Source organism: Zea mays, chromosome 8, assembly GCF_902167145.1.
Source record: "Zea mays cultivar B73 chromosome 8, Zm-B73-REFERENCE-NAM-5.0, whole genome shotgun sequence".
Lineage (NCBI taxonomy): Eukaryota > Viridiplantae > Streptophyta > Magnoliopsida > Poales > Poaceae > Zea > Zea mays.
In genome coordinates, this window is record NC_050103.1 from 110512213 (window position 1) to 110583853 (window position 71641).

A 71641-nucleotide genomic window follows, 5' to 3' on the forward strand; every position below is an offset into this window, starting at 1 on the left:
AATTCACCGGACTGTCCGGTGTGCACCGGACTCTCCGGTGAGCCAACGGTCGGCCGGGCCAACGGTCGGCCGCGCGATCGGCGCGCGACACGAGACCGAGCCAACGGTCGGAAAGGTACACCGGACTGTCCGGTGTGCACCGGACATGTCTGGTGCGCCAACTGTGCGCAGATCTGCATCAGATATCAACGGTCGGATGTGCTGTTTAAGGAAACAAATCGGGCACCGGACAGTGTCCGGTGTGCACCGGACTGTCCGGTGCCCCACGAGACAGAAGGCAAAGATGGCCTTCCAGATTTGTTCCCAACGGCTCCTAGCTGCCTTGGGCTATAAAAGGGACCCCTTGGCGCATGGAGGAGTACACCAAGCATTCCTACAACCTTTCTAAGCACCAAGACATTGATCTAGCGCATTCGATTCATTGTGATAGCATATAGAGCTCTTGTGGAGTTGTGTACTCTTTGAGTTGTGTTGCGAGCTCTTATTGCTGCTTGTGTGCGTGTTGCTCTGATCTTTTGAAGTCTTGTGTGCGTTGCTCATTCCCTCCCTTGCTCCGTGATTCTCTGTGAACATCTTTTGTAAGGGCGAGAGGCTCCAAGTTGTGGAGATTCCTCGCAAACGGGATTGAGAAAAGAAAAGCAAGAACACCGTGGTATTCAAGTTGATCATTGGATCACTTGAGAGGAGTTGAGTGCAACTCTCGTCCGTTGGGACGCCACAACGTGGAGTAGGCAAGTTTTGTACTTGGCCGAACCACGGGATAACCACCGTGTCATCTCTGTGATTGATTTCTTGTGGTTATTGTGTTTTGACTCCTCTCTAAGCCACTTGGCCATAATTGTGCTAACACTTAACAAGTTTTTGTGGCTTAAGTTTTGAAGTTTTACAGGATCACCTATTCACCCCCCCCCCTCTAGGTGCTCTCAGGGGCACCTTTGCAAATATGGCTACATGCCTAACTATGAAGTATGGGTGTATCACGGCGAGGACTTTCCCCGTGAAAATTTGCCGGGAGCCAACAACACTGACGACGTGGAGTACGATAGAATGGACGAGATGCTTGAAGATTTAAGGGAGGATCCTGATTTGGTGTTTCCACCAAATCATGAGGAGCCGCCTCCTCCAGAGGTTAAAAAGTTCTTCGACCTCCTTAAGGCTGCAGAAGAGCCATTGCATGAACACACAACAGTTTCAATCCTCGCTTTCGTGACTCGACTTATGGCTATCAAGTCCAAGTTCGTGTTCTCGAACAATTGTTACAACGAGCTCTTGAACTTAATCAGTGAAGTGTTTCCACCAAATCACAAGATGCCGAAAGACGTGTATCAGTGCAGGAAACTGCTCTCAGGTCTAGGTATGGACTATCAGAAAATCGATGTCTGTCCAGATAATTGTATGCTGTTCTGGAAGGATCATGAGAATGATAGTAAGTGTCTAAAGTGTGGCAAGTCGAGATATGTAGAGGTTAAAAACGATGATGGTGAAATGGTCATATCAACTGTAGCCCAAAAGCAACTACGTTATATGCCTCTTGCGCCTCGTGTTAAGCGTTTGTTTCTTTCGAGGAACACAGCTAGGCACATGAGATGGCATAAAGAACGTGAACGAGGGGACACTCATGTGATGACGCACCCGTCTGACAGTGATGCGTGGAAGGCTCTAGATGACTTTGATCCAGAATTTGCTAGTGAAGCGAGAAATATTCGAATTGGGTTGGCGACAGATGGTTTCACACCTTTCAATACGAACGCAGCATCATATTCTTGTTGGCCTGTATTTGTTATTCCATACAACCTTCCACCTCATCTGTGCATGAAATATGATTACATGTTTCTTTCCCTAATTATTCCTGGTCCAGACCATCGTGGGAAAGGGCTGAATGTGATGATGCAACCCTTGATCGATGATCTCAAAAAGTTATGGAAAGGAGTCGAAGCATACGATTGCTACAAAAACGAGAAATTCACACTTCGAGTTGCATATTTGTGGTCCATTCATGATTTCATGGCATACAGTTTATTTGCTGGATGGAGCTGCCATGGAACTCTGACATGTCCAATATGTGGCAAGGATACAAATTGTTTCCGCCTTGAGTTTGGAGGGAAGATCTGTTACTTTGACTGCCACAGATGCTTCTTGCCCCAAAAACACCCGTATAGGTTCGAGGTTAACACCTTTAAGAAGGGCACTATCGTGACAAAGGGACCGCCCAGGCGTCTTAGCGGAATAGAGATTGAGGCTATGCTTAATAATTTGAAATAGAATGAAAGTGGTGATGGATACATAGGTTTTGGAACCGAGCATAACTGGACACATAAATGTGGTTTATGGGAACTACCTTATGTTAAGGCATTGATTCTGATGCATAACATTGACGTCATGCATCAGGAACGTAATGTTGGTGAAAGCATTCTAAGTACCTGCATGAATCTAGGTGACAAAACAAAAGACGATATAAAGGCCAGAAAGGACTTAGCAAAACTTTGTAACCGACCAACCCAGGAACTCGACGAAAATGGAAAAAAGCCACGTGCTCAATTTTGTCTAAAACCTAAACAGAAGAAAGAAGTAATGGAATGGTTGAAAAATTTGAAATTCCCAGATGGTTATGCGGCCGGGTTTAGGAGAGCTGTGAACTTAAAGACAAATAAAATAACTGGATTGAAGAGCCATGATTATCATATAATGATGGAAAGGCTCCTCCCTGTAATGTTCCGAGGGTACTTGAAAGTCAGTATCTGGCAGGCTTTAGCTGAGTTAAGCTACTTTTATAGGCAACTTTGTGCTAAAGAAATAAACAAAGATGTGATGGAGAAGTTGGAGACAGAAATTCCTGTCCTTATATGCAAGTTGGAAAAAATATTCCCCCCAGGATTCTTCAATCCAATGCAACATCTACTTGTCCACCTTCCATATGAAGCTAAGGTTGGTGGTCCTGTGCAATACGGGTGGATGTACCATATTGAAAGGGCATTAAAGAAGCTTAGTTCAATGGTTGGTAACAAAGGAAGAGTTGAAGGGTGTATAGCTGAAGAATTCAAATATAAAGAGGTAGCAGCCTTCACGAGTGTATACTTTGCAGACGAGCACAATATCAATGCCCCTACATTGAGGTATCATGATGACAAAGTAGGGACCCGAAGCAATCTCCAAATTTTTGAGATTGAGGGCAAGACTGTTGGGGCATCCACAGAATATCATCCTGAGCGCGAAGAAAAGTTGGACGCTTTGCTCTATATGTATGAAAATATGGATGAAATGACTCAATATTTCAAGTAAGATGACTCCATATTTCAATTTGTTTACTTGTAGTAATCATGTTCCGCACCTCATTTGTTTACTTGTTGTAACAGAGAATTCCAATCGCATCTTAATGAGAAATTGTCCTCGAGGCAGTATGAAAACGCGCTTCGAGGAAGACATGGGAAGCCCAATTTCATTAATTGGTTTCGAAATTATGTAAATAACCTAACACTCTTGTTATACTTTATATATTTTGTTTTATAAATCTAATTTCACCATCTGATTGGCAGTGTGACAAAATTCCAAATTTAGACGAGGACTTGCTTCAGATGTCTTACGCAATCGTAAAAGTCAGAAGCTACGGTCGTTACGACATTAAGGGGTTTCGTTTTCGTTCGACCAAATTTGAATGTACTCGTCCATTTGCGGCGACAAAAAATACTGGAGTTGTATGCAGGGCAGTCGATGATCGTGGAAGAGAGATGAATTATTATGGAGTTATTAATGACATACTCGAGTACGACTTTGCCGGGAGCAAAAATCTTAAGGTGGTGTTTTTCAAATGTGATTGGTTTGATCCCAATCAAGGGACTGTAGAAAACCAATTTGGCATGGTAGAAGTCAAACATGAGCTCAAAACAAGTGCATGTAGCAAATTTGTTCTTGCTCACCAAGTTGACCAGGTGTACTACATACCGTATCCATCTATAAAGCTGGAAGCCACATGGGTAGTGTACAAAGTGAATCCTCGTGAACAGTTACACACCAAGGGTGAATGGTTCGAGGCGGAAGTTGAAGAAATTTACCAAGAAGATGAACTTCCGACCAATTTTAATATAGATACTGAGGTTTTGCCAGAATCATTAGTGGGAGATCCTGAAGATGTAGTAAGTCCCAAAAAACGGAAACGGAAGTCAAAGAAGAAAACATCGAATCGTAGAAAACAATTTGATCCTGATTTTGAATACGACTAAAAAGTAATTATATATTTATTGTTCATTTCAATACATTATGTTCATTTACATTATGTTCATTTCAATACATTATGTTCATTTACATTATGCTCAATTACTAATTTGATTTTGTTTTAATAACAGGATGTCTAAAAAGGTCAAGCAGCTCGCTAAGGGACTAGCGAGGAGAGCCTCCATTTTTGGGAGAAAGGAGGACTTAGTGTTCCAGGGCACTAGTTCAAGCTCGAGCAGGCGTAGAGCTTTGTTGGAGCATGTTCCAGAGTTGCAGGGTCAGGCAGTCGGCGTACAGAGGAATGAGGTAACCAATATATTTGTTTTGTAATGTAATATTTGTATGAGCTCGAATAACTAAATTATCAATTTTGATCTATAGGATGAGCCTGAAGATGAGGAAGAGACAGAGGAGTGGAGACAAGTGGAAGATGAGGAAGAGACAGGGTGGGGTGAATGGCCCAATGATGGAGGGTCGGGAGTTGGGGGAGCTAGTGGGTCAAGGGAAGGAGAAGCTGGTGTTTCAGGTGGAGGTTCTAGAAGCGGGGGAGTTGGAGGGTCTTCACGGGTCCGGAAGACTAGTTGGGTCCCCCCTCCTAAAGAACCAGTTAACAAGGTTGAGATAATCCCGAGTGGAGATGGGTAAGAGCATATTTGCTTTGTTCTTATGTCTTACACATTGATGATAAATAATTATTTTTGAATTTGACAATTGTGCTTGTGTTGTTAGGGCTTGGCTGGATAGTAGTTTCACCGGCAAAGATCGTGTAAGGCAAGTAAATAAAGTGTTGGGCAATATCTGTCGTATGAGATGGCCTGGATTGGTGATTGAGAATGGTATTGAGGTCCCTGTCACAAGATGGGATCAATACGGCCTTGCGGTTAACGCGCAACATGGGAATGCGCAAGGTGCAGTTTGGCACGACTTCTGGGTATGTTTATCTATCTTCTTGCGAAGTTATCAGCTCAATGATTGATTCATATTATGGATTCTTGACTATGTTTCTTTTTCAGAAATATTATAAGTTGCCTGATGGAGATACTCATACCGAGCATGCACACTCCGTGTTCCATAAGAACGCGGCAGATGTTGTTGCGGATATGATGTACTATGTTCGAATCCAGGTGATTAATCAAGCTATGTTGAGTAGTGAAGGACGACGAGCAACCAGTAAGAGCGAGGCGTCACAATATGGACTTTCTATGACTGAGCAAGATTTTCTTCAGGTAATTGATGTTTTTGCTTATGTTGGAAAAAATTGATGTTTTTGCATATGATGTACTGTGTTCCTTGTATATGTTATAGTTACTTATAAATGAATTGTGTTTCCATAGCATTCGATTCCATGGATAGCCGCCAATGATGCTGCTTGGCGTGCCTTATGCCGTTATTGGGCTTTGGATAATTTCAAGGCAAAGTCTATACGACAAAGTTCCAATCGTGGAACCGAGTCGTATCACAAGTATGGAGGTGATGATCACTTTCGTTTGGCAAAACGAATGGTAAGTACAGGAAACTAGCAGTGGTGTAGTTTTGTTGATTGTATATGACTTGATGTCATTTCTGATTATAATGTTTGTCAAATGTACGTACAGGAAGCTAGCAGTGGTGTAGTGCCCAGTGATGTTCAAATATACCTGAGGGGGCACAGAGGACCAGATCCTGCAAATCCAGATGTGTTGTGTAGCCAAAAGGCAACAGATCGTCTGGTGAGTGTTTTCAAATGCTTGGTAGATTTATGTGTTGTTCATATGAATTTATGTATGTGCCCAGTGATGTAAGATTGCATTGTTCTTTTGTATGGAGGCTACATATGCTGAGGCGATGTCTAGTCAGCACGGATCGGACTACGACTGGAGGACCGCACCTATTGATCCTCAGGCTGTGTATGCAAGTGGTGGAAAACCCCATGGAAGGTGTGGACTCTACATACCTTATCTTGTTTCATCGGTTTAAGTACAATAGATTATTTTTTAATCTGTCGTGATGTTACTTGTTTGAAGGTACTCGATTTTCGATAACGTCATCGACTCGAGCCAGGTGACGGTTCAGAGGGGAGGTTCGTCGAGGTCTGCTGCTCGTAGCTCCCGTCGCTCTACTCAGGATACTGCAGAAGTTGAGCAACTACGAGAAGAGCTTAGGCAACATCAGGAGCGACAAAGGATTCAGGAGGAATACTTGAGGCAGCATGCTGCTCAACAAGAATACTATGCTACTCAGTTTCAACAACAGCAAGCACTGATACAAGTAAGTTCAAAAAGATCATTCATTTTAAGTTATGTATTGATTTAAGACACTGACATTAATGTGTTCGGAAATTTGGTAGCAACTAGCACAAGCCCAAGGGATACAGTTTCCGATGGCCCCCCCACCTCCACCTTCCATACATTTTCCTTGGCCTTCACCTCCACCTCCACCTACCGAACATCAGGTATGCAAATTTATCATAATTTACTTGTTACATTACGATGTAACTCCGTGAATGTCATTTGTATAGGTATATGAGACTCCTCCAGCTACCTTGCCGGCGCAGCAACAAGATGATGGGTTAGACTTTGTCAATACGCTCTTCGCGAGTGGAGGTAGCGAGCATCACTCTTCGATATTTCCTGATGTTGATCGACAATAGTGGGCTTCCATTCGATGTGTTTTGTGAGACTTCAAACTTATGTCTTGTGAGACTTCAAACTTATGTCTTGTGAGACTTGTGAATTCTTATGTCGAGGTGGATTTGACTTGTGTCTTGTGTTATTATTATGTATGTGAGATGTTATATGTGATATGTTGTGTATTGTGGCTGTTATATATATTTGTGGCTGTTATATATATTTGTTATGTATGCAATGTGTTGAATTGCCAAAAACAAATTGTATATTAAGTGCTGGTCAATTTAACTTCCGAGAGGCGTCGAAAACTCTCGGAAGTTAGTGGCTAACTTCCGACGGCCTCTCGGAAGTTATCCCGCGGACGGCGTTAGTTCGTGATGGACGGTGTCAGCACCTAACTTCCGACGGCTTTAATCCCTCTCGGAAGTTAATGATTAACTTCCGAGAGGCTGATGTACCTCTCGGAAGTTTCTTTAACTTCCGAGAGTCCGTCGGAAGTTAGCCTAACTTCCGACTAATTTGTTACGACGGGCTAACTTTCGACGGTTTCGGCTAACTTCCGACGGTTTCAATAACTTCCGAGAGTTTTGCGCTAACTTCCTACGGTTTAGGCCCTCGGAAGTTAAGTATTTTGGTGTAGTGAACCACATCCTCACAACCCTCACCGACGCACCCTCACAGCCCTCACTTATATCCTAGAATAATATTCTTGGGTGAAAGGCTACAACGTGTATTTGTGTGTTTGCCTATTATATCTAATTGGCACAAGGAACGCCAACAATGCTACAATGGTATTTTGTGCACTTGTGAAATATTCTACATGAGCATAATTAAAAATGCCAACAAGCATTCCTAGTGTCGTTACAAGGAAAACAATTGGCGCAAGGTTTCAATACTAGCTTTGTCTCCTACTAATCTATGTAATTATTAGCTATTAACTGTCAGAGGACCCTTGTTCTGTTGAGTGTGGAATAGACAGGATATCATCATCCATCGACCTTCTCATGCATTTTTGCAAGAAAAAGAAGAGAAGAATCATTAAAGAGCCTAGGGTGTCTAGTCATCCATGAGTCATCATCAACAACTCCACCATTACATCATGGATGTATACGCATGCATTCTAAATATATGTAGGATGGAGAGAAGACCACCATAAAAAGGAAATAAAATCATCATATGTGACAGAACAAGGACATTGCATCACTCATTATTCCATCCCAAAATGTTGGTGATGTTGGAATCAATCAAGGTATGTGATAACCTACCATGGGGAAATGTAGAGTTATATTTTTCCTTTTGTTGTTAAAGTTGCATGTTTACTTGGTTTATTGAATGTTTAGTTCTTTTGTTTGGTGGCTCCTAGACTCTGACTAATTGTACACTTCTTAAATTAAGCATGGCACTTGGTTCAATCTATGCTTGTACTAACTGTACTCCCAAAAGTACTTTAAATTAAGTGTAGTGCTTAGGTTTAATTGCCCACCTTAATCAAATTTGACATGGTGTCTAGTTTGATTATTAAACCGAAAGTTCTTTGTGTATCCATTGCTTGTATATAAGGACAAACACCTATAAGAAATCATGATATTTGAGCCGATAAGTATTTCAGATGAATTCACATTTGGAGATAAAGGCTTGAGGCACACTTCCATGACCATCATACAAAAGAAGACTTATGTCACATGTTACTCTGCAAGCACATTTTGATTTTTCTCTTCTGAATCATGTTGAATCATGTTGTGTTTTTGTCTCATGAAATTTTATTTTGGTAGCATTGATAAACAATTTTTGAGATAAAAAAACCCATGACAACTAAACATTAATGATTTTTTTCATTAGAATAGAATCAAACCTTTAGTACCGTGACAACAATGACCCTCTTTTATTTACTTTTGTGAATTCCCTCAGGTATTTTTGTCCATTAAATTTTGTAGGGACTAGAAATTAAATTTTGATCAAGAAGGAGGTGAAGCATACACCTCCAAGGTAAAACAACCCACCAAACCAAAACCAAAGAGAGCTAGGACAGAGCATCGATCAATAAAGACAATGCTTCTAAGGAGTACTTCCATAAACTAGGGTCTGGTGGTCACAAAAGAGGTGTGGAGAATTGGAGCAAGATGAAACATGACCTCGAGCAAAGAGGTCATCCCTAAGAACCGTGACTAGTTAGAACGCTTGAGGCGCTGGTACTATGGACAAAGTGGAAGTGACTATGAAGACGACAGCCTTTCTTTCACAAACAATGTCAAATGCATCACAAAAAAAGGTCCTTGATGACATGGATAAAATGTCAAAAGGAAGATTTATCTCGGATAAAGAAAAAATGATGATATGATGCTTGCCCTCAAAAAACCTAAGCACTCGGGCCATACAAGAGGATATGGGAGTTGTGGAATTTGGATTTGCTCAGGATATTGACACCTACAAGAGACAACAAAGATGCAAAGCTAAGGAGGAGAACAAGGTGTGAAATCTTGAGTATGAACTTGGTAGAACCAAAGCTTCTATTCCTAAAGAGGTTTAGAGACAAGTGGAAATTGCAGTTAGGCAGCTAACTCAACAAGGGTTAATGCATCCTCCTAACAACATGGTCAATCCATGTAAGAGACCTACCCTTGTAGACTCGCCACCCATGAGCCCAACACGTCCTAAAAGGTGTCCTTCACCTGCTCCACCACCTCCTAAAAAAACAAATGCGCTCAAAGTCAAGTAGGACAACAAGCAAGTGCGCACACAACAACTCCTTAGCTAAGTTTGCATCAAAAAAGTGAGCCTATAACATAACTGACAAGAAGTTGAACGTCATGGTCAACGCCGAGTTGAAGGAATACTTACACAAGAAAATACCTATGATTTGATGAAGGTCTTAGTCATTTGTTTTTCAAATGCAAAGATATGCAATTATATTGGCTGCTTCTTAAACGGGAAGAGGCGAGAACAAGTCTGTAAGCACAAGTCTCTATTGAAGATAAGCTGGAGAAAGTTTGGGGCTATCAAGATGACTAGACCGAGCCGGTGAGCTCCGTTGTGCCCGTTTCCATGTACGTGGACAGTAAAAACGAAAACGAAATACCACCCATCAGACCATCTCCAGCAGCTTACTCATACTCATACTCATACTCATATTCAAACTATACTCTATAAATAGTGCAATCTACGATGCAAAACAGTGTTTTTAGTGACCATATAGGTGTAATGTACAGTAGTTCACCCATATGGTCACCAAAAACACCTTTTTGAATGTAGATTGTATTGTTTGTAGAGTATAGTTTGAATGTGTGTATGGGTAGGGATAAGATGCTGGAGATGGTCTCAGGACCCAGAGGCATCCTGGAAGACGCAAAACGCGGACGTGAAGGCAGAAGGGTTCAAGCAGTTTTAATTAAGGAATAAGATTATCTTACTTTTTTTGTGCTGCTGGTCTATATATGCGTAATAAGTGAATGAAGGTGAGAGAAGGATAGAGTACCTAGGAAGTGGTTAATGATGTCCTTTACCACATAGTCCTAGAACTTTGCTCACCAAGACAACATTTCTAAAATAAACAATGCAAGTAATTAAATGGAGAACTAAAAATGGATAGGAATTCTACAAAATCAATTGTGATGTGGCTTTTAATTTCTTGCTTATTCTAACAAAATTGATTATTCTAGCCTAGTCGTGGTTGCAGGTGTTGGTCTATTACTACGTGATTGGATGCGTGCTGCTCGGCAGCCTGTGTGTGCGTCAAAGGCTCCGTCTCCATTACCAGCCGTCGTAACGTCGACTTTTCTTTGCCGAGTATCGAGTGACACTCGGCAAAGTCTTGCCAAATGCCTGATAAAAAAGTAATCGACAAAGAAGCCGTTGCCGATGTATAGTTCGCCGAGTGTCACACTCGGCAAAGCCTTTACCGAGTGTTTTTTAGGTTTTGCTGAATGCTTCAGACACTCAGCAAAGAGGTTGTTTCTGGTAGTGGTTGACCGTCCAGTAGCATCTGATTGGATGGCTGCTTACGGATGGACGAGCCTGGATGTGCGGATACTGGATAGGCCAATTCAAACACCTTCAATTGCATGCATGCATGAAAATATTGTTTGTCAAAATCCAGGCTACAGGGAGCCAGACACTGGTTGTCCACACAACCAATCATGTTGTTAGAGAGCATCCCATGAGCGCTCGACACTCCAATATGAAGGGGCTGGAGCATGCCGCCTATTTGGCCGGCATTCCACGTACTGTTTTGGAGATTGATGCTGCGACTGTGGCTAATACGGCTAACGATCCAGACTTTGACAGATCTGTTTTTAACACCACGTTTAGACGAATCAGAGCTAAAATGCTGACTGACATCGTTATTTCCTCTATTTCTCGCTGTCGTCGGGCTTGCATTTCAGACTTTCAGTTGCACACACACATTAGCTGCAAATAGGCCTAACTTGCGTAAACCGACCTGTCTCTTGGCAGGCTTGCGTTTCTGATGCTGTAGCTATATTGGTATCCAGCGATTTAGCTGCACTGAGTGTTCAATGAAATCTATTTTCCATCTAAAAATGAATGCTTCATGAACAGTTGATACTTATCCTGATTTATAGAAGCTTTCGTTTTCTATCTATATATCATCATCTAAGAGTTAGTTTGATAACCCATTTTTATAACACCTCGTTTGGATCCTTAGAATTAAATTCCATTTTAATAATATTAATTTAGGCACAGATCAATTAAGCTAATTCAGTTTTATACAAAATATATTTGTACGTTATTATTAACAAGATGTTGAAGATATTTATGTGCTATATTTTTACTATAGATAAATAAGCCGAAGAACGTCATATAAGTTGTAGGGTAGAAACAAATTCTACTAATACATAAAATCATTTTCCATCTTCCATTTCACGAATTTGAGATAGTCTTATATCTGAACTTTGAAAAATGGTGGAATATTAAATTCCAAGTTAAATAGATTAATTTATTAAGTAAATTCTAATTCCTCCAAAATGAATGGATCTAAACGTAGATTTTCATTTTTTAAAGGAAAACATTTTCTCTTACGTCCCGTTTGGATCAGTAGAAACAAATTCTATTGATGCATAAAATCATTTCTCATCCTCCACCTCATTAATTTGAGATAAACTTATATCTGAACTTTGGAAAGTGGTGGAATGTTAAATTCTAAACTAAATAAGTTACTTTATTGAGTGAATTCCAATTACTCTAAAATGAAGAGATCCAAATGCCCCGTTAAGAAAATAGAAACCCCTTTAAAAAGAGTTTTTAAATTGGTGCCCTTAGTTTTGGTGATGTGCTCACCTATATCCTCTTTTAAAAAAAATAGAGTTGCTCACACGGCCAACCCCACTCGATACCCTTAAAACCTCACGAGCCACCACCGCAGCTCCCCAAACAAAGGCAGCTCACGAGGCCACACAAAACGGGAAGCTCCCCTCCGGTGCATGGGCACCTTCCTCTCCCCGTTCCCGTCTCCCCAGCCCCGTCTTTCCCACGGCGGACACCGAGTTCTCTTCCACCCGCCGCGGCTTCTGCCGACGCCGAGCACTCCACCATCCTCGCCTCTCCCGACGCTGATTTCTCTTTCTCCATCAGTGTCCTACTCCCCATGCACGAGCACGACAACGTCGGCTCTGGGTCACAGCCTAATGCGCCCTTCGCCGCTGACGCCGACGATGCTAATTTCTCGCTCTTTTTTGACGCCCACGAACACGATCACCTCGGGGCCGTTGACGCGATGACGATGATGCCATTGCCGCCGCAGGTTTTTGCTGATCTTCCTGTGAACCCCATTCCCAGCAGTGCGGTTCAAGGATCATTAGTCCCAGCCGCGAGCGAAGGCGGGACCACCACGGGCAACACCTCGCGATCGGGCAAGAGACGGCGGCCACCGACAAGAAGCTCGCAGTCTAACGACGCTCCAGGCGAGAGCAGCGATGGTCAGGCCCAGGACCAGGCGGCAGCTACAGCCGTGGCCAGCCGCCGGGTGTGGGTCTGGAAGCGGAGCACCGAGTGGTGGGACCACCTGGACGGGCCCTCGTGCCCGGACGCGGAGTTCCGGCGCGCCTTCCGCATGTCGCGCGCCACGTTCGGCGCGCTCTGCGACGCGCTCGGCGGTGCCGTCGCCAAGATGGACACCGCGCTGCGGACCGCCATCCCGGTGCGCCAGCGCGTGGCCGTCTGCCTCTGGCGCCTCGCCACGGCCGAGCCTCTCCGCGAGGTCTCCCGTCGCTTCGGCCTCGGGATCTCCACCAGTCACAGCATCGTGCTCCAGGTCTACCATGCCCTGGCCGCGGTGCTCAGGCCCACGGTCATCTACTGGCCTGGCCCTGACTCCGCTGCGACCGTTGCCGCCAGGTTTGAGGCCGCCTTCGGGCTCGCCGGCATCGTCGGCGCCCTCTACACCACGCGTGTCCCCATCGTCGCGCCCAAGGCCAACGTCGCCGCGTACTACGACTGCGGCCTCACCGAGCGAAACCAGAAGGCGTCCTACTCCGTCGCCGTGCAGGCCGTCGCTGACGCCGACGGCGTGTTCACGAACGTCTGGATAGGGCCGGGATCGCTATCTGACGCCGCCATACTCGGCAGATCGGCTCTTTCTGGGCTCCTAGCAGGGGGCCACGGGCAGGGCCAGCGGCTAGTCGGTGGCACGAGCTATCCGCCCATGGACTGGATGCTCGTGCCGTACGCCCACCAGAACCTGACGTGGACGGAGCACGCGTCCAACGAGCGCGTCGCCGCCGCGCGCGGGGTGGCGCGCGGTGCGGTCAGGCGGCTCAAGGCGCGGTGGCGCTGCTTGCAGCGCCGCAGCGAGGTGAAGATGCAGGACCTCCACAGCATGGTCGCCGCCTGCTGCGTGCTGCACAACGTCTGCGAACGCGCCGGCGAGGAGCTCGACCCCGAGCTCATGCAGTACGACCTCGATGACGTCATCGCTCACGACGCCGCGGCGGCCGCGCCCTCAGCACCTCCAGCGCAAGCGGCGGGGGACAGCATCGCGCACGGCCTCCTGCACGGCGGCCACGCTAGTAACTAGCTAGCAAGTGGCGACATGGCATTTCATCCGTAAACCCTAAAATTCTATTTTCGAAACCTAAGTAATTAAAAAAACTATTTGAGTTTTTACTTTCTTACGTGAGTATTGTATTTGAAAGTATTTTCTTAAAATAAAATAATATGGTAAACTTGCTTGTGCTCTGCATATTTGGAGAATGATCTTTGATTGTTCAAATCTGGATTTGAATTTTGAAACTTGAATTTGAAATGGAATAAGTCTACATAAAACCCTGATCTTTAGGGGATGGTCTACTTCACCCCCTCAACTTCAAAACTGATTGTTTAACCCACCTAACTTTACAAAACTAAACAAATAACCCCTAGGTAATTTTAGACTTTCAGTTAGTGGTTTTGATACCGCATCACTAGTTTAAGTGAGACCCATTTTGTCCTTTTCAATTCTATTTTCTACTACTGTCCAAAATTTATATAATTTTATAAAAAAAATGAAAATTAGAAATTATATTCGTCCTAATTTTTCTAAAACTTTAGGAGTGATGGAATAATTAATACTAGTACAATGTTCGTGCGCTACAATGGTACACAATCATATTTGATATTTGATGGTATTGGTTAGGTGGATGTGCGACACGATTGTCGTGAGCTAGTCGTGTGCCAAAGCATTTTTAACAAAATTCTGTAAGCAACTGCTCATTATACCAAAATAAATATACTCCTTCTGTTTTAAAATAGTAGTCATTTTAACTCTTGTTTTCTATGTCTATATTCAAATAGATAATGAACCTAGACACATGCATAAAACACATACATGAAATATTGTACGAATTCACTAATTAACTAAAACGAATTTTAATATGGGACCAAGGGGGCATTATATACTTGTGTCGGGTACCGTAATTAGGGGTACCCCCAATGCTCCTTAATCCGGCTAGAAAACATCTTCAGAACAAACCATAAACGACTGATAAAGCGCAGGCCACGTCTACCAAGGGATACGACCTCATCCGAGCCCAGCCTCGGGCAAGGACAGTAGTCTCAGACGGATTCACGCCTCGCTCGAGGGCCTCCTCAGGCAGCAGACGCACCCTCGGCTCGCCCGAGGCCCAGCTCGGGCAGACTTTGTCGTGCAGCGACCTCGCCCAAATCACCTTACCAACCGACCGTATCGCATGCACATTTAATGCGGGGATCGCCTGACACCTTATCCTGACACGCGCACCTCAGTCGGCAAAGTCACTTCGCCCCTTTACTGACCGTTCTGATAAGAAAACAACACTATTCATCTCGTTCCGACTACTGTGCCAACCACCAGGGTAAAACTGAGTCACGATCTCCCACGAGTTCAGCCTCGGGCGCAACGGGGAGCTCCGCCTCGCCCGACCTCAGGCCTTGGCATCAGCCTCGGCCTCGGGAGAAGGTCTCCGCCTCGCCCGACCTCGGCCTCGGACCGACTACGCTACAGGGGATACATCATTACCCTATTCCTAGCCAGCTGCCTCAGGCTATGAAGGAACAAGACCGATGTCCCATCTAAGGTTACTCCGGTAACAAGTAATGATGGTTCCCCGCGTGCGCCCATGACGTCGGTTGCTCTCAATCCCCTACGGAAGCAAGGAAACGTCAGCAGGATCCATGCCACACCGCCAGCTATGCTTCTACGGGGCTCAGGACACTTCTCCGACGGACACGTTAGTACCTGTCTAGGGTTTTTTTAACTTATTAGGTTTAAACATGGGCCACGCGACGTTGCTGGGCCACGGGCAGGCCAATGAAAGGGAGGGGGAAGAAGCCGGATGGGCCGCCGCGGCTGGATAGGGGAAGGAGCTAGGGTGGGCTTTTCCTTTTTTTGTTTTTATTTTCTTCTTTCTATTTGAATATAGTTCTAGCTTTTAGATTCAAAATCAACCATACTTCATGAGTTTAAATGGAGGCACGAAAACACAAAACATCATACAAAATTATATGCAATAATCAAAACCTCTCTAGGGTTTTTTTAACTTATTAGGTTTAAACATGGATATAAAACAAAATAATTTCTCACACTCTAGGCAAGAGAAAAGAAAAGCCTGGAAAAGAGAGGGTAACACCTGAATTTGGTGGATATTAGAAAAGAAATTTTATACCCCCAAATTCAGGGTGTTACATAGGACCTAATAGGTTTCCCTAGTTCTTGTTACCCCACATCTTGCAGACAAATGAACTATCGGGTAGATTTGCTAGTGCTCTACCTGGTTTTAGGAGTTAATGTTATACATGATTATGCTATTTATTGTCAATGAGTCATTATTGTTCATGATAAGATCATTATGATAATTGGAACATGGAGAACCACCCGGAAAAACAATGCTACCACAAGGGTGGTACGAGACATTCTTGGCTGACTAATTAGGAAAGCTAGTGGAGGACTACCTTAACTAAAAGGGGCAAAGACGGTAGGAGAGTTGTCAGTATAGTGAGGTTCTCAGGCTGATCATGCTGCGATGACTTTTCAGATGGGGATTCCTATATCGCTCTCCTCAGAAACTGTAGTGGGTTTTTTAAAGCTAGTGGAACCTTGTAAAGACCTCGTAGTGCTACCATGCCTCGTCTCCTTGGCAGAGATGAATGAGAAGTCGTGATCTCTTGGCAAATGGGTAACACGACTTATGGGTAAAGATGCGCAACATCTGCAGAGTGTAAAACTAATATATCAGCCGTGCTCACGGTCATGAGCGGCTCGGACACTCACATGATTAATTTATGGAATCAAACTTAATTAATCAGTCATTTGCATTGCATTGTGGGTTTTATTATTAATTGTGATCTTTTATTTGATTGGGTTGGTATCTACTTATACTTAATAACTGCTAATAAAATTTTGACCAACTTTAAAATCAATGCTCAACTTTAACCATCTACTTTGTTAAGCCTTACACTTTCCATGAGTCTCACTGTAAGTGAGCTCATGCACAATAATTCCCACAACTTGTTGAACGATGAACATATGTGAGCTTACCTTTGTTGTACTCACATGTTCTCCAGATCAAGAATAAGTACAGTAGAATAAGGAGCATGAATAATGCCGCGATGAGTTCGTGAGAGGTCTAGGCCGTCGTCTCCCAGTCAACTATGGTTGCTGGATCGTTGTTTTCGTATGATGTAATTATTTAATGATTTTGTACAGAACTCCATTATATACGAAATTCGTGACATTTGTTTTTTGTACCACAAGTTATTATATATGTGAGAATTGATTATAGCACACATTTCATTCGCGTCCAAGTTTGTCCTTAAATCTGAGTGTGACATTACTGGTTTCTGCCGGTTATCAGTGGGCGTCGGTTTTTACCCTTAATCGGATTTGGTGAACCCTGTTGCCATTCGCTAGTGTGTCGTTGTGCTTGCTCTCTCTCGGCCGAGACATGACACGTACACACTCGTTTCCACTTTCCACGTGAATCAGGCCCACACAAAACGGAATTAAAATCTACTGTACTCCGTATTTCTTAGGACCCAGATGTAGCGGGGGGGTGTTAGCTTGACGCTAACTAGGGGGTTGTTTGGTTTGGTGCCTAAGACGCCACAATGTGCCAAACTTTTCTGCTTAACCTTAGTTCTTCAATTCGAGCGCCTAAGGTTAGGCAGATTGTGGCGCCTTAGGTAGGAAACCAAACATGCCCTAGGTCTTACTGCCCATGCGAACGGCGAATCAGTGCTCTCGCACCCCACGAAAATCTGGCTCCAAGTCTCCAATCAGATAAGCAAAACATCCATAAGCGACGACCCTCACAACTAGTGTTGCACGGTTTTTATATATATCATATGAGTAGACTTTATTTTAATAAGACATAAAACATGTGTTCAATTAATTAGGTGATTATGAATGTAGCAACCAAGGTTCAAACCTAATTCGTGAAGGTAAGGGTGATACTAGATGGTCGTTGAAACTGGTGATTTAATGTAAACTAGTCGGTTGACCGTGCGGTGCGACGGCTCACAACAATATCCACGTAAACTATCCATCAAAAAGATCCCAACTTTTTTATTGATTGTCTCCGCTTTCCGCATAATATTTTTTTGATTTGACTAACTGATGTGTTGTTTACTCCATCCAATATGTCTTGGTATAACACGGCCAATGAAGGGAACGATTAGAAGAGAGTTCACAACGACTTACTAAATAAACAAAGATTATAGAATGACATAATTCTACCTTACAGAGACTAAATAAGAAAAAGTTTGTGAGCTCAAGTTTCTAAAATAAGTCACATAAACTCAAAATTATAAAAAAGATAGATCAAAATATTGAGTGGTTGCTAAAGTCAGGCATCAATAAAAACTGGATGTGTTCCATACAAATTATGGTACTTCGTAGCCATTAATAATGTTTAAAACCAACAAATAACCTTTCCTTTTACTGGTAGTGTGACAAATCATTGCTGCTCGTTCCAATTCAGCAATATAAAACATCATGGAGTCCATTGCACCAATGTGGTCTCAGAAATGACATGATGTATGCAAGAGACAAGAACACAAGGAACGATCACCATGTGGTACTGCCCACATGGACCTTCAAATCCTAACACATATTTTGCAGGATCCATGAGCCATCATCAGAAGAACACAAACCATGTGCAGACAATAAATAAAGTATTAACACACCCAATTTATGTTCAGTCCTTAGCAAAACAAAAAACTAACACCCAAAACAACACAATAATTTTTGCAATGACAGAAGGATGTCTGACAGGTCCATAGAAGTGGTAGAAGCATACCAAGTGGACAATATGGTAAGGGAAAGGCCATGTAGACAGGCGATGTCGAGCCATCGAACGAGTACCATAGGCAGCAAATCAGGGACCCCCATCCCTCGCCTCCCCCACTTCCAAGGTTTCGTAGAGCAGGAAGGGAAGTGAAGAGGCGGGCATACCTGTTCGTTACCGGAGAAGGACACGATGAAGACCTAGACATCTGGAGGCGACATAGGTAGTATATCGCTAGATACATATAGGGAGAGAGCACGCAAGCGGAGAAAAAAAGCCCAGCCGGATCAGCTCCAAACCAAGAGGCACCCGCACCATGCGTCAGTCCAAGAAGGGCGAGAGAATGTGAGTGCCTTCCTAGCCCTAGACCCGCCGATGCGACACACCACCACCACCAACTCCGTAGCATGTGCCGACCGCTGTCGCGCTACGGGCCTTGTTTGTCCAATATCTTAGATCTGTACTCCTCATCGCCAAGATAACCTAAGAGTGGCAGGCGCCACCGTGTCCTCCTCGGCGGCATGCACAGAGAAAGGCCATGAACAAGATTGACTCACCCCGTATCCGCGTCGACGAGCGTCGGTCGGCTCACGGCTGCGACCGTGGGCGGGGGTAGTAGGTTGCGAAGGAAGAATAGGACGAAGGCTGGGAAGACGAACGTGACGTCCAACGACGACAAAAATGATGGTAGACGCATGCTGTGAAACATCCTCGTGGACGGGCAATAGCCACTGCATGGGTCGGTTTCGGTGCTGGTGTCAGACGAATACGGGGATGAGGCCCCGGCTCCCACTCCCTCAGTCGAGAATGGGGTGATGCAGAGGTGGAGGCATGATGGGAGAGAAAAAAGAAGCAGGATGGCAAACGAGGTGTCGGCAACTCAAGCGAAGACCATCATTATCGTGCAGATGTATAGATGGCCAAATGAGCCGTGTCTGGTGGGCCGGCTAGAGGCACGACCCATTTAATACTGTCTGGGCCAGCCTGGCACAAGCGCCGTGCTTGGGCCGTAGCCTCGTCCCGTAGTGCTAGCCCGACCCGACCCGATTACATATTTTTATTTTACAAAAAATTGTATATATATATATATAATTTATATTTAATATTAAAAACATTTGAGCATGATGTTCTAGTTAGATGGCTTCGCCCAGTGTCTCTTGCACTTCTTCCATCAGCGCGTGCGTTCGAATTCCACCTCTTTCACTGTTTTTTAATATTTTACGCTGATTTAACAAATGGTCCGACAGTCTAACAGGCCGGCTCCGCACGGTCAGCAGGCCCGCGGGCGTGGAGATTGGTTACGTGGAGGGTACGAGCGTGAGGTTAATTTAAAATAGATGTGATGATTATTTATAAAAAAATAACGCAGAACGACCGTTAAAACTGATGATATAGTAGAGATAGAGATACAGATAAAGGTAGAATCAAATCCGCAATCATCCGCAACAAGTCTAACATTCTCTTTAGAAAAAAATTCTACTTATTGTGTGTTTTCAACTAAACTATATTTTTATAAAAAATTTGTATAATTTGAATGAAATTTATGTGTCCTCAAACGCGTTACGGTGCAAAAAAGCTACCGCAGTAACCGATTTTTTAAATATATACAAGTAGATCAACTGATTTGTTGTATCAGCAGTGACGTCCTATGGCAGAAGACAAACGAGGTGTTGCCGTATGAGTCTGACGTCCCCACCGGCTCAGGACTCAGGACACAGGACGACACTGCGCGTAGATCCGTGAGGTCGTGTGGCTGGCCACACAGGCAGAGCGGCCACATGTATGTTGGCCCGCCGCGACCCAAATCATCTAGGGGTGTTTGGTTTAAAGAATTACTTTATCTAAATTGAGGTGGTGTATCATAAGTTTATTTCTCAAATTTGATGGGATAACCTCATTTCTTATATTAGTACTAACTAACTATGAGAAATGAGATGGTGATGAATTAACTGATTCTATTCTATAAATTAAACAAAAATAGCAAAAAGTGAGAAGATAATAGACTAACTCATTACTTAAACCAAACACCCTACTAAGTCTCCAGTCGGCGTCATGTGCCGGCCCGCCGTGCCCCTCTGTTCGCCGTCGACCGGCCGGCCACTCGCTATCACTCTACCTCGCTAGAAAGTTCCAAACGACTACGGCATCCTCTGACTCCCCCGCTCTCGGTCCGCATTTCCATTGTGCTTTCTCCGTTGCATGCAGCCTCGTCTCTTCTCGCATCTAGCCTCCGCCCTCAGCTCACCACCACGACCCGAGGGAAAGGGAGAGGGGACGAATGGCGAGCTCTCAGTGCTGCGATAACCCGCCAGCCCTGATCCCGGCCTGCGGGAAGGGCAAGGTCGTCGACAGCTTCGGCGGGCTCAAGGCCTACGTCGCCGGCCCCGAGGACTCCAAGGCCGCCGTCGTCCTCGTTGCCGACGTCTTCGGTACTTCTTCGTTTCTCCTTCCCCTCGAGATCGTTCGCCTGTGGTATGGCACGTTACAAGTAAAAAGCCTTCTTTCTCCTCTTGCAGGATTCGAAGCGCCGATTCTGAGGTATCACTCCTTGTGACGGAGTTCCCCCCTGACCCTGTGTTCTTTGTTATCATCATCATTTTTTTTGTTTTTGCAAACGCCCTTGCATCCAAAGATCTGTAGAATCACTAGGGTTGATGGAGATGACTGGGTGGATTTTAGGGGAATGTCATTATCATCAATAATGGCAGGTGATTATGTGCTGCTAGCACATCCTAGGCTGCTAGTAAAAACTGTATTATTTTGCTCTGACTTTTAGTTCAACACTGAAGTGGTGAAATTTGTATCCTTTTGCTCAGTTGCTGGCACACAAGGAATAAGTATAAAATCTGATGGCATACCAAGAATTTTTCCCATGATCTATGCCAGTGAGTGTTAAGTCACCATCTCCTGCTGGTTCTCAAAGTTTGTTGCGAAAAGATGGAAACAAATTATGTGAGTCAGATCACAGTACAGTAACTATTCACTACTACTCCCAAGTTCCAAATCGTAAGTGTAACTTGTTCTGGCCTTTTTAGATACATAGTACAGCAATAGCTATGTACCTAGAAAAGATAGAATGACCTGCAATTTAGAACGGAGTAGTAAATATCCTACCTATATATAAGCCAAATAGCTTATTACTTCATATCTATGCAACATGGGTATGGATACATGTATCAGATGGATACGAGGACATGGATATGCCATTTTCCCAAAAATATCCGCTACACGGACATGGTTCACTATTTTTAAATATAAATAAACAAATATAAAATGATGCAAATTAAAATTCTAAAAGTAGTAGTAGCTTAGCAGTTTTGCCAATGCTTGTAATCTAACATGTGCAGTGTCTTGCTTGTCTTTTTCATATTTATTTCTGTCAACACTCCAACAACCAAGCATATCCATCCTATTCTCAAAATCCAGCAGCCGAGCACATAGATAATACTAAAGGGATTTTTAAAATCTGAGCTCCTAATCTTTAGAAAAACAAGCAAAGAGGCGTGTTACTATAGGGTGATGGCACATAGTATGTGGCTGCATGTTGATGTCTTGCGACTGCGAGGGTACGTAGCTACCTAGATTTTTATTTTTTTTGGGATACTTCATGGATACGTATTGGCCCAAGTATCCAAAATTAGATTTTTATTTTTATTTAGGATATTTCATGGATACGTATTCACCATGTATCCATTGTGTATCGGTATCGGATATGTATCCGATACGGGACATGGCACTTACCTGAAGGCTGAAGTATCGGAGTAACATGGCTTCTCTTCATATATTACATGTGCATTCTTGCTTTGTGTTTTTGCAAATGGATCAACTGGTTGTTATTCAGAAACTTTGGAACTGGACGACGTGTGTTCTTACTGAGTTGTATTTCTAGAATGGTTAGTTTAAATGTTTAATGATGACCTCTGGTTGTGTCCTCTTTTAAATACCATCAAATTTTACCATAATCACTGCGTGTCACCTGCAAACTGATTTTGATTGTATTTTGTCTTATCTCATGAAGGAACATAGCCGACAAAGTTGCTTCGTCAGGGTACTTTGTTGTGGTACCAGATTTCTTTCATGGGGATCCTTATGTACCTGAGAATGCTGAGAAGCTCATACCTGTGTGGCTGAAGTCACATACTCCGGTTCGCTGTCCCCTGCCCTTCCCTGAACTATTCCTGTAAATATTTGTCTGTACCTTGTTTCTATTTATCTTCATTCAGATTATACGAGGAATAAAAATTAAGGAGATAATGAATAAGTTATTAGGCTGTTAAAGAATGTTTCAAAGTCCTGACAGTCGATATCCAGGTGACGCTAAACACGATGTTCTAACAGCATGCATTATGTTAGCAGTCAAATTTCTGTCTGTAATGTTACTGCCTACCAATATATCTGATATGTATGATCCTTCTCATTTAAATTGGACTAAAAATAAAATTTGCTACCTGCATAAATACTGTTCACTGAGACACTGACAGTATGTTGTTTATGGTGCCATGCAATGTTTTCAAATGATCTAATCGACCCTAGTTGCCATGGCACTGATAAGGCGACCAGTTGCGATTAGTCGTCGATAAGCCTGATTAGTTGAGCCTAGTCGACTGTAGTCATACATGTAGTCATCCTCTATGTACCAAAACCGTTGTACTATATAGTATGCAGTATATATGCTATATAAAGCAAGATTTAAGGCAGAATAGCAAAGAACAGAGCACTGAAGACTGGGGGAAGCCTGCCAAAGATGGAGGAGAAGGTACACCAACTGTCGGAGGGGAAGTTTATCGAAATCCTGGGAGCCGGAGTTGTGGGCGGCGTTTGAAAGCTGGGAACAGTCTGCTGAATACGCCTGGCTGAGTCGGGTAGGCGCCTTCCCTCGCGCGGCTGCTCAAGCTTGTGGGCTATGACCTCCAAATGCAGAGAAGGGAGGAGCCACTGCGGTGAGAGAGGGTGCACCGCAGAGACCTGTCAGCTGCCGTCATTCGAGATAGAGAGGGAAAGCAGGCAGCAGCTGAAGTGCGGGAATGCACAGGAGAGAGGAGGGGTGAAAAAGCTAAGAAACGATCCCTATTGGGCCAAAAACAACAGAGTCTAATGGGTCAACAGGCCAGATGCCTGCTCTACGAAGAAATTGACATTCACCTGCTAGTCGTCCATGTCCAAATCGTTCGATTATTCGACGATTAATCGAACGACCTGGTTTCTAGTTGCTTTAGTCGAGTCGGTGGACATAATCTGTGCTAGGGAACTGATAAGGCCGACTCATCGCGCCTAATCGGGGAACGCAATTGGTATATATATATATATATATATATATATATATATATATATATATATATATATATATATATATATATATATATATATATATATATATATATATATATATATATATATATATATATATATATATATATATACTACTACTCTATATGAGGTTAGTGTAGGCGTGCACAGCTACTGTTCTGCCTCCCGCGATCGGGCGATCGGCTGCCGCCGCGCCAGCTCCGCACGCAAATCACGCCGCCGTCCTCGCGGCCGCATCGCCCCCGCACATCCCTGTTCTGCCCGCACGCGAGCATGCCGCGATTCTTTCCATCCGCGCGCGCCATCCGCCGCGCCAAATCCGCCGCACGCGAGCACGCCGCGATATCAGGTCCGCTGCCGCTGGAAGGTGCCCGCCCCGCAGCGGAGAATGGAAGGCCCTCACGCCCGCACGCCCGCTGGAAGGTCCTTGATTGAGCGTACGCGGATGGAAGGTCACCGTACGCGGATGGAGGACGCGGATGGAGGACGCGGATGGAAGGTCCGTGGCCAAATCCCGGGATCCGCAACCTCCTCCTCTATCATGGACGCGGATGGAATGTCAGAGATCTCCGCTCAGGTCCGTCAATGGAAGGCAGACCTCCCTTGAATGGACTTTCCATCCGCCCTCAAAAATTACAGACGCCAGTGGAGCGACGGGTCCCTTTATTTCCATCCGCCCTCAAGAATTCCAGACGCCAGTGAATCCACGGGTCCCTTTTTTCTCTCGTAGCATCCTCCTTGGACGCATCCGTTTTTTCTCTCGGAGCATCGCCCTCAAGATTCCACGGGTCGCTAACGTCACAGTGCTGAAGGTCAGTGTTTCATAGTTTGTTTCTTGTATCATAGTTTGTTTCTTGTGTTCATAGTTTGTTTCTGGCGCACGGGTCAGACGCATATGATTAGTTGTTTCATGAATTCTGGAATTTGATTTAGAAATAAACTTGAACTATGAGTTATAATCTGAAATATGATTAGTTGTTTACTCTGAACTATGAGTTATGCAATAGATTTAGTTCACCAAATCTGGTGTACGGTTCGCCAAATCTGGTGTAACTCATAGTTCAAGTAAACAACTAATCACTGGAATTTGATTTCTAGCGCACGGGTCCCTTTTACTCTGAACTATGAGTTAGGAATTTGATTTAGGAATTCTGAACTAGGAGTTATAATCTGAACTATGAGTTATGCACTTCTCTTTTACTTGAACTATGAGTTATAATCTGAACTAGGAATTCTGGAATTTGTTTACTCGGGCATCGCTTTAAAATGCTAGCTTTAAACCAGTTTGTTTCTTGAACCAGTTTGTTTCTGAAATATGATTAGTTGTTTACTCTGAACTATGAGTTATAATCTGAACTAGGAATTCTGAACTAGGAGTTATAATCTGAACTATGATTAGTTGTTTACTCTGAACTATGAGTTATAATCTGAACTAGGAATTCTGAACTAGGAGTTATAATCTGAACTATGAGTTATGCACTTCTCTTTTACTTGAACTATGAGTTATAATCTGAACTAGGAATTCTGGAATTTGTTTACTCGGGCATCGCTTTAAAATGCTAGCTTTAAACCAGTTTGTTTCTTGAACCAGTTTGTTTCTTGAACCAATTTGTTTACTCGGGCATCACAAGTTACCTTGGATCAAATCTCTTTCCGTGTTCATAGTTTGTTTCTTGAACCAGTTTTTTACTTGTAGTAATCCTGATAACGTACAGAAAGAAGTCCCAAGTGATCTTGAAGAACTATACCTTCAGCGGCAAAATCCAAGGTAACTTGTAGTAATCTGAACAACTACTCATATTTTTTCGTGTGTTCTACCAGTTCCTGCTGATATATAATAATTGCTGCAATGCGAATTCCTTTACTTGTGTTTATTCGGATTGCGTCTCTGGATTAGTTATTACCTAAGTGTTGTACCTTGCACTTTGATTCAGCATTGGATGTTTAGGTAATCTATATTTGAGACTGGCTGTAGTCCTTGCTGTTTTTTAGGGGAGCTCTTAAGTTATTTTTTCCTGTATTTGAGGCAACTCTTAAGTTATTATTGCTTGCTGCATTGGATGTTTAGGTAATCTATATTTGAGTTTTGCTGTAGTCCTTGCTGTTTTTTTAGGGGAGCTCTTAAGTTATTTTTTCCTGTATTTGAGACAACTCTTAGTTGTTTACTCGGGCATCGCTTTTGGTTTCAAAATTTTTAAAATGCTAGCTTTACAAACGTGTTCATAGTTTGTTTCTTGAACCAGTTTTTTACTTGTAGTAATCCTGATAACGTACAGAAAAAAGTCCCAAGTGATCTTGAAGAACTATACCTTCAACGGCAAAATCCAAGGTAACTTGTGATGAACAACTACTCATATTTTTTCGTGTGTTCTACCAGTTCCTGCTGATATATAATAATTGCTGCAATGCGAATTCCTTTACCTGTGTTTATTCGGATTGCGTCTCTGGATTAGTTATTACCTAAGTGTTGTACCTTGCACTTTGATTCAGCATTGGATGTTTAGGTAATCTATATTTGAGACTGGCTGTAATCCTAGCTGTTTTTTAGGGGAGCTCTTAAGTTATTTTTTCCTGTATTTGAGGCAACTCTTAAGTTATTTGTTCATGTATTTGAAACAGCTCTTAAGTTATTTGTTCCTGTATTTGAGGCACTGTTCCTGTATCGTCTTAGTGGAGCTCTTAAGTTATCCTATGTGTTTTATTTTGCAAAATTACTCATTCTTAACAAATAGTTTGTTGTTTACTGAAATTGATCATAGAGTATTTACTGAAATTGTGTATCGTGGTTTCATTGTAGTAGTTTGTTGTTTCATCTAGCGAGGTGTCTGTAAGAAGGAAGGGATAAGGCGTTTGGTTGACCCGGACCGGACGGCAGGACACCGTCGGGGGTTCGCTGCAACGCATCGACGGCTTCCGCAGCTTCTCAGGCCAAGGTAAGCTTTCAAGCAAATTTGTTGCTGCAACTGTTACATCAACCTGAGATATGTTAGTAAATTGCCATACCACTTTGTTTCATTTTTTCGATCATGTTTCAGTTGATTTTTCTTAACAAGCAATGTTTGTTAATGCCGTGTATGCTTGTGGGTATTGTTGGTTTGTATTGGGGTATAAAGTTTATATGCATTCTTCCGGTATATATCGGTTGATGCTAATCTCTACTACTATAAATCAGAACAATAATTCATGTTTTTTGTGCACACATATGTGCAGCTATCTGTATTGAAACAATCACTTCACTAGAGAAATGATGGTCTAGCTACGGATGACGAATTGGCATCTATGGACCAACATAATTCAGCTCCTTCCTCCCCCATCTTGGGCTCTGGCGTTGTAGCAGCCTTGACTGTACCGCCTAAGCCTATTGATGCTTCTCTGATTTCAGGCCACCAGGGGACTGATAACGAAGTGTCTATCCAACACCTGAACATACACGAGGCGTAGTAGCAGCCTTGGCTGTTCCGCCTATGTCTGTTGATGCCATTCTGTTTCCAGACCACCTGGAGACTGAGGAAGAAGTGCCCATTCAACACCTGAACACCCAAGTGGAACTATCCTCACAGAATGAGTCAACAAAGGATGCTTTCTTCAGCAAGATCAGTACAAGACCAACTGGACTGCTGCCTGTTCCAAAGACCAATAAAATACTTGTACCGAAAGACCCGTACACCACGAACATGTTATCAAACATCTAGCATTGAAGAATGCACCCAGGTAGCTGATAATTGAAAGAGACCTCTGTCTGCAAAATCTAATGTGTAGCAGACTTTAGTAACAAGCACAACCTGCACAAATTGTTTGAATTAAGAGAACTATTTGTTTGAATTAAGTTTTGATTCTCACCTGTAGAGGCTTCATCCATACTCACAATATTCAGTGAACTATATGTTTGAATTAAATTTTGATTCTCAACTGTCGAGGCATGATATATATTTTCATGAACCATTAGACAACAATAAAATATTGATCCGCGAAAGTATGACATGTGTTCCATTTAATTTTAAATTTTAAATTATGTTAAAGGCTACAAGGTTTTGATGGAACCGGTCGTATTGAACCGTGAAAGAGCCGCAGCTGACCGCCTAAAACGGATGCCTATGTAAGTTATTATAAATATATTTACACAAAATTTGTCTATCAAAGTTATGACCATTATTTAGTCGTATGTTTAATATAGCTTCAGATTGTTCGACGACTACCGTGATGAAGATTTTTATGGGCTTCCGCGGAAATACAGTATTGTCGCTCGGGTCGAAGTTAAATTCCCGATTGAACCACGTTTTCGTGATAGACAACATTTCGTTTTGTCTGACATCAATGTAAGCCAACAATTCTTTAAGTTTCATTTTCAAAGTTACACGATATTCATACCATGGCCTCATCTCCTACTGAAATACTATTAGGGAGCCAAGATCGAGGCCATAACATATATGTATGAGACAGTCAAACATTTCGACAATTTGCTCCATGGAAAGCATGTTTACAAGATGCATAATGTGAAGTTCAGTCTTCATCCGGGTGAATTTAATTTTCATCATCTAAATGGTCCCATGGAATTGTGTCTTGACCAACAAACTATCGTGGAGCCATACACTGTTCCAATTCAGATGGCGCCATTCCCAAAACAAATACTATTGAACCTTGCTGATATTGCCGAGTTGCCAAACAGGACTTTAGTCGGTAAGAATATATCGAACTCTTAATATTATTAATATATCGTTTACACAAAATTCAGTATTAATCCATTTATAAACTGTTATTTTTGTAGACATTATGGCTGTTGTAGTCCACTTGGATACAATACATCGCACAATGTGGGGCCCTTTCAGAAAGATTGTTATAATGGATGCTAGGTATATTCTGTTAATTGTCGAGTTATATATCCAAGTCTAAATATTACTAACCTGTTCTTACCAAAATTAATGTCGTAGGGGATATTTACATATCATTAAAGTTTGGGGTGACCTACTAAACAAAAATGCACTCCGCTGGGCGTTGGCTAAGGAGGATTATGGCATAATAATTGGGACTATGTTTAGACGGTTCAGAAGACAAGGTACATCATGTCTTTACGTCTTTCAAAACATCTGTCACTAGGTTTTGCTTTATAATGATTCGTAACGGAGATTTAAATGTGTAATTCTAGAGTGCCTCGAGTCTTCGGATCATACCGCAATACACTTCAATCCGTTCCATCACAACACCCATCATTTTCGACGTAAGTATATTCTAAAAAAATAGTTACATTAAATCGTGATTGTTTTCATTATATCATGAACTACGTGTAGATGTGATTAATTGTGGCATTCATTGCAGCAATCCAAAAAGCTTTGGTGGCGCTGAACAACCGTCAGTTTGCTGTTACATTTCTTGAAGAAGAAAGGCGTAGATAGATTCTACAAATTCGCAAAGAGCAATAATTGGGACTATGTTTAGGCGTAGAGAGATTTGATAGAATACGTGTCGTACTGTTATTGAGCAACCAAACGCAACAAGAGGCAAACTTGTATGTCTATGAATCTTGTTTGTAATACCTATGACATGGGTTTAATAAGAGATATTTTGTGAAGTTTTTGACCGTGCAAATGATAATTAAATATTTTGTGCAAAAATTTGAATTCCCGTAATATTTTGTGCAAACAGTCTCCAAATCTGTAGGTAATCCTGATCACCCCTATCTGTTCTTTAAGCTTTCAGTTTATTTACTGACTAAACCATATCCCTTTGTTTAATTCTCTTGAAACATTCTAACCACAGCCCTATCTGAGAGTGTTGTAAAATCAGTATATAAAAAAAATGTGAACAGATGACTCCGAGGGTGGCAAAATTAGTTAGAGGGGAGAAACTGAGAAGTACACACAGTAATGTGTATTCACCCTTGCGTCCTTTGCTGTAAATAAAAGGTCACTCTCTACAGACTACAGATGTAACTCAATAAACAAAAAGATCAGAGGTCACTCAAAAACGAAAAGAACATATGTAACTCCAGAAACAAAGAGAGAACAGTGAATATATAAACTCTTGTTTTTTCTCTGATTCTGTGTTCCTTTGTTCTTGCTGTTCTTTATGCTTGTGTGCCATTAAGAACTCAAATTATTCTCAGTTTGTCGTCGGTGAGACATACCACAGATTGGTATTGTTGCTCGCCTGCAAAGACAGCTGAAGACTGTTGCATGTATAGCAGCCACGCTCTGGTCAACATTGGTATTGTTGATCTTCGGCACAAGATGCTTGTCAGCTCGGTTGCATAGGTATTCCTGGATAGCTCTAATATTTCGAATGTATTTGATGTATCTGTTCTTTGCTGGATCTAGAGTCATGTACTTTGCACGTACACCAAATCGTTCCATGTGTTTTCTTTTGGTAACAGCAGAAGAAGACTTTAATCAGTGGCTACAAGAAATGAGATATAACTAAATAACGGAAAACAACATAAACGAAACAATTTTTATGAAATACCCCTCACCCCTGCACTGTTTCTTGCCACCTCCACTTGTCCCACACAAGAGTATTGCCACCGATTCCTTTGTCTCTTTAATTCTGATCGGAAAAGTTGGAAAACAAAGAAGGAAATGTTACCAAAAGAAATATTTGAATTGGGTGAAGGAACAAATCACAACCAGATCAAATGCACTATTACACTTTGTTGCTTGTAAAATGTGGTTAGGTAGACACAGGTCAATACCGTTCAGATTATATAAGCACTCGGCTCGCCTGAGGATGGATGTATGTGAGACCTGAATTTGTATGGTAGCAACAGCGTGGTGATTGATTTACTGCTGTGAATCCCTTGCTTTTCAAATCCATGTGTGAGGAATCTCCTTGCTATTTGAATGGCAAGCGGAATTCCTCTCCATGGATCCCCTCACAAGTCCCTGATCACCAAATCAGACCTTACTCAAGTACTGTGTGAAAACTTAACTAAGCCATTCCACTGTCCATGATAGGGTTTTTTTATGGAGAACGGAGAACCAACAGAAACAGATCAGATGGAACATAATGATGGACGCACACCATTGACAAACATCTCAAACACCATTACTATAGGTAAAGGTTATTACACGCGTGCCGATTAACGTTTGAAACGTAGTATTAAGGGTAACACTAATACTAAATTTTATATTGTAGCTGATGAAAATGGATCGAAAAGGCTTGGTCCAAATGTCGATGCTAAGGAACGTAAGAGGCAAAGGGAAAGGGAAAGATATGCCGCGATGACCGTTGAACAAAAAAACGAGAAAAGTAGAAAACGTCGTGAAGCAAGCCAACGAAATAAAGGACCTCCTATACAAACAGAGGGATCTACAGGTGATGAAATAGTTAAATTCCTAATTATTTTAATGGATCCTCTTGTGGATTAGTGAATGTCTATTAATCTTATTTTGGTTTTCATTTTGTTTCATAGTTAGTCTTTCAGATGGCTGTAGCACAATTGATTTCACAAACTTTGCAACACAAGGTATTGCGGGTATACCTATCACAATTTTTTCCACTGATCGTTTTATAAATACAGAAATACAGATTTGTAGCCATGAAAATCATTCTGCCACTGTTGATTTGGTAGTTCCAAATGTGAATCGAGATGATGATAGCGATTGGTTGCATAGGAATGAGACATTCAAGTCAGACGATGTTTTCACAACAAGAGACCTTCTGACACCAGGTACATGACTGTTCACTCAACTAATTTTGCAAAACAGCTGATTTCATGCGGTTTAACGTATACATGCCTTATTCCAGGCGGTGTGCATGAAACTGTTGGTAACACGCCTAACCATAATTTGGGAAGGGCTGCCTACTTTAGAGATCGGTACAAAAACTTAACTCCAGCCGAGAGGGAGCTTAATCGTGAACGCCTTAGGTTGTATAATAATACACCAAAGCGGAAAGGGTCAAAGATAGAGTACATAAGAAAACGTAGAGCACTGTTGGCTGACACATTGAGTCAGGAGTCCATCGCCATGGAGTCCCCAACATATACCCCTGAGGTTGTACACCCTACAACAGATGCAATTGAACCTAATGGATCCGCTCTTACCCCCTGCGACTGGGTTATCCCTGATATCGCCAGTAACCCGTTCCTACCAGCTTCAACACAGACCGAGGATGCCGATTCACTGCGTATGTCTACTAGACCACTAAGACGTAAACAACATGTGCCACGTGGTGAAAGACAAGCTATCTTAGCCCGTCGAAACCGGCAATTTGAAGCATCCATTTCAAGGAACATGGCTACTGTGGCTGAGGATATCATTAGTGACGCCGAGGAAGGGGATGATCGGACACAACCCCATATGACTGCAAAGATCAACAACAATGGTAATTACTATCATTTTTATCCCCCCCCTTTTATCCTGAATGCCCAGGTATTTTATGTGGCTTGTATTTTCACCCTCCAGTTGATGACGATGACGGTGTCGTATTTGAAGACGATGCTGATGAGAACGAGGGATACCTATTCGCTGGGCAATGTACTAATTTCAATCTTTTTATGATATGATACAAATGCTTATATAAATACATATATGTCTTACTCATTGTTTCCAAAAAAATATCAGATGAGGATACCGATGAGGATATAGAGATCGATGGTAGTCAAGATGAATCGAGTGCCATTGATGTTCCTGACCCGTACGACAAGGTGTATAGCAACATCCCTGAAGAAACCCATATGCTAAAGACTGTTCCCAACTGCGGTTATTGCACCGCGAAGAAGTTTGAGTATGAGACACCTGGTTTTTGTTGTCGTGGTGGGAAGGTTGAGCTAGCCCCACTGGAGACCCCTCCCCAACTCAAGAGGTTGTGGGATAGTGCAGACTCTGATGCTAGGCACTTTCGTGATAACATTAGGTTTTTTAATGGCCATTTCTCTTTCACTTCCCTATACTGTTGCCTCGATAGTATGACAACTAATGTAAGGGATTCTGGTATATACACGTTCCGAGCACAGGGCATGATGTATCACAATATCAAGTCATTTGGTAGGGATGGTGGGGCAGAGCATAAACACCTTGAGCTTTACTTTTATGATGATGATCCCACTCTCGAGCATCGGTACCGTAAGTGTCGCGAAGAGCATCAACAGAAAGACAAAGAGGTTATTCGACAGATAGTCGACATACTACGTGGAAACCCGTACTCCGAGCACCTTAGGACCATGGGTCACGTTGAGAACCTTGATGACTATCGTATCGCGTTGAACCTAGACCAGACGTTGAACCAGAAGACATATAACACACCTCTCACTTCGGAGGTGGCCGCTGTCTGGATCGAAGGGAGCGAAGGGCGAGGCCAGTTCAGCAAGAGTGTTATGCTCCATGGGAAGGACAGTTCAAGCCACTGCATCCGCTCATACCATGGATGCTACGATGCATTATCATATCCATTGTTCTTCCCTAGAGGCGAACTTGGCTGGCACGCAAATATCCCAAAGGTTGGAGTATCCATGGACGAAGTGGATGCATACCGTGCGACACATAGGGCAAGTAATGCAAATGATGAAGATGCGGGTTAGTTGTTTGTTTATATTTTGAAATATTTGCGCATTATTAACTATTTTTTCATCATCACTCACTTTATAATCCTTGCGTATGCAGAATCTCCTAGCCATTTATGTGTGTCTGTACGTGACTACTACTGCTACAAATTCCAGATTCGCCCCGGGGTATTCAATCCTATACTTCATGGAAAGCGGCTTTTTCAGCAGTTCGCGGTCGACACGTACATAAAGATTGAGAACTCTCGTTTAGATTACATACGCAAGAATCAGGATCGGTTAAGGGCAGACCTGTACCAGGGCTTGGTGGATAGCATGCTAGATGGAGATATTAGAGGAGAGAAGGTTGGCAAGCGAACTGTGCTGTCGACGTCGTTTATCGGCGGTCCTCGTGATATGAGACGTCGGTATATGGATGCTATGGCTCTGGTGCGGAAGTTTGGTAAACCAGACATATTTCTTACCATGACATGTAACCCTAACTGGGATGAGATAAGGAGGGAGCTTCTCCCTGGACAGACACCGCAAGATCGTCCGGATCTTGTAGTGCGTGTCTTTCATGTGAAGCTACAAGAGTTAAAGCATCGGCTGACTAAACAGGATATTCTTGGTAAGGTCCGAGCCTACGTCTATGTCGTGGAGTTTCAGAAGCGGGGTTTGCCGCATGCCCATTTTCTACTCATAATGCAGAGGAAGTACAAGCTCACATGTCCTGAGCAATACGACCTTTTGATCTCAGCCGAGATCCCAAGCAACAAGTACCCTGAACTACGAAAGATGGTTATCAAGCATATGATGCATGGCCCGTGTGGGTCGCTAAACCCTAACTGCCCATGCACTAAGGGTCGTAAATCGTGCAAGAATCATTACCCTCGGTCTTTCAGTGACACAACCTTGCAAGGGAAGGATTCGTACCCTATTTATAGACGTCGTGACGATGACCGTAAAGAGAAGGTCCGAGGGTGCGAACTGGACAATAGATGGGTTGTCCCTTATAACTCATACCTCCTTCGTCTCTTCAACTGCCACATCAATGTCGAGGCATGTGGGAGCATCAAGGCTGTTAAATACCTGTTCAAATACATATACAAAGGCCATGATCGTGCGTCTGTTGTTATGAGAGATGCGAGCAAGGCAGATGATGATGTTGATGAGATCAAGCAGTATAGAGATGCAAGGTGGGTGACTCCTCCGGAAGCCTTGTGGAGGATATACGGCTTTGAGCTTAGTCAGATATCTCCACCTGTTATGCAGCTTCAACTCCATCTTCCAAACATGCACATGGTGGCGTTTCACGAGCGGCAAATGGTCGAGCGAGTCGTCAACCGTCCAGGTGTTGATAGGTCGATGCTCACATCATATTTTGAGGAGAATAGGCTACACGAGGAGGCTCGTGGCATCCTATATCGTGACTTCCCTGAGTGGTACACTTGGCAGAGTGGTAAGGGAAAAGTATGGCAACGGAGGAAACGAGATACAGGTGGACAAGTCGGTAGGATAGTCTCTGCTCATCCGGCTGAGGGGGAGCGCTACTATCTTCGTGTTCTCCTAAACCACGTTACTGGCGCCGCCTCCTATGTGGATCTAAGGACAGTTGATGGTGTCACCCTACCGACCTTTCGTGAGGCAGCAGAGAGAAGGGGACTACTTGAGTCGGACAACACACTGGATGAGTGTCTCACTGAACGTGCTCTTTTCCAGATGCCATCGTCGCTGCGACGGCTTTTTGCCACAATACTGGTTTACTGTGAGCCAAGCGATGTGGCTGTACTCTGGCAGAAACACAAAGATTCTATGTCCGAGGACTATCAACACAAGAGTCAGAACAAAACTCATGTTGAGCAGATGGTATTGATTGACATTAGGAACATGCTGCAGTCAATGGGAAAGGACATAAAGACATTCCCTCTACCTCCTATGATCGACGCGTATGACGATGCTATTGGTACTGCTCGAGAGGTTTACGAGGAGGAAAGTATCCAACCGACAGTGGAAGATGTGTCTCTTAAAGACTCTCTTAACGAGGAACAGAGGGCCGCCTATGATAAGATTATGTCTGCCGTTGACACCGATCAGGGCGGATTATTCTTTGTGGATGGACCTGGTGGCACCGGGAAGACTTATCTATACAGAGTGCTGCTCGCGACGCTACGCAACCAGGGAAAGATTGCAGTGGCAACAGCTACATCTGGTGTTGCGGCTTCCATAATGCCTGGAGGAAGAACCGCCCATTCACGCTTCAAGATACCACTCACTATTGACGATGGCGCTGTATGTAGCTTCACGAAGCAGAGTGGAACAGCAGAGTTGCTACGGAAAGCATCTCTCATTATCTGGGACGAGGCTTCTATGACTAAGAGACAAGACGTGGAGGCACTGGACAATAGCATGCGCGATATAATGGGTCGCCCTGCACTACCATTTGGTGGTAAAACCATTGTCTTCGGTGGAGATTTCAGACAGGTCTTGCCTGTTGTTCGTAAAGGGTCAAGGGCTCAAGTGGTCGCGTCATCGCTATGAATGTCTTACCTATGGGAGTCCATGTCCCACTTAAAGCTTGTTAGCAACATGAGAGCAAAAAACGACCCTTGGTTTGCGGAATTTTTGCTGCGCGTAGGCGGTGGAACTGAGGAAACAAATAGTGACGGCGACATTCATCTTCCTGATGATGTGTGTGTGCCTTACAGTGGGAGTGACAACGACCTTGACAACCTAATAGACTTTGCTTTCCCAAATCTCAATGAAAATATGTCTGATTCCACCTACATCACTTCAAGGGCGATACTGTCAACACGGAACGACTGGGTTGATATGATAAATGTTAAGATGATTGATCGTTTTCAAGGGGAGCATATGGTGTATCATAGTTTCGATAGCGCCATGGATGATCCCCACAACTACTACCCACCCGAGTTCCTAAACACATTGACGCCTAATGGGCTACCACCTCATGTTTTGAAGCTCAAGATTGGATGTCCTGTTATATTGCTCCGGAATATAGACCCTGCAAATGGACTTTGCAATGGCACCAGGCTGGTCGTTCGTGGCTTCCAAAGAAATAGCATTGACGCAGAGATTGTACTGGGTCAACACGTTGGAAAACGGATTTTCCTACCACGTATACCGTTGTGTCCCTCCGATGAAGAGATGTTCCCTTTCCAGTTCAAAAGAAAGCAGTTTCCTGTACGGCTTAGCTTTGCAATGACGGTTAACAAAGCACAGGGTCAGACTATTCCCAATGTTGGTGTATACTTGCCTGAACCAGTGTTCTCTAATGGCCAACTATATGTTGCTCTATCTAGAGCGACGGCCCGATCGAACATAAAGATTCTTGTCATCCCAGCTGTAGATGGGAGGAAAAAGTCAAGGAAGGGTGTAAAGAAAACCCCCACCGTAGATTGTGGGACATATACCAAGAACATCGTCTACAAAGAGGTCCTAACAAATTAGACCCATGGTAAGAGTTGCATGTTCAGCTAACAAACTAATAGGATGATGTTTGTCTTATGTTTGATTGGTCTGGTGTATTATCAAGTCATGTTTGCATGCTACAATTGTTTTTATTAGAGCCGCACATGTTTGTGTATTATTAGAGCATGCATACTATCTTAAAGTATTGTTGAGTTTTGGATCATTTGTGAAATTAGCAATAATAATTTGTATGCATCTAACAATTTGTTATGAATGTAGGTTTTTGTCCCGCGAGAATGGAATCTCTATTTGTAGGCTTGTCTCATAACAAGCCAAAAAAATCGGTGGCAACCGCAATAGTTCGAGAAGGTATTAAAATTTTCATAGTTCTGTATGGATCAATTTGTATTTTTTGTAATAACTAATTTTAGTTTTATCTCATGACTGGTTGCTCCTAGACTATATTTGCACGCAAGGTGATCTTGCTCTCATCGATTTTATCAAGGAAATCCCTTGTGAACCAAGGGTAGAAGTCGTTCTTATTGATGATGCCTTTGTTGAAAGGAAGTGGATGGAGTGTTTATTTCAGCCGAGCGCAGATTTAGGTGACGAGGTAATCCATGCTTATTTTTTATATTTGGCGACGTTGTTATGTATAAGTTTTTTTTACTCATCCTGGTATTTTTAACCACAACTTACACACTTGCAGGTTATAGACTGTTACATAAATTTGATAAAAGCTCAAAAGCATCTAAAGTGCCGATCTGGAGGTCGCGTTCACATAGAAAATGCTTTCCAGTTCAATTTCCTGAAGCGAGATGGTGATCTTGAAATTAAAACAGAGGAGATATATCCAATTAAAGACATGACACACATATGTAGCGCTGAACGAAGGGTGTTACTTTACCTAGACCATGACATGGTACATATGAGTTTGCAATCTGAACAGTTAGTGTTTATATGTATTTTATTCTTATGCAAGTATTTATAATTGTTTTGTAGGTGTTTATTCCGATAAACATCCGGGAGACGCATTGGTATCTTGCTGTGATCCATGCAAGAAATATGGAGATACAAGTGCTCGATTCACTTGGTACTTCACAAGACCGCAAAGACCTCACTGACTCTGTGAGTATGCACAAACTAAACAATTATGAATTCAATATTAACTTATCCCAATCTCTAATTTTATTTTACCATATATAAAGATTAAAGGACTACAAAGACAAATAGATATGATATCTCAACGTAAGGAGTTAAAAGACCACAGGTGGCCAGACCTCCAAGTTGCTTCTTGGCCGCTCAGAGAAATAGACATGGGATATGCAAAGCAGACAGATAGGTACGTCCTAAGATCTTCTTTACCAATTTCTTAATTCATACTAATCTTTATGTTGGTATTAATGTATATTGTAGCTCTTCATGTGGCCTCTTTCTTTTGAACTATATCGAATACTGGTCAGGGGATGAACTGTCTGACAGTTTTACCCAGGTATATTATTATACTACTATGACATATATGGACATCTACAGTCAGTGTTACATATATAATGCTAAATAATTGTTTCTTATTTGTAGGATGACATGTCACACTTTAGGAAAAAAATGGCTGCTATATTACTATCTTCAGACCTGAATAAGAGAAGGGGGTGTCTGTTATACAAAAATGAAAAAGAAGTTGACTCTGGAAGCCCATCTGATGTTGAGATATTAGAAAACCCAACAGATTCTAATAAGAGGAAACTACTCCACGTGCTTGATGATAGCGAAGTAGTGTATGAAGATGAGGAAGGCCCTATTACTCAAGCAGACTTGCAAAGGTGGTTTGTTGATGATTGGGATAAAAGAGCTCCCGTAAAAGTCTCTAACGATGGTTGCACCAATGACTTTTTAATGGTTGGTCTTTCCACAAAGGACATGCCAGTGACCAAAGCCGATTCAATAGATGTTTTATGTGATTATATCATGGCAATAGAAGACGATACGACACTAGAGTAAGTGCTCATTGATTTATTTATTTTATGTATATCGACTACTTAGATTCTTGATATAGAGTTTCGTCATGCTACATTACAGGAGAACATGGGTGCGAAGTTTCAATCCTTTTAAGATAGAAATATCTGTCAAAGACCTGCAAAACATATTAATGACAACTCAAGATATGATTCTAAGATGTTTTGATATGGCTGTTCGGCTGCTTGCCAATAAAGAGTCACGTAGACCGAAAGAAGAAATCATAAATAATAGAAAGCATTATATGGACATGCGTTTTTGGGTAAGTTTGTTTCCAATCATTAATGTATTAATATATAGTATCTATATCTAATCATCATGTGTACATGTATATATACTGTCCAGAGAATGGTTGGTTTTGGTAAACTTCCAAAATACCATCAGGATCCTACAACAGAAGAGTTAGCCAAAACACTCGATTGTTGGCCATCAATGAATTATTATATCACGGGTTGTAGATATGTAAGTATGTGTTCATTTCGAATGTATTTATAAAGGACACTTCTGTTGTAGGATCCTAATGACTGATATTTTGCAGGTTCTCATGCCATGGAAATTCAATGGATGTCACGCCCTTTTCGTAATAGATCATGTTAAAAAGCATGTGACTTTTATCGATTTTACACCGACTCAAGATTGGTGTAAACACATGCCATACAAGAGGTTCGCGGAAGCGATTATCATGGCCTCAAAAAAATATAAGATTGCTTACAGCAAGAAACGTTCTGGATGGGCGGAGGATATCTTTAAGTGGGAACATACAATTCAGACTGGTGTTCCAATTGACTTAAGAGGGTATTTTCTTCGTACCACCTTCTCAGCAGTTTAAATTTTTTCTATGATAATCATTGTATAAAACATAGTTGCCCAAATATTATTCTATAGGGGGAAAGGTAGATGCCCGTGCTTTGCAACGGCATATAAAATATTCGACAAAATATCACTTCAACAACTCAATGACCTTGCATCAAGCAGAACCATACTAATTGCTCCACAACCAATGCATGTCAATATTCAATGTGCAGCATTCACTCCTGCTTGCACTCAACAGGTCGTTCGCTGCTGCCTTTCCCCCTCCAGCAGCCCCCTTGGTCTTTTGTTCCAAAGAAGAAAGAAAATGTCAAAACATACTTAAAACTTAGAAGCTGGAAAGGGTGAAGTGATATTCCTCATTAGAGAAAAAATGTTTCCATACCTTGTATCATAATCATCATCATCCTCGTCATCTTTGTCTTCATCATCGTCCTCACTATACATAACTTCAAATTCCTCATCTTGAGTAGCCTCTCTAGTAAACCATGATACAACATGTGGGGGTCATCTTGTCGCTGATGGTACATATGGCAGATATAGAAAGGATAATTTAGAAGTAATAAACAAAGTCTTAATCTTCCATTTTGGACAATAATTTATGGGCTTTTAGATAAAAGAGTGGGGCTTATGTAAAACAAAAAAACTATTATTTCACTATTGTAGTGTAGCAATATCGGGCAATAATATTCCACTACACCTAATTTCGAAAGATTAGAGCAGATGATGAGTGACATTTTCCCAAACCATTATAATAAAAATAGAGACATGAGAAACGTAATAGATATAGATATATAGAGAAACGAGATTTGTATCGCGTAAATATTCTACTACATCTAATTTCCAAAGAAACAGATCGATTTATATCCTTGCTTGCTTCTCGTCGTCGCCACAATGTCGCCAGAGCCTCCCCCGTCTTCTCTGTCGCCACCATAGAGGAACTTGTTGCTGACCTTTTCACGCCACCCTCAGCAAGAAGCAGCATGATGAAAGGAAGGTGGAGAAACTCCTACTTTATATTTATATAATACAATGCACGTACATTGCGAGAACACAAAAATTATTCGATAAAATCTTTGCGCATATGTTATCATCGACTATAGTATATATTTTCTAATGGCCAACAATTGACAACAGTTCAAAGGAAAAGTCATGTATAATGGATAATAAATGAATTATTCAACACCACAGTACCTGCGTGCTTCTATTAGCCATGCTGAGATGACAGTAAGAGAGACAATGGACTTCTCTTTCAAGATGCTTGGAACCAATAATGAATTTGGTAAGTAGGGATAATAGTAGGGAAATATTTATGTACAAAAGTTACCGTGTCTGCTACAATTGCTGATGGTGCAACCAGGACTTTAGACCTATTGATGAAAATCAATAATTTTTTGGTGCATAAACTAAGAGCACGCGGTAAAAAAATTATGTAATAGCAGTGGACTTCTGAAAAGAGGGGGGAGAACAGCATGAGAGTTCATGTACATACAAAATATCAGATTTTTATAAATGCATGCATTATGGAGCTTGACAACTTGGGATGCAGTTATATGGAGTAAAACAACATTTTTGTTGTTTGATGCAGAGCAGATCTGCAATCTGCTTGCAAAGGTCAACACTGTAGGTTGGGACATCATAGTTGAGATCCCCTAATTGCAAAGGTCAACACTGTAACTCACATCCCCTAATTGCAGACTTGCATCGACAAAAGAGCATATGCTTAACACAAAATAACACATGGCTAAACAAATATCATTTTGCTTATACCAAGGTTATGCACTTGTGCTCCTGTTTTTATGCACAAACTTACATTGCACATTAGCAGACCTTATCATGCCTCCAAAATGCAGCCTGTAACACATAGATCATGTAGGGGTCATTATTTCTCGATTTACTGTAACATGTACAATTAACATATACTTACATTACACCTATTTGCAAAAACTAAGGAATATTTTGCATATATTTTTATACCAAGTGCAGCGTCTAACTTAGGCATTTTCCACTATAGGTGCTGGATGAGCCCAAAGTTTGCAGGGTTTCGTAGGCCTCGATTTCCATCATCCTGACTGTGGCATCCTTGAGACGGTTCGTCATGTCGTCGACAACTCTTTAGTATGTACTCTAGTGGCAGGTTGAGATGAGAGAAGGTCAACACGGGGCCTGGGAATTGAATATGTAGATGCAGAGGGCTTACATGGAGGTCGAACTCACGATGACTTGCGTGCTCTCCGCCAGCAACGATGTGGGCATGGGTGACAGATGACAGTTTTGGAAGCACATATGGAACTGCATATACATATGTCAGTACATCACTCTGTAAAATTACATGGTTCATTGTTGACGCGTCGTGAATAGCTCCGTGCAAAACATCAACAGGATTGGCAATGGTGCACATCAATTCTGGCTGCATGATTCCTTGGTTAAATGGGCCAGTAAGGCCGCTTGATCCTGGTTCAACTCCATAGAAAGCAAGATGTCTGTCTTGTGAAAGCAGCATCTGCAAGCAACGATTTACACTGAACAAAGCATATTTAAAAATAACACCTAGAGGGAGATATGGTGATCGATCGAGTGGGTGGCTTTACACCTAGAGGAAAAGCATGCTGAAATTCGCCCCGGGATTTTTTTGGGGCAAAGAAGTAGACAAAAAGCACCATGAACTAACCAGTGAGGTAGTGACCATATATAAAAGGAAAAGCATGAAGCAGATCATGAACTCACCAGTCCATCAGTCATCAGATATTAAAGGAAGATCAGGAAAAAACAAACCTCAAGGAGCATAAGTTTGATATTTTAGCCATAGTGAATTGGGTTGTGAACAGGACTGGTGATTTGCTCCTGAATTGAGTCTCATCTATTTTGTCGATTGGGGTACAAATAGCATGCAATTGATCAAAGGAATGAAAAAAATATCACACAACACTAATCTTCTTTTGTCCATTGTGGCAACAGGCATGTGCCAAGGTAGTGTCTTCTTTTATCCTCCTAAGTAAAATGGCAAAGGAACCAATTCAGTCGAGGGCAATTAATTAAATTGGATGACAATGAATAAGAAGTATCATGTGAGCAGATTAAAAAGAACCACACAAGACCAAAAAAATCTCATCTGATCTGCTTTGGCCGTGAGGCATGGGCCACCTCTAGATGTCCATGGATAACAGCTTGCAGTTTCTATATATCACTAAAAGATCAATCAGACCAATATGGCAGCTTTAGACATCCCAGGCATGTAACATGAGGAAAAAAGATACAAGAACATAACTAATGAAAGTACTATCCACCATAATCAATGACTGTCATAAGAATAATATATACCAAATATAAAGATCTGGAAATATAATTGTGGACGCAAAGAGCGAGACTGCTATTGTTGTCTGTCCTGAATTCGTCAGTATCAGGCTAAACAGAGCCGAAAACACGGAGAAGTGGATCTCATCTAAAACTGAGCATGGCGTTGCATAGAAATGCAGGATTTAGTCATTCAAAGCATGATATTGGTCTTAATCATATTGCTTTGACCACAACAATGACTAAGTAAATGACTCATAATCCAATATTGAAGGGCATCAATACACAATATACTGCTACACTAAAATAACATCTACACCGAGTGTCCAAAAGCATTCCAAAATGATAGCCTATGTCAGACTCTAGAACCTCTATTGAATTTGGCCTAGAATAATCCATAGTTTCTATGCTCATCATAGAAAAGCATGTCATTAATCATCACTTAACAGAAAAAGCATGTATACTTTCTTGTGGCAAACTCTGGAACATCTTTTGTGTGGTTATGCTTGAGATAATTTAAAAGAAAAGCACAGATCACCACCCCTGACCCCAGAACATCTCCACCTACTCACAAGACACTAACATCACCATTTTAAGAGAACCGAGACGTACTAACTGAACAAGAGCCTAATATATACACCATTTATTGAAGCACAAAGATAAGCACACATTGCAGTTTGGTACAAAAACAATCTCAATGCAGTCTAGAAAAGTTGGTTACCTCCTCAACGATTGTTGTGATGTCAAGTTGAAGGATCCTAGAGCATAATGACCAAACAGAGACAGGTTACTTTAGCCTGTTTACAAAGATAGAGAAATCATTATGCCAAGTTGAAAAGATATGGTAGATCATCTGGAGCTCGTATCAAATTCAATTGTAACTATGGCAGAAGTGATATGTAACACATGTTTATTAAAGAAACTAAATATTTATATTTATTACACATAAGTTATTTTAGACTCAAAACACTATGGCATAACTCACTTTTAATCAGAACTACTACTATCTAGAAACGAAGTGATAAAAAAATCAACAATCCAGCTTAGCGTTATATCATGAGCAAGAATAATGTACCCTTGATTCCAAGTTCATCAGAACTGTAGATTCGATTGCCTCTTTAGCACAATCAAGTTGTTCTTGTGTAACTACAAGAGGTAAAAGATGGAGGACAAAGGAACACAAACGATAATGGTCAATCCAAAATTGAAATAGGATAGTTGGCAAGAAAGAAGCCTTTTCCAAGAGGCACAATCTCCAGGAGTTCCCCTGCTTGCCAAATCCATAACCTTCGTTGAAAAGTCTAGGCTCTGTTAAATGATAATATTAAAAAACAGTCAGCTATATTAATTGTTTGAACAAGGGCGTACACAATTTAGATTATGCTCCAGGAGAGTGCTAGCTTGTCGGCTTGTCCAATTAATTAAATTGGTCTTACCTTGACTCATACAGGTGCTAGCTCAAGTTCCAATAAATCTGTGGAGTTTAAATAGACCATTGTTGCCAAAATACTTTACAATATCATCATGTGCGCTATCATGTTGTGTTAAGGTAATAATTAAAACTTACTAACCTAAGTTAGGTGCCTATCTAGTTAGCTCGTTGCCTGCCCAGGAGGGATGAACCTCTACTGGTACTTTTATTCTCTGAAACGAACAACTAAACCTTACTCTCCTTGACCATGCATCACATTACCACCATCGCATTAGGACTTTCCTTCTACATGCATACCTAATGCTCTACAGACGCCTAGTTTGCAGTGCATGCAATTGTAGACCTGTAGGAAAGATACATGCATGCACCAGCCGCCATTGACATCGAGCAACATTGACATGTTTCTCCTTGCAGTTCACAAACAAAGAATGACTTGGCCTCAATCCGTGAATGCAGACAACTTCGTCAGTCTCCACATCACAATTGACTCGGTCTATGGCCCAGATTATTTTACACTTACATTATTCTGGACATCCAAAACCAAAGCCTAACAAAGAGTAATTCATGTGAGATATAGACATATAGCTACCTCGTCCAGCCTATCTCCAAGATTTTAATTCACTGATCAGCGCAAGCGATCAGATTGAGGCGAGTTCACATTGAATAGGAGGGGATGGTGGTTACCGAGATGGGAGGCCGTGCCTTGGTGACATGCGCAGTGTGATGGAGTGACTCACCTCGCCTCCATCTTCTCGACCGTGCACAACCCCAGCTTAGCCCCGACTTCGGCCACCGGCGAGCGCATCCCTTGCAGCCCCGCATGTCCTCCTCTTCAGTCGCCTCCTCCGGGCCGCCGGCCGCCGAGAAGCCTACGGTGGCACCGTTCAGGCCCTGGAGGTTGCCCATCACTGCAGACGTTGTGTCCGGCGCGGATAGGCGCCTCGACGGTATCGCTCTCGCTGGAGATAGACGCCGTCTCTAGATCGAGGGCCACCCCGAGGAGAAAGGGTAAATGAAATCCGCTTCCGAGTGCGACTGGTGGGAGCTGAGACGCCAGCCGATGGAGAAGCTCATAGGGAACCCCATTCAAGACTTACAGGTGGTTCCATAGCAAATAGAGCTATTGTTCTGGCCCCAATCTCGCAAGGTTGCTCTGGCTGCGGCTGTGGTGTCCCTGGCTCCACCGCGCGCTCCACCGCCCGGAGAGGGAGGAGGCCGAGGACGCGAGGCGGTCCACGTACTCGCGCAGCCAGCCGCGGGACCCGGCTGCCTCTGCTAGCGCCTCTCCGGGCGTCGCCTGTGTCTCCGACTTGGCCGCCGCAGAAATCGGAGTCCGCCCCGCCGCCGCCATCATCGGCCCCAACCTCGTGAACAAACACGGCGCAGGGAGCAGAGATCGGCTGCGTGAAATGTGGAGGCCGCGGAGCACAGGGGAGCGCGAGATTGGGGGGATTATGGCGGCTGCGGGATGCTATCGCGACCGAGATTTCCGGATGGAAGCCGCGGATGCGGGCGGTTGCCAGGGCGGCTGCGGGTTGCGGCGTGGGGCGGCTGCGGGTTGCGGGGCGGGGCTGGCAGAACGCGGCACTGTGCACGCCTACACTGCTAACATATAGAGTAGTAGAGATATCATGGCAATAGAAGACGATACGACACTAGAGTAAGTGCTCATTGATTTATTTATTTTATGTATATCGACTACTTAGATTCTTGATATAGAGTTTCGTCATGCTACATTATAGGAGAACATGGGTGCGAAGTTTCAATCCTTTTAAGATAGAAATATCTGTCAAAGACCTGCAAAACATATTAACGACAACTCAAGATATGATTCTAAGATGTTTTGATATGGCTGTTCGGCTGCTTGCCAATAAAGAGTCACGTAGACCGAAAGAAGAAATCATAAATAATAGAAAGCATTATATGGACATGCGTTTTTGGGTAAGTTTGTTTCCAATCATTAATGTATTAATATATAGTATCTATATCTAATCATCATGTGTACATGTATATATACTGTCCAGAGAATGGTTGGTTTTGGTAAACTTCCAAAATACCATCAGGATCCTACAACAGAAGAGTTAGCCAAAACACTCGATTGTTGGCCATCAATGAATTATTATATCACGGGTTGTAGATATGTAAGTATGTGTTCATTTCGAATGTATTTATAAAGGACACTTCTGTTGTAGGATCCTAATGACTGATATTTTGCAGGTTCTCATGCCATGGAAATTCAATGGATGTCACGCCCTTTTCGTAATAGATCATGTTAAAAAGCATGTGACTTTTATCGATTTTACACCGACTCAAGATTGGTGTAAACACATGCCATACAAGAGGTTCGCGGAAGCGATTATCATGGCCTCAAAAAAATATAAGATTGCTTACAGCAAGAAACGTTCTGGATGGGCGGAGGATATCTTTAAGTGGGAACATACAATTCAGACTGGTGTTCCAATTGACTTAAGAGGGTATTTTCTTCGTACCACCTTCTCAGCAGTTTAAATTTTTTCTATGATAATCATTGTATAAAACATAGTTGCCCAAATATTATTCTATAGGTTTAATACCAGCTACCTCGTTCTACAAGCTATGGCTATGTGGGGGAATGACAGACGACTGAAATTTGTTGGGGTGAGTGTAGTACGTTTGTTTTATGTTCAAAACTTACATTCTAGCTATCTCGTTCTACAAGATAATATGTTTTATTCTCTTATCTCTTTGTCTGTAGGATGCAAAGACTCTTCGAAGAAACTTTGTGATTGATCTTTTAAGTTACGAGGACAATTCGTGCCGATATGCCATCCCTGCAAACATACAACAAAGACTTGTCGATATCGCTAAAAAGGATTAGCTGATTAGTGAACAGTTGTCGACACATTTGTCTGTAACTAATTTGTGTGATATTGATAATGTTTTTTACACGTATTTTGCATATTATAGTGATGTGTGTTGCTCCGTATCAATGTTTCATACAAATCTTTTACTTCCATCGCAACGCACGGGCACATATCTAGAATATATATTGTTATCGTGTTATTGTACGGTTCCGTTGCATATTATAGTGATGATAGTGCAAAGTGTGTTAAAAGGTAAGGGCAGCCATAATGTACAGTGCTGTAGTTGTATGTTTCATTTCTTTCTCTAATAAGTATTATATCATTTGATCAAGATCAAGTCAGTTTATGTTTGGGCAGGTTATAATGTTTTTGCCTTTTTATCTATTGTAGAGACACTTTCTACACGAAGCAAGCTTTCTATTGGTGTTGTGTGTCCATACAATGCTCAAGTTAGAGCAATACAAGAAAAGGTTGGGAAGGCCTGCAGGAGGAATGATTATTTCTCAGTGAAAGTAAAATCTGTGGATGGTTTCCAAGGCGCGGAGGAAGATATAATTATCATATCAACAATCAGGAGTAATGGAGCTGGTACAGTTGGGTTTCTATCAAACTTACAGAGGACTAACGTGGCTCTAACAAGGGCCAAGTAAGTTCTGCACCGAGCATTTAAATTTCACTTCAATTACTTCATAATCTTTTATCTGGTGCATGATAATAAAAACTGTTTGTAAACCTTTGTTGTACATGCCCAGATTGGGGAAGACTTTACCAACCCTCCATCTGCGCGACTACTTTGGACAGAACATAATCACCCAATTGCATCCAAATTTGCAGAAGATTAAACTGAACAGGTTGTATGTCATCCAAACACTAGCAGTAACGGACATAAGAATGTTTTAGGAAGTTTCTTTTATGAATATTGTTAAAAAGCAGGAGCCATCCACCTTTATTTCCTTCTTTTCTCCATGTCCAAATTGTGATACTGCTGGAATAATAAATTTGATTAGAAATGACTTCGAAACTTATCTTTTCTTCTCAATATGATCAATAGAACTAAACTTGTACTTCTGAACACATTTGGTACTTAAACATTTTTATTTCATGTGTTATCTTTACTGAGATAAAACATATCTTGTCTTCATGTCAGGCTCATGCGGTGAAAATGGGAGAAAGCCACACACACCATCTGCTATTGTTATTGGTGGTGGGTTTACAGGTCTTGCTGCTGCTGATGCGCTCAGAAATGCATCCTTCCAGGTATTTTTCAGTGTTACTTCTTGTCATGTTTGTGTGTTGGTGATGCAATCATATTTATTTGAGAAAAATGAAAAGATCCTTTTGTGATGCATTTCAGGTTATTCTTCTGGAATCTCGTGATAGAATTGGTGGCAGAGTTCACACTGACTACTCTTTTGGGTTTCCAGTCGATTTGGGAGCATCTTGGTGAGTTCCATTCTTTTGAACTTTCACCATGTGCCCAAAAGTTCATCTTGAAGGAATGCATTGAGTGTTTTTTTCATCATTTCTATTGAGAAGGCTTCATGGCGTCTGTGAAGAAAATCCCTTGGCACCAATAATTGGAAGGCTTGGACTTCCACTATACCGCACAAGTGGAGACGATTCTGTGCTGTTTGATCATGATCTGGAGAGGTAAAACTTTGCATTAGGCTGAATTGTGCTTTGAGAGATGATGGGGGCTAATGATGGCCGCTAACTTGTTCTATTGCCTTCAGCTATGCACTCTATGACACTAATGGACGTCAAGTACCACAGGAGTTGGTAGAAAAGATTGGGAAGGTGTTTGAGACCATACTGGAAGAGGTATTCCCCCCTTTCAATTAGTGGTGTGTCAGTGCCTGTTGATTTTAGGTAGTTTCTATTATTTGATTTACCCACAACACTTCTGTGCACAGACTGGCAAATTGAGGGAAGGAACCAATGAAGATATGTCTATCGCAAAAGCCATTGCAATTGTTATGGATAGAAATCCACAGTTGAGGTTTGTACTAATCTACTTCCTGCCTTTGTTCACTGTTCAACACAAACATACCAGTCATTTTAACAGTGGGTTTTCCATGTGTTCACTACAGGCAAGAAGGGATTGCTCATGAAGTTCTTCAGTGGTATTTGTGCCGTATGGAGGGTTGGTTTGCCACTGACGCAGATTCAATTTCACTACAGGGTTGTGATCAGGTATGTTTCTTTTTCTTACAATCTGGCCAGTATACTTGCACATTGTGAAATTATTGTGCCTTATGCATGATAATGTTGATGGGATGCAGGAGGTGCTGCTTCCAGGTGGCCATGGCCTCATGGTTCGTGGATATCGTCCAGTTATAAATACTCTTGCAAGAGGCTTAGATATACGTCTCAACCATAAGTATGCATAATATATCCTTTTTATTATCAATTTGTATTCAATAGTTGTAGTTTCACTTTCATCAACCATTGCTCCAGCACCAACCCTTGTTCTTTGTTCTTCAGGGTTTTGGAAATTGTTCGCCACCAGAACAAGGTAGAGGTTACTGTAAGCAGTGGCCAAACGTCCGTTGCGGACACTGCAGTGGTCACTGTTCCCTCACCTTGGAAAAAGGGCAGAGCAGGGAAAAAGGGCAGCAGCAGCTGTGGCTATGAGGACAAAACTGACTGGGGAACTGAGGTAATGACTCCTGAAGTTATAACTTTGTAACATCAGTGTTGCTGATGCTTGTGCTATTACTTGCTAAGAAATGTCGAGATATGAATTGATGTTTCCTTGTCTGGTTTGCTCGTAAAACCTTTGATTTTGTGATAAATACCTAATCTGTTGTTGGAAATGATATATTTGTTATTGAATCGAAGAGAAAGAAATGTTTATTAATTGTAAGTCTTTAATATGGTGCACTGCAGATTGGGTGGATCTATTGTTCTGTTACAGAAGACATTCTCACCGGATTCAAGATGCATGCTCGAGGCTGGCGATCAATCTACTGCATGCCTAAGCGACCAGCTTTCAAGGGATCTGCTCCTATCAACCTTTCGGATCGTTTGAATCAAGTGCTTCGGTGGGCTCTTGGTTCCATTGAAATTCTTTTCAGCAGGCATTGTCCCATATGGTATGGCTATGGAGGCCGGCTTAAATTCCTGGAGAGATTTGCTTATATCAACACAACAATTTATCCACTCACATCAATCCCGCTCCTCCTGTACTGCATATTGCCAGCAGTTTGTCTTCTCACTGGGAATTTCATCATCCCAAAGGTAAAGCGCACACATTAATGTACTGTGCAGGAAGATTTGCAAAGAATTGATTCTGACTGCTCTTATTTTCTCGAATGCAGATTAGTAACCTAGAGAGTGTTTGGTTTATATCGCTCTTTATCTCAATCTTTGCCACCGGTATCCTTGAGATGAGGTGGAGTGGTGTTGGCATTGATGAATGGTGGAGGAACGAGCAGTTCTGGGTCATTGGTGGTATTTTCTGCACATTTATTTGCCGTCTTCCAGGGTCTCCTGAAGGTGCTTGCTGGTATTGACACGAGCTTCACTGTCACCTCTAAGGCCACTGATGAAGAAGGTGATTTTGCCGAGCTCTACATGTTCAAGTGGACAACGCTTCTGATCCCACCAACCACTATTTTGATCATCAACCTGGTCGGCGTGGTCACTGGCATTTCCTACGCAATCAATAGCGGTTACCAGTCATGGGGACCTCTTTTCGGGAAGCTCTTCTTTGCGTTCTGGGTGATTGTCCACTTGTACCCCTTCCTCAAGGGCCTCATGGGGAAGTAGAACCGCACGCTATGTCTTCGCATGTTTTTTTTTGAATATATATTTTTTTATAAATAACTGCAAATATAGATGCTGTTGGATTTAGATCTAACGGAGTAAAATATCTGCTTACACGTTTTCACCTATGTAACCATTATATATTAATATTTTGTATGTTGTTGTAACCCATCCCCACTCTTAGACCCTCATTAATGTGAACAATATCAAGGAATGGATGCCCAGGAATCAAGCTCATGCTGCTTAGGTGTATGGGAGGATAACGAGATGTGTAGTGCTCTTCAAGTGTGCAAGTGCGTCTATGGACTGTATGGTTCTTTGATTTTTGTTGTTCGCTGAGGTGCAAAGTAGGAAGAAAATGCGGCCCTAATCTTACAAGCGGGGAATGTATCATTTTTTGGTGCAACTAAAATATGTGGTGTTATTTTTTGTGTACTAACAATTTGTTGAATATTTTGTATACCGTTGCAACGCACGGGCATCTACCTATAAGTTCAGGCCTATCCATATCCTCCGTATCCTGAGTCTGGATATTCAACATCTGATACCATATCCGTATGCGAAGACCCAACTCACATGTTCATGATGTGGGATATCCATTTATGTCCTATCCGATACAGTTGACACTACCCGTATTCGAATCCGAATCCGATCTGTTTACACCCCTACTAATTGCGATTAGTTGGACGACTTAATAACAATGTTGCCATGAGGTTTACATCTCTAGTTCCAGATCTGAGTTTCTTATATTTAGTCTGTGTGTCAATGATGATACGACACAAGTTATATTGCAATTAGTTAAGAAGCCCATTCTAAGAACCTCTGTGCTTCGGTCTTTGGTATCCTTATTTTCTCTTAACCCGTTTTCTTGTAAAAGCATGGATTGGGTTGGAATTGTGACCATGGTTCTAACAACCTCTTGCAAATGCAGGAAAAAGCTCTGTGCTATAGACCCAAATGGGTCCGATCCTTCCCTGGACCCTGACCAAGCGGGAGCACATGCACTTGGCTGCCCTTTTTTTTGTTATATTTCTTCTGAGATCAAAGTTGGGCATCTTAATCTGAACCATATGTGTTGCCATAAAAAAACTAAAAACAAATAAAAACGCAAATGCTTAATCTTGTTTGAACTACATTTAATCCATCTAGGTGCTAGGAAGTGGCCTAGCGCCTAGCATCTTTTGGACCCTTGATTGTCACACGTTGTTTACTTTCTTTCGCTGAACAAATTTCATCAACAGAAAGAGGTATTTATTTGCTAGGAAAAAGGGTTTGAAGAGGCAAAACCAGTTATTGCGGCTCTAAAGGAGAAGGGAGTGTCTGCCGTTGGAGCTGCAGGGTATTGCTGGGGTGGTAAGTAACATTTTTCACTGCATCTCTGGTTCTGTAACCGTCGTCTTATTATCATCTGAGAGTTTTGGTCTGCTGAGCACTTGCTTTCCTCTCACATTCTCAGCAAAGGTCGTTGTGGAGTTGGCAAAAGCAAATGAGCTCCAGGCTGCTGTACTGTTGCACCCTTCTTTTGTTACCGTCGACGATATCAAAGGTCAAACTTCTTTCTGCTGGTGAATTCTGGAGATGCGCAAAAAAACTGTTCTAGTACAAATGATTCATTGGTTAACTCTACTATTTTTTTTCCAATATAACACCAGAGGTCAAATGCTCAATCTCTATACTTGGAGCTGAGATGGATGTGAGGTCCCCACCAGAGTTAGTCAAGCAATTCGAGCAAGCCCTTTCTGTGAACTCAGGGGTAAGTTCTCATTTTCAACAACTTAAACCTCAAGCTAGACCATTTGCTTGAGTACAGAAATCAAGCCAAAACAGTATTCCTCTAGTGCCAAATGTGTCATTTGTGCATATGCACTCCCATCGCTAACTATTTTCAAATCATGTTGGGCCCTGTGTCTGTGGAGCTTCTGATCTTGAATCGTCGTCTTTCTCCTGGTCCACAGGTTGGTCACTTCGTCAAGGTCTTCCCTGGCGTGGCGCATGGGTGGAGCGTGAGATACAGCCTCGATGATGCAGCTGCCGTGAAGAGCGCTGAGGAAGCCTTTGCGGACATGCTCGACTGGTTCAACAAGAACCTAAAATGAACTCTGCAGTTGTCATCATGCCTTGTAATAATAACTAGTAACTTGTGCGCGCCTCGCGCGCGTAGTAAACGTTTTGTAATATAAGTGATAAGAATACCTATGTGGCATGATTACGATCATTACTTGCTATATTGAATCCATTTATATCCAAATATAGGGTAAAAGAAAATTTAGCAGGGCTGTTACGATAATTGACCATACCTATTGTTGTAAACAAATTCTGGGAAAAATCTATAAATTGACAACGTGCACAAGATAAACAATGAGAAGTGGTAAAAAAAGGTGAACTAAGTGGTGCACCTTGATCCAACTTCATTACTGGCTTTATGTACAGGAGATGAATGATCTGTAAACACAAAGCAATTAATCTATATTGAATTACTGATTCGCTATGCTGATGAAAATACAAAGATAAATAAAATGAAAAGATTATAATAATAATAAAATAAAAACATTATAATAATAGACATAACCACTTGACGTACTAATTCTATCTATGTGTCGTTGTATGGACTTGACTACTTGAGTAGCATGTTCATCGCTGAAATACTCGTGCGGATACTGAAAATCCTTGCCGAGTGATGCCTTATTACCATTGCATGTCAGCAGGTGCATTCTCTAATAGCATGTCTACCTCTGCAAAATAAAACTTAGTCTTAGTTTCATACAGTTACCGGATACATATACTGATATACATACTTACCATCAAAACAATGTGTACACAATTAATAGCAATAGGTGAGAAAAAAATTTCAAACAAAAGTGTGGAGCCTTGGGGCATAGAAAATGTAAGGGGACGTTTGGGAGAGATCCAGCTTCAGTGTCTCCATGGAGTATATGTCTGCAATACTTTGAATTTAGATAAATGGCTATGTGCATATGAAATTGTTTACGCATAAGCATAAGTGGACATGTACATGGTGTGAGTGATGGATTGTTACCCTTTTTTTTACAGCTAAGCATCATATTTGAAAAAAGGAAAAAATAGAAACTGTATATTTTGGTGGAGAACATGAAGAAGAATACCTGATTCTCTGTTAGAAGCTGCAGTCTATGTATTTTGACTCCTGAAGATTTGAACCTGTAGTTGAATGGCAAAATGGTGAGGAAGAATTCTGGTTTGTGCCATATATATACTTATTCCAAGTACGTATCTATATATGCATCTATTCATTTAACAATGTATATTATTTTTATCGACTGTATATATTTTTTTATGTATTGTTTACGTGGAGTATATGTTTGCAATACGTTGCATTTATACGAATGGCTATGTGCATATGAAATTGTTTACGCATAAGCATAAGTGGACATGTACACGGTGTGAATGGTGGATTATTACCCCTTTTTTTATAGATTAGGATAATGTTGGAAAAAAGGGAAAATCAGAAACTGTATAATTTGGAGGAGAATATGAAGAAGTACTAATAATGCGTACCTGGTTTTCTGATAGACGCAGCAGTCTATGTATTTTTAACTTCTGAAAATTTCAAGCTATTGGTGAATGGCAAATCAGTGAGGAAGAATTCAGGATTGTGCCGTATAGGTTGAGGGGATGTGAATAACGAAAAATAAATGGCATGTAAAGCATACCTGTTTTCTCCGAATAGAAACTGCAGACTATGCAATTAGATTCATGAAGATTCGAAATAGTTAGTGACTGAAAAAATAGCAAGGAAGAATTTTGGTTTGTCAATAATTTCAAAAATAATGTTGTGTGTGTACGTAAATATTAATGATGGAGGAACATGAACAATTGTAGATAATGAATCTTTTTTATTTTTGGCACTGAATATGTTCTGTGTGTATTTGTGTAAATAAATGGTATGAATGAACATCACGGACTGCTTTGGATGGAGGATCTTATTTCACAATGTAAATCAACCTAATATATACCTTGTGTTATGAATGTTAGATGCTTTCTGAGCTAACTTGGTGGCATTTGTAACATGGATGGTGAAGATACATTGGAGAATTATTTTCATTACGAAGCAATATAATGATTAGAATTGTTCTTCTCCAAAGGAACTGCCGAAAGACTCATACAGTTACAGAGGTATGCACAGTCCCTAAATTGGTATGTTGGCATCGAAACAAATGGCTAGCAGATGAAGTTTTTTTTTCTTTTTTACACTGAACATGTTGTCTGTGTATCTATATGCATAAGTGGGTATGAAGGAAAAACATGTAGTGCTCTAGATGGAGGAGTCTGTTTCACAATGGTTGGCATTGAAACAAATATTCAGGTAACTACATATATTGCTACCCTAGTACGGAGGACATACATTTCGAAGAATCCTGCATCTGCACGTCTATAAACCGGAGTGGAATTGTGGTGGGGGAAGCAAGAGGCTAGACGAAATCGTAACGGCGAGGGACACCGGTAGAAAGGTATTCATACCTTAATGAATCGGCGTGACGATGAGGATTGGCTGTTCCGACAAGGAGACCAGACGGACAGCTTGACATAGGACTCGTGGGAGTCGATGGCGCGTCGTGCAGAGATTGGGGCGCACCGCCATCGACTCGTGGGAGTGCGCTTCCGTGGAGGTATCCATAATGACAATTTAATTATGCTTTAATTAAACTTGACCAATTTTATGTCAATAATTTTGTATTTGTAGGTGCCTGCCGTGGCGGGTGCGGCCGTCGCACCTGCTGCTGGCGCTGGCGGCGGCCTACCTCCTCCTCATCTCCCTCAAGTTCCGTCGCGTGCTGGACCTGGCGGCCACCGACCTCGCGGACGACCCTGCCGCCGCCGCCTTCTCCTCTCCGTCCTCCGCCGACCACCTGCCCCCGCCTGGGTCCGCTTCCGCCACCTCCTCGGCCCCGTTCCCGGTCCGCCCCTTCTGGCACCGCTACGACCGTGTGTCCCTCCCCGACCCCGCGTCCCGCAACCGCTCTGCGCTCGACTGCATGGCCGACGACGCCTGGGCGCTCGGCCTCACCGCCTGGGAGGATGCCGCTGCCTTCGCGGGAGACCCCTGGGCGCTGCTCCTCCAGCTTCTCTGCCTATACTTTCGACGCTGCCTCGCGGAGGCCTCAGCGTTGGTGCTGCCGAGGAATCACGGAAGCCTCGGTGTTGGGCTGTTGGCGATGACGCATTGTGAGAGAAGGGAGCAGATTTCTAGCTAGAGATGGCCAAACGGGCCGGCCCGGCCCGGCCCGGGCCCGGTGAAGCCCGGCCAAAATCGGGCCGGGCCTGCTGAGCCAGCGGGCTTAAGTTTCTGTCCAAGCCCGGCCCGCAGCGGGCCTAAACGGGCCGGGCCGGCCCGTTTAGCACGAAAAAACGGGCCGAAAACCGGGCTAAACGGGCCGGTAAGCACGCTTTAGTGTAAAAAAAACGGGCTGAACGGGCTTAGAGGTAAACGGGCCGTGCCGGGCTAGCCCGCCGTGCCTAGTTTCCTGTCCAAGCCCGCCCGCTTATTCTACCGTGCCGGGCTCGGACCGGGCCCAAAAAGCGGGCTTCGTGTCGGGCTCACGGGCCTCGTGCTTTTTGGCCATCTATATTTCTAGCAACGCGACCCTTGGGAACTGCCAACGGATGCTTCGGGAAATGGCTAGTCAAGGATAGGCTATTCCTGTATCCGGTATGCGAAGTGCGTTTGATAGCCGTTGGTATAGGATCTGGTGGCTGAGAATAAAAACGGTGACGTGGACAAACGGTGTCGCTCGTTTGCGTCACGGTTTGTATAGTAGTAAAAGTAATGCGTATTCCACTGTCCTGGAATCGGGTCTGCTGTGGTAGGGCTGCCATTCAGAGTTGAACAAATCATTTAGAAATCATTATGTTGCTCGGCAACAGATTAAGACCCTATATTGTACAACTCAACTTCACTAGTAAATCTGTTTTTTTAGATTCTAGCTTTATGAGAATCTTTCTTAGTGAAGCTGAGTCATTTTCATGTCCCCATTTGGCAAAATAACATCACATAATGAAGCGAAAGAATTAAATAACTAGAATGCACTTCTTTTTTCTCTCTCTTTTTGTTTACGTTTCCTTCTTGTAACACTCCAGCCACTCACAGACTAGCGAAGTTACTTCGAGCAGCCTTTTAGAACCATAGACAATTGCTCTGAGCTAAGCACTTTTAACCTAGGGTTTTTGCTTCCGAAAAAGAAGGTGCACTTTATTAGTAATGATTATTCTACCAATCCTATTAAAACTTTAGACAGGATGTCACAATACATTCTTTTTAGAAGATCGACGTCCTCATCGGTCAACCCAAGCTAGAAACCTCTCTTCTTGACTAGCCTCTGTGTCTAGTGTCGCAACACTATATGTCATGTCATGTGACCGCGCTAGATCCAAATACACCATGTGCAATATGCACGAACCTCTAGCCCACATACGTCCGTGAAACTATGAGGGTCAGCTTTGATATATCGTAGTCACTCATAGACTAGCAGTAGTTATTCCTGACAGTCTTCTAGAACCATAGACCACCTCTCATAGAACAACACAAATCTTTTTTTTTTGCTCATTTTGTCCTCATTCATAGTATACCTGGGAAAACCTTTTGGTCGGTTACCCATCTCAAAATTGGTCTAAAGCAAACATGTTTAATCAAATAACGAGATAAGATAAAAAAGAAAATGCACCTTGCTAGTTGTCGTGGAGGGCCCATGAGTATATACGTATATGTAATATATTTAGTATTTAGTTATATATTGGGCTTATTGAAATAAAACTTTGAAGGCCCATACACTAAACATAGAAGTCCAACGACCCGCCCATCATCCACATCCATCTATTTCCCGCATCGCTTCTCTTACTTGCCTTCTCTGCTTCTCGCCCTGTCGCTCTGCTAGTCTGCTACGCGACCAAGCGACAGCAACAAGTCAGTCAATGACGGTCTCAGTTCTCACGGACAGGGAGCATTATATACTAGGGCATACTCCCTCCGTCCACGTAGAAGTGGCGATTTAGTTTTTCTCAGACAGAATAAGATACAAGGGAAAAGTTGCATGTGCCCCTAGTTTAAAGCTTGATTACATTCCAGACTTAATTACAATTAATTAATATCACCGCTTCTCGTTTCCTGCACCAGGCACACGTCCCAGCCTTCACCGCTCATCTTCTGCAACTTTTTCCTTGGCGCCAAATACTGCCGCTCAACAAAACCTGCAATTTTTCATGTAATGAAATTTTTCAGTAAATATTTCACTTGCCGCCATTTTTCCAGGCCTCTTTGGCGCATTTTTAAAATCGATACAAGTTCCTATAAATACAACTATGTAGCAGTAGCAAAACACTCACCAGCGCAGTAGCAACACAATGTCTCTTGATCTCAACTCCTTACCGATTCCAGATCTCAACTTGCCTACAGAAGATAGTGTAGCAGGAGCATTACAAGGTGAATATGATGAAATTACTACTTATGCATATGGTAAGTTCATCATATTTTGTTACTAATCCAATTTTGTTGCATGTAGATAAAGGATTACCAAATCAGTTCGAAATTAACATGCATTGGGGTTATGATGATGAAGCTTTACCTGATTTGAACATCTGTATCGACCCATTTGAGCACAGTGAATACAATGTTCAACAGTAGCATGATGGATCTCTCAACCAAATGCAACAGACAGCACCAGGTACATTCTTGCATTAGTATTCATTCAGTATGCATAAATTTCTTCTATGTTCACTTTCTGTTCATCATGTAAAGTTCGCAGGAATAAAAGAAAAAATCTCACCAAGCAAGAACGAGATGACATATACAAAGCCCTGCTACAAAGCAGCAACAATGGGACATTGAGGAAAATTTCCACTCGATTAGTTTCTCAAACATTCAATTGTAGCATGAGGACTGTAGAGAGAATTTGGGAGAGGGCAAAGGCATGCATTCAAGCTGGAACCACAATTGATGTGCAGTCCAGAAAACCTATGAATTGTGGTAAGAAAAAAATTCAAGCTGATTTTGCTCCCCTTGCTGAGATTCCTCTCAATGAAAGAAGTACTATTAGGGCAATTGCAAGTAAAGTTGGAATGAAAAAGAGCATAATTCATAAAAGGTTCTGAAAGGGAATTAGGCTTACACCTAGTTCCTAAATAATTTTGGTGGTTGAATTGCCCAACACAAATATTGGACTAACTAGTTTGCTCTAGTGTATAAGTTATACAGGTGCAAAAGGTTCACACTTAGCCAATAAAAAAGACCAAGTATTGGGTTCAAATAAAGGAGCAAAGGTCAACTGAAGGCACCTCTGGTCTGGCGCACCGGACTGTCCGGTGTGTCACCGGACATGTCCGGTGCACCAGAGGACTCCAAATCCGAACTGCTCACCTTCGGGAATTTCCAGAGGCGACTCCGCTATAATTCACCGGACTGTCCGGTGTACACCGGACATGTCCGGTGCTCCAAGGAAGAGCGGCCTCCGGAACTCGCCAGCCTCGGAAATTCACTACGGCCCTCCGCTATAATTCACCGGACTGTCCGGTGTACACCGGACTGTCCGGTGTAACAGCAGGGCAACGACTATTTCGGCGCCAACGGCTACCTGCGACGCATTTAATGCGCGCCAGAAGCGCGCAGTCGTCAGGCACGCGGGAGCAGGCGCACCGGACAATCTACAGTTCATGTCCGGTGCGCCACCGGACATCAAGGCGGGCCCAGAGACAGAGCTCCAACGGTCGAATCCCAATGGCTTTGGTGACGTGGCTGTCGCACCGGACATGTCCGGTGTGCACCGGACATGTCCGGTGTGCACCGGACTGTCCGGTGCGCCATCGAACAGACAGCCTCACCAAACGGCTAGTTTGGTGGTTGGGGCTATAAATACCCCCAACCACCCACCATTCATTGCATCCAAGTTTTCCACTTCCCAACTACTTACAAGAGCTCTAGCATTCAATTCTAGACACACTAAAGAGATCAAATCCTCTCCAAATTCCACACAACGCCCTAGTGATTAGAGAGAGTGATTTGCTTGTGTTCTTTCGAGCTCTTGCGCTTGGATTGCTTTCTTCTTTCTTGATTCTTTCTTGCGATCAAAACTCACTTGTAATTGAGGCAAGAGACACCAAACTTGTGGTGGTCCTTGTGGGAACTTTGTGTTCCAAGTGATTGAGAAGAGAAAGCTCACTCGGTCCGAGGGACCGTTTGAGAGAGGGTAAGGGTTGAAAGAGACCCGGCCTTTGTGGCCTCCTCAACGGGGAGTAGGTTTGAGAGAACCAAACCTCGGTAAAACAAATCCGCGTGTCTCACTTCATCATTCGCTTGCGATTTGTTTTGCACCCTCTCTCGCGGACTCGATTATATTTCTAACGCTAACCCGGCTTGTAGTTGTGATTATTTTTGAGAATTTCAGTTTCGCCCTATTCACCCCCCCTCTAGTCGACTTTCAATTGGTATCAAAGCCCGGTGCTTCATTAGAGCCTAACCGCTCGAAGTGATGTCGGGAGATCACACCAAGAGGGAGATGGAGACCGGCGACAAGCCCACTACGAGCCAAGGGAGCACTTCATCGGAGGAGTCCCGCACCAAGAGGAAGGAGAAGAAGAAGGACTCCTCCAAACGGAAGGAGAAAAGATCTTCTTCTTCTCACCACAAAGAGAAGAAGGAGAAATCCTCTTCTCACAAGTCGCATCGGAAAGGCGACAAGCACAAGAGGATGAGGAAAGTGGTCTACTACGAGACCGACACTTCATCAACATCGACCTCCGACTCCGATGCGCCGTCCGTAACTTCTAAGCGCCAAGAGCGCAAGAAGTTTAGTAAGATCCCCTTACACTATCCTCGTACATCTAGACATACTCCATTACTTTCCGTTCCATTAGGCAAACCGCCAACCTTTGATGGCGAAGATTATGCTAGGTGGAGTGATTTAATGAAATTTCATCTAACCTCACTCCACAAAAGTATATGGAATGTTGTTGAGTTTGGAGCACAGGTACCATCCGTAGGGGATGAAGACTATGATACGGACGAAGTGGCCCAAATCGAGCACTTCAACTCTCAAGCTACAACCATACTCCCCGCCTCTCTAAGCAAGGAGGAATACAACAAGGTGCAAGGGTTGAAGAATGCAAAGGAGATTTGGGACCTTCTCAAGACCGCGCACGAGGGTGATGAACTCACCAAGATCACCAAGCGGGAAATGATCGAGGGGGAGCTCGGTCGTTTTCGTCTTCGCCAAGGGGAGGAGCCACAAGATATGTACAACCGGCTCAAAACCTTGGTGAACCAAGTGCGCAACCTCGGGAGCAAGAAGTGGGATGACCACGAGGTGGTTAAGGTTATTCTAAGATCTCTCATTTTCCTTAACCCCACTCAAGTTCAATTAATTCGTGGTAATCCTAGATACACACTAATGACCCCCGAGGAAGTTATCGGGAATTTTGTGAGCTTTGAATGTATGATCAAGGGATCAAAAAAGATCAACGAGCTTGATGAACCCTCCACGTCTGAAGCACAACCGGTGGCATTTAAGGCGACGGAGGAGAAAAAGGAAGAGTCTACACCGAGTAGACAACCAATTGACGCCTCCAAGCTCGACAATGAGGAGATGGCTTTAATCATCAAAAGCTTTCGCCAAATCCTCAAGCAACGGAAGGGGAAGGATTACAAATCCTGTTCCAAGAAGGTTTGCTACAAGTGTGGTAAGCCCGGTCACTTTATTGCTAAATGTCCATTATCAAGTGACAGTGACAGGGATAACGACAAGAAGGGAAAGAGAAGAGAAAAGAAGAGGTACCACAAGAAGAAGGGTGGCGATGCCCACGTGTGCCGCGAGTGGAACTCCGACGAGAGCTCCACCGACTCCTCCTCCGACGACGAGGACGCCGCCAACATCGCCGTCACCAAGGGACTTCTCTTCCCCAATGTCGGCCACAAGTGCCTCATGGCAAAGGACGACAAAAGGAAGAAGGTTAAATCTAAATCCTCCACTAAATATGAATCTTCTAGTGATGATAATGCTAGTGTTGAGGAAGATAATTTGCGTATCCTTTTTGCCAACCTTAACATGGAACAAAAGGAAAAATTAAATGAGCTAATTAGTGCTATCCATGAAAAGGATGATCTCTTGGACTCCCAAGAGGACTTCCTAATCAAGGAAAACAAAAAACATGTTAAGGTTAAAAATGCTTATGCTCTACAAGTTGAAAAATGTGAAAAATTGTCTAGTGAGCTAAGCACTTGCCATGAGACCATTGACAACCTTAGAAATGAAAATGCTAAATTAATTGCTAAGGTTGATTCCCATGTTTGTATTGATTCAATTTCCAATCCTAGAGATGATAATATTAATTTGCTTGCTAGGATTGATGAATTGAATATTTCACTTGATAGCCTTAGGATTGAAAATGAAAAGTTAATTGCTAAGGCTAAAGATTTTGATGTTTACAATACTACTATTTCCGACCTTAGAACTAAGAATGATATGTTGCATGCTAAGGTTGTAGAATTAAAATCTTGCAAACCCTCTACATCTACCATTGAGCACACTTCTATTTGTATTAGATGTAGAGATGTTGACATCAATGCTATTCATGATCACATGGCTTTAATTAAACAACAAAATGATCATATAGCAATGTTAGATGCTAAAATTGCCGAGCATAACTTAGAAAATGAAAAATTTAAATTTGCTAGAAGTATGCTCTATAATGGGAGACGCCCTGGCATCAAGGATGACATTGGCTTCCAAAGGGGAGACAATGTCAAACTTAATGCCCCTCCTAAGAACTTGTCTAACTTTGTTAAGGGCAAGGCTCCCATGCCTCAGGATAACGAGGGTTACATTTTGTACCCTGCCGGCTATCCTAAGAGCAAAATTAGGAGAACTCATTCTAGGAAGTCTCACTCTAGCCCTAACCATGCTTTTATGTATAAGGGTGAGACATCTAGCTCTAGGCAACCAACCCGTGCCAAGTTGCCTAGAAAGAAAACTCCTAATGCATCAAATGATCATGCTATTTCATTTAAAACTTTTGATGCATCTTATGTTTTAAATAACAAATCCGGCAAGGTAGTTGTCAAGTTTGTTGGGGGCAAACACAAGGGCTCCAAGACTTGTGTTTGGGTACCCAAAGTTCTTGTTTCTAATGCCAAAGGACCCAAAACCGTTTGGGTAACTAAAATCAAGAACTAAAATTGTTTTGTAGGTTTATGCATCTAGGGGCTCAAGTTGGATACTCGACAGCGGGTGCACAAAACACATGACAGGGGAGAAGAAGATGTTCTCCTCATATGATAAAAACCAAGATCCCCAACGAGCTATCACATTCGGGGATGGAAATCAAGGTTTGGTCAAAGGATTGGGTAAAATTGCTATATCACCTGACCATACTATTTCCAATGTTTTTCTTGTAGATTCTTTAGATTACAATTTGCTTTCTGTATCTCAATTATGTCAAATGGGCTACAACTGTCTCTTTACTGATGTAGGTGTCACTGTCTTTAGAAGAAGTGATGATTCAATAGCATTTAAGGGTGTGTTAGAGGGTCAGCTATACTTGGTAGATTTTGATAGAGCTGAACTCGACACATGCTTAATTGCTAAGACTAACATGGGTTGGCTCTGGCATCGCCGACTAGCCCACGTTGGGATGAAGAATCTTCATAAGCTTCTAAAGGGAGAGCACATTTTAGGACTAACAAATGTTCATTTTGAGAAAGACAGGATTTGTAGCGCATGCCAAGCCGGAAAGCAAGTTGGCACTCCTCATCCACACAAGAACATCATGACAAGTGACAGGCCACTGGAGCTCCTACACATGGATTTATTCGGCCCGATTGCTTACATAAGCATCGGCGGGAGTAAGTACTGTCTAGTTATTGTGGATGATTATTCTCGCTTCACTTGGGTATTCTTTTTGCAGGAAAAATCTCATACCCAAGAGACCTTAAAGGGATTCTTGAGACGAGCTCAAAATGAGTTCGGCTTAAGGATCAAGAAAATTAGAAGCGACAACGGGACGGAGTTCAAGAACTCTCAAATTGAAGGCTTCCTTGAGGAGGAGGGCATCAAGCATGAGTTCTCTTCTCCCTACACTCCACAACAAAATGGTGTAGTGGAGAGGAAGAATCGAACTCTCTTGGACATGGCAAGAACCATGCTTGATGAGTATAAGACACCGGATCAGTTTTGGGCCAAGGCGGTCAACACCGCCTGCTACGCCATCAACCGTTTATATCTACACCGAATCCTCAAGAAGACATCCTATGAACTCCTAACCGGTAAAAAGCCAAACATTTCATATTTTAGAGTTTTTTGTAGCAAATGCTTTATTCTTGTCAAGAGAGGTAGAAATTCTAAATTTGCTCCTAAAACTGTAGAAGGCTTTTTACTAGGATATGACTCAAACACAAGGGCATATAGAGTCTTTAACAAGTCCTCAGGACTTGTTGAAGTTTCTTGTGACATTGTGTTTCACGAGACTAACGGCTCTCAAGTAGAGCAAGTTGATCTTGATGAGATAGGTGAAGAACAGGCTCCATGCATAGCGCTAAGGAACATGTCCATTGGGGATGTGTGTCCTAAGGAACCCGAAGAGCCTCCACATGCACAAGATCAACCATCCTCCTCTACGCAAGCATCTCCACCAACCCAAAATGAGGACGAGGCTCAAGTTGATAAAGAGGTAGAACAAAATGATGAGCCACCTCAAGATGACGACAATGATCAAGGGGGAGATGCAAATGATGAAGACAAGGAGGATGAACAACCAAGGCCGTCACACCCAAGAGTCCACCAAGCAATACAACGAGATCACCCCGTCGACACCATCCTCGGCGACATTCATAAGGGGGTAACCACTCGATCTCGTGTTGCACATTTTTGTGAGCATTACTCTTTTGTTTCCTCTATTGAGCCACACAGGGTAGAGGAAGCACTTCAAGATTTGGATTGGGTGATGGCGATGCAAGAGGAGCTCAACAACTTCACGAGGAACGAGGTATGACATTTAGTTCCACGTCCTAACCAAAATGTTGTAGGAACCAAGTGGGTCTTCCGCAACAAACAAGACGAGCATGGTGTGGTGACAAGGAACAAAGCTCGACTCGTGGCCAAGGGGTATTCACAAGTTGAAGGTTTGGATTTTGGTGAAACCTATGCACCCGTAGCTAGGCTTGAGTCAATTCGTATATTATTAGCCTATGCTACTTACCATGGCTTCAAGCTTTATCAAATGGACGTGAAGAGTGCCTTCCTCAATGGACCAATCAAGGAGGAGGTCTATGTTGAGCAACCTCCCGGCTTTGAAGATAGTGAGTACCCTAACCATGTTTATAGGCTCTCTAAGGCGCTTTATGGGCTCAAGCAAGCCCCAAGAGCATGGTATGAATGCCTTAGAGATTTCCTTATTGCAAATGGCTTCAAAGTCGGCAAGGCCGATCCTACTTTATTCACTAAAACTCTTGACAATGATTTGTTTGTATGCCAAATTTATGTTGATGATATCATATTTGGGTCTACTAACGAATCTACTTGTAAAGAATTTAGTAGGATCATGACACAAAAATTCGAGATGTCTATGATGGGGGAGTTGAAATATTTTCTAGGATTCCAAGTCAAGCAACTCCAAGAGGGCACTTTCATTAGCCAAACCAAGTATACTCAAGACATTCTAAGCAAGTTTGGAATGAAGGATGCCAAGCCCATCAAGACACCCATGGGAACCAATGGGCATCTCGACCTCGACACGGGAGGTAAATCCGTGGATCAAAAGGTATACCGGTTGATGATTGGTTCATTACTCTATTTATGTGCATCTCGACCGGACATTATGCTTTCCGTTTGCATGTGTGCAAGATTCCAAGCCGACCCTAAGGAATCACACCTTACGACCGTAAAACGAATCTTGAGATACTTGGCTTATACTCCTAAGTTTGGGCTTTGGTACCCTCGGGGATCCACATTTGATTTGATTGGTTATTCGGATGCCGATTGGGCGGGGTGTAAGATTAATAGGAAGAGCACATCGGGGACTTACCAGTTCTTGGGAAGATCCTTGGTGTCTTGGGCTTCAAAGAAGCAAAATTTGGTCACTCTTTCTACCGCCGAAGCCGAGTATATTGCCGCAGGCCATTGTTGCGCGCAATTGCTTTGGATGAGGCAAACCCTGCGGGACTATGGTTACAAACTAACCAAAGTTCCTCTTCTATGTGATAATGAGAGTGCAATCCGCATGGCGGATAACCCCGTTGAGCATAGCCGCACTAAACACATAGCCATTCGGTATCATTTTCTTCGGGATCACCAACAAAAGGGGGATATCGAGATTTCTTACATTAACACTAAAGATCAATTAGCCGATATCTTTACCAAGCCACTTGATGAACAATCTTTTACCAAACTTAGGCATGAGCTAAATATTCTTGATTCTAGGATTTTCTTTTGCTAATTTGCACACATAGCACACAAGTATACCTTTGATCATATCTCTTTTATATATGCTATGACTAATGTGTTTTCAAGTGTATTTCAAACCAAGTCATAGGTATATTGAAAGGGAATTGGAGTCTTCGGCGAAGACAAAGGCTTCCACTCCACTCTACTACTCATCCTTCGCCGTTACTCCGAGCATCTCTCCAACTTTGGTATAATCTTCACTCATTTATTTTATGACCAAAGGAGGAGAAAGTACTTCGTTGGGCTCTAATAATTCCGTTTTTGGCGATTCATGCCAAAGGGGGAGAAAATATGAGCCCAAAGCAAAAGGACCGCACCACCACCTAATTTTAAAAATTTGGAGATTTTCAATTGGTCAATTTCAAATTAGTATCTTATTATGTTCTAAAGGGGGAGGAAGTAGTATTTCAAAAATGATATATCAAAACCCTCTTGAACACTAAGAGGAGGATCTCATTTAGGGGGAGTTTTGTTTAGTCAAAGGAAAAGCATTTGGATCAAAGGGAGAAAATTTCAAAACTTGAAAAAGCTTCTCAAAATCTTATTTATTTACCTTTGACTATCTTGCAAAAGGACTTTGAAAAGAATTTACAAAAGGATTAGCAAAAACAAAACATGTGGTGCAAATGTGGTCCAATATGTTAAAAACAAAGAAACAATCCATGCACATCATGTAAGTATTTATATTGGCTCAATTCCAAGCAACCTTTGCACTTACATTATGCAAACTAGTTCAAATTATGCACTTTTATATTTGCTTTGGTTTGTGTTGGCATCAATCACCAAAAAGGGGGAGATTGAAAGGGAATTAGGCTTACACCTAGTTCCTAAATAATTTTGGTGGTTGAATTGCCCAACACAAATATTGGACTAACTAGTTTGCTCTAGTGTATAAGTTATACAGGTGCAAAAGGTTCACACTTAGCCAATAAAAAGACCAAGTATTGGGTTCAAATAAAGGAGCAAAGGTCAACTGAAGGCACCTCTGGTCTGGCGCACCGGACTGTCCGGTGTGCCACCGGACATGTCCGGTGCACCAGAGGACTCCAACTCCGAACTGCTCACCTTCGGGAATTTCCAGAGGCGACTCCGCTATAATTCACCGGACTGTCCGGTGTACACCGGACATGTCCGGTGCTCCAAGGAAGAGCGGCCTCCGGAACTCGCCAGCCTCGGGAATTCACTACGGCCCTCCGCTATAATTCACCGGACTGTCCGGTGTACACCGGACTGTCCAGTGTAACAGCGGGGCAACGACTATTTCGGCGCCAACGGCTACCTGCGACGCATTTAATGCGCGCCAGAAGCGCGCAGTCGTCAGGCACGCGGGAGCAGGCGCACCGGACAATCTACAGTTCATGTCCGGTGCGCCACCGGACATCAAGGCGGGCCCAGAGACAGAGCTCCAACGGTCGAATCCCAACGGCTTTGGTGACGTGGCTGTCGCACCGGACATGTCCGGTGTGCACCGGACTGTCCGGTGCGCCATCGAACAGACAGCCTCACCAAACGGCTAGTTTGGTGGTTGGGGCTATAAATACCCCCAACCACCCACCATTCATTGCATCCAAGTTTTCCACTTCCCAACTACTTACAAGAGCTCTAGCATTCAATTCTAGACACACCAAAGAGATCAAATCCTCTCCAAATTCCACACAACGCCCTAGTGATTAGAGAGAGTGATTTGCTTGTGTTCTTTCGAGCTCTTGCGCTTGGATTGCTTTCTTCTTTCTTGATTCTTTCTTGCGATCAAAACTCACTTGTAATTGAGGCAAGAGACACCAAACTTGTGGTGGTCCTTGTGGGAACTTTGTGTTCCAAGTGATTGAGAAGAGAAAGCTCACTCGGTCCGAGGGACCGTTTGAGAGAGGGTAAGGGTTGAAAGAGATCCGGCCTTTGTGGCCTCCTCAACGGGGGAGTAGGTTTGAGAGAACCGAACCTCGGTAAAACAAATCCGCGTGTCTCACTTCATCATTCGCTTGCGATTTGTTTTGCACCCTCTTTCGCGGACTCGATTATATTTCTAACGCTAACCCGGCTTGTAGTTGTGATTATTTTTGAGAATTTCAGTTTCGCCCTATTCACCCCCCTCTAGGCGACTTTCAGGTTCAAAGAAGGCAACCTTCGTAGGCACTCAAAATGTTTGAAACCGTCGCTACGAGAAGATAAAAGAGCTAGTAGAAACAGACCGAGAGGCACGATGATCACAATATCTGTCAATGTAGATCGAGACACAAGGTCGTATCTGATCAGCAAAGTTCTGCCAGCAATTATTCAAAAGTGGCCAAGTAATGATCGTGTAAGAACTATTTGGATACAACAAGACAATGCTTCTAGCCATGTGCCACCTAATGATTCTCAATTTCAAGCTACTGTTGCTCAGACTGGGCTTGATATCAAGATTATGTACCAGCCTTCTAACTCTCCCGACATGAACGTATTGGATTTGGGTTATTTTGCATCTCTACAATCTTTAACGCACAGAAGAGCAGGCAGAAACATCGATGAATTGATACAAAATGTCGAGACAGAGTATGAAGATTACAACCCAAACACTCTTCGAAGGGTTTTCTTGACACTACAGTCGTGCATGATTGAGGTTATGAAAGAAAGGGGTGGGAATCGCTACAAAGTGCCACACATGAACAAAGATAGATTAGAGGCTATGAACATGTTGCCAAAGACATTAGAATGTCCACGTGAGGTGTATGAACTTGTGCTGCAGACTTTGAACAATCAAGGAAAACCAAACTGAATACTAGTTGTATTAACAATTTCATTGTAGCACCTTACAAATTTCATGGAGAAACCTTCTGGATCTCGTCCCCTTCCTTCTGGATCTTGTCCCCTTCCTTCTGCATCTCGCCCCCTTTCTTCTGTATCTCAGCCTCTTCCTTCACCTTCTCTTCGTTCTTGCCGGTAGCCTTGTTCTTAGCTGGACCGTCAACTTCGTCTTCGTCGTCTGACCTTGCCAGAATTGCTCCCCTTCGCCGACAAGTAAAGCTTGGCCGGACGTACGGGTGATGGCGGATGCGCGAACCAATGCGGCGGCCAGCAGAGCGTCCTTGTGCAGCCTGTGCAGCTCGTGCCGCCTGCGCCGCCGGCGAGCGCCACTTCCAAGTCGGGTCTGACTCTGAGCTTGACGAGGGGGACCGCGAAACTGGCTCCATCGGCGACGACGAGGTGGTCAGAGGTGGGGAGCCACACGTGGGGTAGGCAGACTGCGAGGGGAGGCATGGATCTGGGCGTTGGCCATGGATTTTATCGGGGGCGAGGCCGTGTGAACGAGGAGACCGCGGGTGGGGAACGAAGCGACGATAGAGGAAAAGGAAGATCGATGGTTCAGGAAAGATACGACTGTGAGAACAGTGGAGCGTCGTTTTTACATGGACAAGTTGAAAGGGCTAAATCAACACTTTTACGTGGACGGAGGGAGTAGAAAGTAAAGGCATTGACACTTCAGCCTTGGTCTAAACTTCTATGTTATGCATGGTGATAGGGCTATAAACTTATAATTATCTAATTCTATATATTTATTTAAATATGTTGGGTGTTGTCTAAGGAACATTTGTCGGATGCTCAGGAAAGGAAAAAAAGAAAACAAGAAGATTATCTCATTTAATCGTGAAGTGCGGTGCTATATATTTTTCCAGTTTCGAGTAATAATATGTTGCGAGTCAGACTGAGTGCATGGTTATTAGCTGAATAACAACACTGAGATGATGTTTTGAACAGCATTATTCTCGATATTATTCTTAACATTTTTTGCATTAAGAAACACCACCGATCGAGGATGTTTTATTACAAGGCAATGAAGCACTATTGCTTTATTTAAGATAAGCATAATAGACAAGACATGTTACTTCTCTGTTGGTTTTTTATTGTACTATAGTTATATTTTATAGACTAATAATTAACACGTACATTGTGCAAGTCAAATTTTATTTATTTGCATTACATGTTTCAATCATTGTATTAATTTTTTTTTGTTTCGTAGACCCTTTCTGTGTTGCTCACTACCGGAATCCAAGGCTTTGCCGAGTGTTGCAATCTTTGCCGAGTGCCTTTTGTCGGGCACTCGGCAAAGAAGGCTTTGCCGAGTGCCGCACTCGGTAAAGCTAGGCTCTCGGCAACGAGGCTCTTTACCGAGTGCCGGACACTCGGCATAGGTAGACACTCGGCACAGCCTGGTTTGCCGAGTGTTAAACACTCGGCAAAGTGGGCTCTCGGCAAAGGGCCGTCAACGGCCGTCCCAAAGCTGACGGCCGTCAGTCTTTGCCGAGAGCCAGAGGCTGGCACTCGGCAAAGATGATTCTTTGCCGAGTGCCACACAGTAGACACTCGGCAAAGACTTCTTTGCCGAGTGTCATCCCTAGACACTCGGCAAAGTATATTTTTATTTTTTCGATTTTGTCTCCCAAACTTTTTGTGGTATGTTCCTACACTATGTAGACCTACATGTATCATTTGTGGACAATTATAACAGAGATTCAATCGTTAGTAGATTTAGTTCGTTTATTTGAATTTCTTCGGAAAATTCAAATTTGAACTGCAGGTCACTCGAAACTTGGAAAACCGTGCATGAAAAAATGATATTCATGGTACTTAGCATAAGTTACGACCGATTTCAGAAGCGTACCGGAAACTTCGAGCAACATGCTCACTAAACATGGCCGTGAACTTGGCATCCACGTGTTTAAAAATTGTATAAAACACAAACAAAGTCAGAAAATCATGAAACTTGTCCCCGTGTCATGATATCATATGTATAGGCTGTGATAAAAATTTTAGAGTATTTGGAGAAAGTTGTGAGACACTATGTGTAGAAACCTAAGAGATCCACATTGAAACTCTATGATTTCATGTGTAGTCCTCTTAGGTTTCTACACATAGTGTCTCACAACTTTCTCCAAATACTCTAAAATTTTTATCACAGTCTACACATAGTGTCTCACTCTGGGTCAAAACACTCGGCAAAGAGCACAGACCTGGGCACCGGCTTAGGTTCTTTGCCGAGTGTTATGTCGCTGGCACTCGGCAAAGAGGTCGGCTTTGCCGAGTGCCAGTTGAGACACTCGGCAAAGAGCCTGACATGGGGACCCTCCCTGGCGGGCGTTTTGCCGAGTGTCTCAAATGGCACTCGGCAAAGAAGGCGGCTTTGCCGAGTGCTGGCAGGAGGACACTCGGCAAAGATATCTTCGTTGCCGAGTGTCACCGTTGACACTCGGCAAAGCCGCCGTCTCCGTC

At 42.7% G+C, this 71641-nt stretch overlaps 4 protein-coding genes and 1 long non-coding RNA gene across 6 annotated transcripts; 4 read left to right on the forward strand and 1 right to left on the reverse strand.

Moving 5' to 3' along the window:
• Window positions 1–20745: 20745 nt before the first annotated feature.
• LOC100282382 (uncharacterized) lies at window positions 20746–53181 on the forward strand. Its single transcript, NM_001397557.1, has 7 exons — window positions 20746–20994; window positions 21082–21103; window positions 22584–22710; window positions 52199–52289; window positions 52393–52482; window positions 52589–52689; window positions 52892–53181. Exons 1-7 carry the CDS (start codon window positions 20844–20846, stop codon window positions 53030–53032), a joined length of 723 nt encoding a protein of 240 aa, NP_001384486.1. The 5' UTR covers window positions 20746–20843; the 3' UTR covers window positions 53033–53181.
• On the forward strand, window positions 24124–29438 carry LOC103648296 (uncharacterized). The gene is made up of 11 exons (XM_020542361.2): window positions 24124–24684; window positions 25569–25640; window positions 26130–26201; window positions 26670–26805; window positions 27893–27968; window positions 28047–28188; window positions 28273–28549; window positions 28638–28722; window positions 28801–28925; window positions 29016–29087; window positions 29186–29438. The coding sequence occupies exons 5-11, from the start codon at window positions 27907–27909 to the stop codon at window positions 29260–29262; spliced, it is 840 nt and encodes a 279-aa protein (XP_020397950.1). The 5' UTR covers window positions 24124–24684; window positions 25569–25640; window positions 26130–26201; window positions 26670–26805; window positions 27893–27906; the 3' UTR covers window positions 29263–29438.
• On the forward strand, window positions 30808–39295 carry LOC109941422 (uncharacterized). Its single transcript, XM_020542360.2, has 13 exons — window positions 30808–30916; window positions 30998–31177; window positions 31275–31328; window positions 31434–31532; window positions 37056–37145; window positions 37235–37389; window positions 37486–37698; window positions 37779–37904; window positions 37985–38118; window positions 38193–38268; window positions 38355–38770; window positions 38853–39051; window positions 39135–39295. The coding sequence occupies exons 1-13, from the start codon at window positions 30826–30828 to the stop codon at window positions 39282–39284; spliced, it is 1983 nt and encodes a 660-aa protein (XP_020397949.2). The 5' UTR covers window positions 30808–30825; the 3' UTR covers window positions 39285–39295.
• On the reverse strand, window positions 40331–45711 carry LOC103635686 (uncharacterized). Of its 2 annotated transcripts, none has more exons than XR_002263981.2 (3): window positions 43969–45623; window positions 41413–43690; window positions 40331–40969 (listed from the first exon to the last, which is right to left on the reverse strand). XR_002263981.2 is itself a non-coding variant. In XM_020542362.3 (3 exons), the coding sequence occupies exons 1-3, from the start codon at window positions 45229–45231 to the stop codon at window positions 43652–43654; spliced, it is 441 nt and encodes a 146-aa protein (XP_020397951.1). In that variant the 5' UTR covers window positions 45232–45711; the 3' UTR covers window positions 42235–43651. The 2 variants fall into 2 exon arrangements, 1 of the variants encoding a protein (XP_020397951.1); XM_020542362.3 differs by lacking the exon at window positions 40331–40969 and having other exon boundaries at window positions 42235–43690; window positions 43969–44201; window positions 45063–45711.
• LOC118473126 (uncharacterized) lies at window positions 45951–46586 on the forward strand. The gene is made up of 4 exons (XR_004852011.1): window positions 45951–45985; window positions 46068–46266; window positions 46350–46466; window positions 46543–46586. It is a non-coding gene; the product is annotated as an uncharacterized lncRNA (long non-coding RNA).
• Window positions 53182–71641: the final 18460 nt, after the last annotated feature.

Excerpts from the sequence above, each read along its gene's own strand:
- LOC103648296 (XM_020542361.2), top strand. The coding sequence starts at position 27,907 with ATGGAACCGGTCGTATTGAACCGTGAAAGAGCCGCAGCTGACCGCCTA. Across the intron at positions 27,969-28,046 it reads CGCCTAAAACGGATGCCTAT|CTTCAGATTGTTCGACGACT; the intron begins GTAAGTTATTAT and ends TGTTTAATATAG. Across the intron at positions 28,926-29,015 it reads TAGACGGTTCAGAAGACAAG|AGTGCCTCGAGTCTTCGGAT; the intron begins GTACATCATGTC and ends GTGTAATTCTAG.
- LOC109941422 (XM_020542360.2), top strand. The coding sequence starts at position 30,826 with ATGGAGAACGGAGAACCAACAGAAACAGATCAGATGGAACATAATGAT. Across the intron at positions 30,917-30,997 it reads CTCAAACACCATTACTATAG|CTGATGAAAATGGATCGAAA; the intron begins GTAAAGGTTATT and ends TTTATATTGTAG. Across the intron at positions 39,052-39,134 it reads ATATGGACATGCGTTTTTGG|AGAATGGTTGGTTTTGGTAA; the intron begins GTAAGTTTGTTT and ends TATACTGTCCAG.
- LOC100282382 (NM_001397557.1), top strand. The coding sequence starts at position 20,844 with ATGGCGAGCTCTCAGTGCTGCGATAACCCGCCAGCCCTGATCCCGGCC. Across the intron at positions 21,104-22,583 it reads TTCGAAGCGCCGATTCTGAG|GAACATAGCCGACAAAGTTG; the intron begins GTATCACTCCTT and ends TATCTCATGAAG. Across the intron at positions 52,690-52,891 it reads CCCTTTCTGTGAACTCAGGG|GTTGGTCACTTCGTCAAGGT; the intron begins GTAAGTTCTCAT and ends CCTGGTCCACAG.
- LOC103635686 (XM_020542362.3), bottom strand. The coding sequence starts at position 45,231 with ATGGGCAACCTCCAGGGCCTGAACGGTGCCACCGTAGGCTTCTCGGCG. Across the intron at positions 44,202-45,062 it reads GTCGAGAAGATGGAGGCGAG|AGCCTAGACTTTTCAACGAA; the intron begins GTGAGTCACTCC and ends ATCATTTAACAG. Across the intron at positions 43,691-43,968 it reads TGATGAACTTGGAATCAAGG|GCTAAAGTAACCTGTCTCTG; the intron begins GTACATTATTCT and ends CTTTGTAAACAG.